The sequence below is a fragment of the Rutidosis leptorrhynchoides genome, chromosome 5 (genome assembly GCF_046630445.1).
Source record: "Rutidosis leptorrhynchoides isolate AG116_Rl617_1_P2 chromosome 5, CSIRO_AGI_Rlap_v1, whole genome shotgun sequence".
Taxonomy (NCBI): Eukaryota; Viridiplantae; Streptophyta; class Magnoliopsida; order Asterales; family Asteraceae; genus Rutidosis; species Rutidosis leptorrhynchoides.
The window spans coordinates 42,582,908-42,654,996 of NC_092337.1; the positions used below are offsets into that span (position 1 = coordinate 42,582,908).

General features: G+C 31.5%; 1 protein-coding gene across 1 annotated transcript; it reads left to right on the forward strand.

Annotated features, from left to right (window-relative positions):
* The first annotated feature begins 35,398 nt into the window (after positions 1 to 35,398).
* Positions 35,399 to 36,247, forward strand: LOC139848559 (uncharacterized). Its single transcript, XM_071838285.1, has one exon. It carries the CDS (start codon positions 35,399 to 35,401, stop codon positions 36,245 to 36,247), a length of 849 nt encoding a protein of 282 aa, XP_071694386.1.
* Positions 36,248 to 72,089: the final 35,842 nt, after the last annotated feature.

The window sequence follows — 72,089 nt, forward strand, 5'->3', positions numbered from 1 at the left end:
TTAAAAAGGTTTACATAGATTATCAAATAATGATAATCTAAAATATCCTGTTTACACACGACCATTACATAATGGTTTACAATACAAATATGTTACAACAAAATAAGTTTCTTGAATGCAGTTTTTACACAATATCATACAAGCATGGACTCCAAATCTCGTCCTTATTTAAGTATGCGACAGCGGAAGCTCTTAATAATCACCTGAGAATAAACATGCTTAAAACGTCAACAAAAATGTTGGTGAGTTATAGGTTTAACCTATATATATCAAATCATAATAATAGACCACAAGATTTCATATTTCAATACACATCCCATACATAGAGATAAAAATCATTCATATGGTGAACACCTGGTAATCGACATTAACAAGATGCATATATAAGAATATCCCCATCATTCCGGGACACCCTTCGGATATGATATAAATTTCGAAGTACTAAAGCATCCGGTACTTTGGATGGGGTTTGTTAGGCCCAATAGATCTATCTTTAGGATTCGCGTCAATTAGGGTGTCTGTTCCCTAATTCTTAGATTACCAGACTTAATAAAAAGGGGCATATTCGATTTCGATAATTCAACCATAGAATGTAGTTTCACGTACTTGTGTCTATTTTGTAAATCATTTATAAACCTGCATGTATTTATCATCCCAAAAATATTAGATTTTAAAAGTGGGACTATAACTCACTTTCACAGATTTTTACTTCGTCGGGAAGTAAGACTTGGCCACTGGTTGATTCACGAACCTATAACAATATATACATATATATCAAAGTATGTTCAAAATATATTTACAACACTTTTAATATATTTTGATGTTTTAAGTTTATTAAGTCAGCTGTCCTCGTTAGTAACCTACAACTAGTTGTCCACAGTTAGATGTACAGAAATAAATCGATAAATATTATCTTGAATCAATCCACGACCCAGTGTATACGTATCTCAGTATTGATCACAACTCAAACTATATACATTTTAGAATCAACCTCAACCCTGTATAGCTAACTCCAACATTCACATATAGAGTGTCTATGGTTGTTCCGAAATATATATAGATGTGTCAACATGATAGGTCGAAATATTGTATACGTGTCTATGGTATCTCAAGATTACATAATATACAATACAAGTTGATTAAGTTATGGTTGGAATAGATTTGTTACCAATTTTCACGTAGCTAAAATGAGAAAAATTATCCAATCTTGTTTTACCCATAACTTCTTCATTTTAAATCCGTTTTGAGTGAATCAAATTGCTATGGTTTTATATTGAACTCTATTTTATGAATCTAAACATAAAAAGAATAGGTTTATAGTCGAAAAAATAAGTTACAAGTCGTTTTTGTAAAGGTAGTCATTTCAGTCGAAAGAACGACGTCTAGATGACCATTTTAGAAAACATACTTCCACTTTGAGTTTAACCATAATTTTTGGATATAGTTTCATGTTCATAATAAAAATCATTTTTTCAGAATAACAACTTTTAAATCAAAGTTTATCATAGTTTTTAATTAACTAACCCAAAACAGCCCGCGGTGTTACTACGACGGCGTAAATCCGGTTTTACGGTGTTTTTCGTGTTTCCAGGTTTTAAATCATTAAGTTAGCATATCATATAGATATAGAACATGTGTTTAGTTGATTTTAAAAGTCAAGTTAGAAGGATTAACTTTTGTTTGCGAACAAGTTTAGAATTAACTAAACTATGTTCTAGTGATTACAAGTTTAAACCTTCGAATAAGATAGCTTTATATGTATGAATCGAATGATGTTATGAACATCATTACTACCTTAAGTTCCTTGGATAAACCTACTGGAAAAGATAAAAAATGGATCTAGCTTCAACGGATCCTTGGATGGCTCGAAGTTCTTGAAGCAGAATCATGACACGAAAACAAGTTCAAGTAAGATCATCACTTGAAATAAGATTGTTATAGTTATAGAAATTGAACCAAAGTTTGAATATGATTATTACCTTGTATTAGAATGATAACCTACTGTAAGAAACAAAGATTTCTTGAGGTTGGATGATCACCTTACAAGATTGGAAGTGAGCTAGCAAACTTGAAAGTATTCTTGATTTTATGTAACTAGAACTTGTAGAATTTATGAAGAACACTTAGAACTTGAAGATAGAACTTGAGAGAGATCAATTAGATGAAGAAAATTAAAGAATGAAAGTGTTTGTAGGTGTTTTTGGTCGTTGGTGTATGGATTAGATATAAAGGATATGTAATTTTGTTTTCATGTAAATAAGTCATGAATGATTACTCATATTTTTGTAATTTTATGAGATATTTCATGCTAGTTGCCAAATGATGGTTCCCACATGTGTTAGGTGACTCAAATGGTCTGCTAAGAGCTGATCATTGGAGTGTATATACCAATAGTACATACATCTAAAGCTGTGTATTGTACGAGTACGAATACGGGTGCATACGAGTAGAATTGTTGATGAAACTGAACGAGGATGTAATTGTAAGCATTTTTGTTAAGTAGAAGTATTTTGATAAGTATATTGAAGTCTTTCAAAAGTGAATAAATACATATTAAAACACTACATGTATATACATTTTAACTGAGTCGTTAAGTCATCGTTAGTCGTTACATGTAAGTGTTGTTTTGAAACCTTTAGGTTAACGATCTTGTTAAATGTTGTTAACCCAATGTTTATAATATCAAATGAGATTTTAAATTATTATATTATCATGATATTATCATGTATGAATATCTCTTAATATGATATATATACATTAAATGTCTTTACAACGATAATCGTTACATATATGTCTCGTTTAAAAATCATTAAGTTAGTAGTCTTGTTTTTACATATGTAGTTCATTGTTAATATACTTAATGATATGTTTACTTATCATAGTATCATGTTAACTATATATATATCCATATATATATCATCATATAGTTTTTACAAGTTTTAACGTTCGTGAATCACCGGTCAACTTGGGTGGTCAATTGTCTATATGAAACATATTTCAATTAATCAAGTTTTAACAAGTTTGATTGCTTAGCATGTTGGAAATATTTAATCATGTAAATATCAATCTCAATTAATATATATAAACATGGAAAAGTTCGGGTCACTATAGTACCTACCCGTTAAATAAATTTCGTCCCGAAATTTTAAGCTGTTGAAGGTGTTGACGAATCTTCTGGAAATAGATGCGGGTATTTCTTCTTCATCTGATCTTCACACTCCCAGGTGAACTCAGGTCCTCTACGAGCATTCCATCGAACCTTAACAATTGGTATCTTGTTTTTCTTAAGTCTTTTAACCTCACGATCCATTATTTCGACGGGTTCTTCGATGAATTGGAGTTTTTCGTTGATTTGGATTTCATCTAACGGAATAGTGAGATCTTCTTTAGCAAAACATTTCTTCAAATTCGAGACGTGGAAAGTGTTATGTACAGCCGCGAGTTGTTGAGGTAACTCAAGTCGGTAAGCTACTGGTCCGACACGATCAATAATCTTGAATGGTCCAATATACCTTGGATTTAATTTCCCTCGTTTACCAAATCGAACAACGCCTTTCCAAGGTGCAACTTTAAGCATGACCATCTCTCCAATTTCAAATTCTATATCTTTTCTTTTAATGTCAGCGTAGCTCTTTTGTCGACTCTGGGCGGTTTTCAATCGTTGTTGAATTTGGATGATCTTTTCGGTAGTTTCTTGTATAATCTCCGGACCCGTAATCTGTCTATCCCCCACTTCACTCCAACAAATCGGAGACCTGCACTTTCTACCATAAAGTGCTTCAAACGGCGCCATCTCAATGCTTGAATGGTAGCTGTTGTTGTAGGAAAATTCTGCTAACGGTAGATGTCGATCCCAACTGTTTCCGAAATCAATAACACATGCTCGTAGCATGTCTTCAAGCGTTTGTATCGTCCTTTCGCTCTACCCATCAGTTTGTGGATGATAGGCAGTACTCATGTCTAGACGAGTTCCTAATGCTTGCTGTAATGTCTGCCAGAATCTTGAAATAAATCTGCCATCCCTATCAGAGATAATAGAGATTGGTATTCCATGTCTGGAGACGACTTCCTTCAAATATAGTCGTGCTAACTTCTCCATCTTGTCATCTTCTCTTATTGGCAGGAATTGTGCTGATTTGGTGAGACGATCAACTATCACCCAAATAGTATCAAAACCACTTGCAGTCCTTGACAATTTAGTGATGAAATCCATGGTAATATTTTCCCATTTCTATTCCGGGATTTCGGGTTGTTGAAGTAGACCTGATGGTTTCTGATGCTCAGCTTTGACCTTAGAACACGTCAAACATTCTCCTACGTATTTAGCAACATCGGCTTTCATACCCGGCCACCAAAAATGTTTCTTGAGATCCTTGTACATCTTCCCCGTTCCAGGATTATTGAGTATCTGGTTTTATGAGCTTCTCTAAGTACCATTTCTCTCATATCTCTAAATTTTGGTACCCAAATCCTTTCAGCCCTATACCGGGTTCCGTCTTCCCGAATATTAAGATGCTTCTCCGATCCTTTGGGTATTTCATCCTTTAAATTTCCCTCTTTTAAAACTCCTTGTTGCGCCTCCTTTATTTGAGTAGTAAGGTTATTATGAATCATTATATTCATAGATTTTACTCGAATGGGTTCTCTGTCCTTCCTGCTCAAGGCATCGGCTACCACATTTGCCTTCCCCGGGTGGTAACGAATCTCAAAGTCGTAATCATTCAACAATTCAATCCACCTACGCTGCCTCATATTCAGTTGTTTCTGATTAAATATTTGTTGAAGACTTTTGTGGTCGGTATATATAATACTTTTGACCCCATATAAGTAGTGCCTCCAAGTCTTTAATGCAAAAACAACCGCGCCTAATTCCAAATCATGCGTCGTATAATTTTGTTCGTGAATCTTCAATTGTCTAGACGCATAAGCAATCACCTTCGTTCGTTGCATTAATACACAACCGAGACCTTGCTTTGATGCGTCACAATAAATCACAAAATCATCATTCCCTTCAGGCATTGACAATATAGGTGCCGTAGTTAGCTTTTTCTTCAATAACTGAAACGCTTTCTCTTGTTCATCATTCCATTCAAATTTCTTCCCTTTATGCGTTAATGCAGTCAAGGGTTTTGCTATTCTGGAAAAGTCTTGGATGAACCTTCTGTAGTAACCAGCTAGTCCTAAAAACTGGCGTATGTGTTTCAGAGTTTTTGGGGTTTCCCACTTTTCAACAGTTTCTATCTTTGACGGATCCACCTTAATACCTTCTTTGTTCACTATGTGACCGAGGAATTGAACTTCTTCCAACTAAAATGCACACTTTGTAAACTTAGCGTACAATTCTTCCTTCCTCAATACTTCTAACACCTTTCTCAAATGTTCACCGTGTTCTTGGTCATTATTTGAGTAAATAAGTATGTCATCAATGAAAACAATGACAAACTTGTCAAGGTATGGTCCACACACTCGGTTCATAAGGTCCATGAACACAGCTGGTGCATTAGTTAAACCAAACGGCATGACCATAAACTCGTAATGACCGTAACGTGTTCTGAAAGCAGTCTTTGGAATATCATCTTCTTTCACCCGCATTTGATGATACCCGAAACGTAAGTCAATCTTTGAATAAACAGACGAGCCTTGTAGTTGATCAAATAAGTCGTCGATTCTCGGTAGTGGGTAGCGGTTCTTGATGGTAAGTTTGTTCAACTCTCGGTAGTCGATACACAACCTGAATGTAAAATCTTTCTTCTTGACAAACAAAACAGGAGCTCCCCACGGTGATGTGCTTGGTCGAATGAAACCACGCTCTAAAAGTTCTTGTAATTGGCTTTGCAGTTCTTTCATCTCGTTGGGTGCGAGTCTGTAAGGAGCACGAGCTATTGGTGCAGCTCCTGGTACAAGATCTATTTGAAATTCAACGGATCGATGTGGGGTTAATCCCGGTAATTCTTTCGGAAATACATCGGGAAATTCTTTTGCAATGGGAACATCATTGATGCTCTTTTCTTCAGTTTGTACTTTCTCGACCTGTGCTAGAACAGCATAGCAACCTTTTCTTATTAGTTTTTGTGCCTTCAAATTACTAATAAGATGTAGCTTCGTGTTGCCCTTTTCTCCGTATACCATTAAGGGTTTTCCTTTTTCTCGTATAATGCGAATTGCATTTTTGTAACAAATGATCTCTGCTTTCACTTCTTTCAACCAGTCCATACCGATTATCTCATCAAAACTCCCTAACTCTACTGGTATCAAATCAATCTTAAATGTTTCGCTAACCAGTTTAATTTATCGATTCCGACATATATTATCTGCTGAAATTAATTTACCATTTGCTAATTCGAGTAAAAATTTACTATCCAAAGGCGTCAATGGACAACTTAATTTAGCAAAAAAATCTCTACTCATATAGCTTCTATCCGCACCCGAATCAAATAAAACGTAAGCATATTTATTGTCAATAAGAAACGTACCCGTAACAAGCTCCGGGTCTTCCTGTGCCTCTGCCGCATTAATATTGAAAACTCTTCCGCGGCCTTGTCCATTCGTGTTCTCCTGGTTTGGGCAATTTCTAATAATGTGGCCCGGTTTTCCACATTTATAACAAACTACATTGGCATAACTTGCTCCGACACTACTTGCTCCGCCATTACTCGTTCCGACACCATTTGTTCCTTTCGTTCTATTAACCCCTGGTCCGTAGACCTCACACTTCACCGCGCTATGACCATTTCTTTTAAACTTGTTGTAAAATTTGGTGCAGAACCCCGAGTGATACTTTTCACACCTTTGGCATAGCTGCTTCTGATTGTTGTTGTTGTTGCGGTTATTATTGTTGTTGGGATGATTGTTGTAGTAGTTGTTGTTGTTGTTGTTGTTGTTGTTGTTGTTGTTGTTGTTGGGCCATTTGTTGTAGTTGCGATTGATGTTGCGATTGTTGGGATAATTGTTGCGATTATTGTTGTAATTGCTGTTGTTGTTGTATTGGTGATTCTTATCACCGTTTTCCTCCCACTTTCTTTTGACTTGCTTCACATTGGCCTCTTCAGCAGTCTGTTCTTTAATTCTTTCTTCAATCTGGTTCACTAGTTTGTGAGCCATTCTACATGCCTGTTGTATGGAGGCGGGCTCGTGTGAACTTATATCTTCTTGGATTCTTTCCGGTAATCCTTTCACAAACGCGTCGATCTTCTCTTCCTCATATTCGAATGCTCCCGGACACAATAGGCACAATTCTGTGAATCGTCTTTCGTACGTGGTAATATCAAATCCTTGGGTTCGTAACCCTCTAAGTTCTGTCTTGAGCTTATTGACCTCGGTTCTGGGACGGTACTTCTCGTTCATCAAGTGCTTGAATGCTGACCGCGGTAGTGCGTACGCATCGTCTTGTCCCACTTGCTCTAGATAGGTATTCCACCATGTTAACGCAGAACCTGTGAAGGTATGCGTAGCGTACTTCACTTTGTCCTCTTCAGTACACTTACTTATGGCAAACACCGATTCGACCTTCTCGGTCCACCGTTTCAATCCGATCGGTCCTTCGGTTCCATCAAATTCCAAAGGTTTGCAGGCAGTGAATTCTTTGTAGGTGCATCCTACACGATTTCCTGTACTGCTAGATCCAAGGTTATTGTTGGTATGTAGCGCAGCCTGTACTGCGGCTATGTTTGAAGCTAGAAAAGTACGGAATTCCTCTTCATTCATATTCACAGTGTATCGAGTAGTCGGTGCCATTTCCTTCAAAATAGTCAAATGGAACAAGTTAATCATACAGAATATTAAGAGTAGTTAATAGTATTTCGTAGCATAATATGAACTCATTTATAAAAGCTTTTTCTTCATATTACCGTTTTATAAGTTTAAATTCGGGTAGTACCTACCCGTTAAGTTCATACTTAGTATAGCTAATATACAATTCAACTACTACAATTCTATATGAAAAACTGATTATAATAATATTTCACGTTCAAACTTTTACACAATATTTTACAAACTTACAATACCGCTTATTTTACATATAGCATGAAATATAGCACACAATAAATTTGATACAAGATGGTTGTGAAGATAATTCTAGCTAGTAGACAAGTCGTTCAGCAAAGGCAATAAAGACACGTAATTCATACGTCCAGAAACAAGTCATGTATTCTGGTTTTACTAGGATTACTTCCCATCCTTGGTCTTGTGGAACATAACCGTTATGGCCGTTGATAAGACAGCGTGTTGTAACGTCGTCAAAGGGACGAGGGTTACGTAATGTCCAACAGTCCCATAACAATATAAAACCTCATTTCTTACCCCAATTACCGACTCCGTCACTTGTGGGAACGTTTTGTTTAATAGTTGTAGCCCGATGTTCTTGTTCTCACTTTGGTGAGAAGCGAACATTACTAATCCGTAAGCATAACATGCTTCTTTATGTTGCATGTTAGCCGCTTTTTCTAAATCACGAAGTCCAATATTCGGATATATTGAGTCAAAATAATTTCTTAACCCATTGCGTAAAATAGTATTTGGGTTCCCCGCAATATATGCGTCAAAGTAAACACATCGTAACTTATGGATTTCCCAATGTGATATCCCCCATCTTTCGAACGAAAGCCTTTTATAAACCAAGGCATTCTTGGAACGTTCTTCGAATGTCTTACAAACTGATCTCACCTTAAATAGTTGTGCCGAAGAATTCTGACCGACTCTAGACAAGATTTCATCAATCATGTCTCCGGGTAGGTCTCTTAAAATATTGGGTTGTCTATCCATTTTGTGTTTTTATACTGTAAAATAGACAAGAGTTAGATTCATAAAAAAAAAAAATACTTATTAATACAAGCAATTTTTACATATATCATAAAGCATAAGCACACTATATTACATATATTACACCACACGAATACAACTATCTTATTCCGACTCGTTTGTTTCTTCTTCTTCGGTTTTGGTTCGTTTTGCCAAGTTTCTAGGGATATATGATGTTCCCCTAATACGAGCCGTCGTTTTCCACATTGGTTTAGAAAAACCTGGTGGTTTAGAGGTTCCCGGGTCATTGTTACAACTTAAGGACTTCGGGGGTTGACGATACATATAAAGCTCATCGGGGTTGGAATTAGATTTCTCTATTTTTATGCCCTTTCCCTTATTATTTTCTTTTGCCTTTTTAAATTCAGTTGGGGTAATTTCTATAACATCATCGGAATTCTCGTCGGAATCCGATTCATCGGAGAATTGGTAATCCTCCCAATATTTTGCTTCCTTGGCGGAAACACCATTGACCATAATTAACCTTGGTCGGTTGGTTGAGGATTTTCTTTTACTTAACCGTTTTATTATTTCCCCCACCGGTTCTATTTCTTCATCCGGTTCCGATTCTTCTTCCGGTTCCGATTCTTCTTCCGGTTCCGACTCTTCTTCCGGTTCCTCTTTGGGAACTTGTGAATCAGTCCACGAATCATTCCAATTTACATTTGACTCTTCATTATTATTAGGTGAGTCAATGGGACTTGTTCTAGAGGTAGACATCTATCACATAATATCAAACGCGTTAAGAGATTAATATATCACATAATATTCACATGTTAAAAATATATAGTTTCCAACAAAATTTGTTAAGCAATCATTTTTCAAGTAAACACGGTCGAAGTCCAGACTCACTAATGCATCCTAACAAACTCGATAAGACACACTAATGCAAAATTCTGGTTCTCTAAGACCAACGCTCGGATACCAACTGAAATGTCCCGTTCTTATTGATTAAAAACGTTCCATATTAATTGATTTCGTTGCGAGGGTTTGACCTCTATATGAGACGTTTTTCAAAGACTGCATTCATTTTAAAACAAACCATAACCTTTATTTCATCAATAAAGGTTTAAAAAGCTTTACGTAGATTATCAAATAATGATAATCTAAAATATCCTGTTTACACACGACCATTACATAATGGTTTACAACACAAATATGTTACAACAAAATAAGCTTCTTGAATGCAGTTTTTACACAATATCATACAAGCATGGACTCCAAATCTCGTCCTTATTTAAGTATGCGACAGCGGAAGCTCTTAATAATCACCTGAGAATAAACATGCTTAAAACGTCAACAAAAATGTTGGTGAGTTATAGGTTTAACCTATATATATCAAATCATAATAATAGACCACAAGATTTCATATTTCAATACACATCCCATACATAGAGATAAAAATCATTCATATGGTGAACACCTGGTAATTGACATTAACAAGATGCATATATAAGAATATCCCCATCATTCCGGGACACCCTTCGGATATGATATAAATTTCGAAGTACTAAAGCATCCGGTACTTTGGATGGGGTTTGTTAGGCCCAATAGATCTATCTTTAGGATTCGCGTCAATTAGGGTGTCTGTTCCCTAATTCTTAGATTACCAAACTTAATAAAAAGGGGCATATTCGATTTCGATAATTCAACCATAGAATGTAGTTTCACGTACTTGTGTCTATTTTGTAAATCATTTATAAACCTGCATGTATTCTCATCCCAAAAATATTAGATTTTAAAAGTGGGACTATAACTCACTTTCACAGATTTTTACTTAGTCGGGAAGTAAGACTTGGCCACTGGTTGATTCACGAACCTATAACAATATATACATATATATCAAAGTATGTTCAAAATATATTTACAACACTTTTAATATATTTTGATGTTTTAAGTTTATTAAGTCAGCTGTCCTCGTTAGTAACCTACAACTAGTTGTCCACAGTTAGATGTACAGAAATAAATCGATAAATATTATCTTGAATCAATCCACGACCCAGTGTATACGTATCTCAGTATTGATCACAACTCAAACTATATATATTTTAGAATCAACCTTAACCCTGTATAGCTAACTCCAACATTCACATATAGAGTGTCTATGGTTGTTCCGAAATATATATAGATGTGTCAACATGATAGGTCGAAACATTGTATACGTGTCTATGATATCTCAAGATTACATAATATACAATACAAGTTGATTAAGTTATGGTTGGAATAGATTTGTTACCAATTTTCACGTAGCTAAAATGAGAAAAATTATCCAATCTTGTTTACCCATAACTTCTTCATTTTAAATCCGTTTTGAGTGAATCAAATTGCTATGGTTTCATATTGAACTCTATTTTATGAATCTAAACTGAAAAAGTATAGGTTTATATTCGGAAAAATAAGTTACAAGTCATTTTTGTAAAGGTAGTCATTTCAGTCGAAAGAACGACGTCTAGATGACCATTTTAGAAAACATACTTCCACTTTGAGTTTAACCATAATTTTTGGATATAGTTTCATGTTCATAATAAAAATCATTTTCTCAGAATAACAACTTTTAAATCAAAGTTTATCATAGTTTTTAATTAACTAACTCAAAACAGCCCGCGGTGTTACTACGACGGCGTAAATCCGGTTTTACGGTGTTTTTCGTGTTTCCAGGTTTTAAATCATTAAGTTAGCATATCATATAGATATAGAACATGTGTTTATTTGATTTTAAAAGTCAAGTTAGAAGGATTAACTTTTGTTTGCGAACAAGTTTAGAATTAACTAAACTATGTTCTAGTGATTACAAGTTTAAACCTTCGAATAAGATAGCTTTATATGTATGAATCGAATGATGTTATGAACATCATTACTACCTTAAGTTCCTTGGATAAACCTACTGTAAAAGAGAAAAAATGGATCTAGCTTCAACGGATCCTTGGATGGCTCGATGTTCTTGAAGCAGAATCATGACACGAAAACAAGTTCAAGTAAGATCATCACTTGAAATAAGATTGTTATAGTTATAGAAATTGAACCAATGTTTGAATATGATTATTACCTTGTATTAGAATGATAACCTACTGTAAGAAACAAAGATTTTTTGAGGTTGGATGATCACCTTACAAGATTGGAAGTGAGCTAGCAAACTTGAAAGTATTCTTGATTTTATGTAACTAGAACTTGTAGAATTTATGAAGAACACTTAGAACTTGAAGATAGAACTTGAGAGAGATCAATTAGATGAAGAAAATTGAAGAATAAAAGTGTTTGTAGGTGTTTTTGGTCGTTGGTGTATGGATTAGATATAAAGGATATGTAATTTTGTTTTCATGTAAATAAGTCATGAATGATTACTCATATTTTTGTAATTTTATGAGATATTTCATGCTAGTTGCCAAATGATGGTTCCCACATGTGTTAGGTGACTCACATGGGCTGCTAAGAGCTGATCATTAGAGTGTATATACCAATAGTACATACATCTAAAAGCTGTGTATTGTACGAGTACGAATACGGGTGCATACGAGTAGAATTGTTAATGAAACTGAACGAGGATGTAATTGTAAGCATTTTTGTTAAGTAGAAGTATTTTGATAAGTGTATTGAAGTCTTTCAAAAGTGAATAAATACATATTAAAACACTACATGTATATACATTTTAACTGAGTCGTTAAGTCATCGTTAGTCGTTACATGTAAGTGTTGTTTTGAAACCTTTAGGTTAACGATCTTGTTAAATGTTGTTAACCCAATGTTTATAATATCAAATGAGATTTTAAATTATTATATTATCATGATATTATCATGTATGAATATCTCTTAATATGATATATATACATTAAATGTCTTTACAACGATAATCGTTACATATATGTCTCGTTTAAAAATCATTAAGTTAGTAGTCTTGTTTTTACATATGTAGTTCATTGTTAATATACTTAATGATATGTTTACTTATTATAGTATCATGTTAACTATATATATATATATATATATATATATATATATATCTATATATATGTCATCATATAGTTTTTACAAGTTTTAACGTTCGTGAATCACCGGTCAACTTGGGTGGTCAATTGTCTATATGAAACATATTTCAATTAATCAAGTTTTAACAAGTTTGATTGCTTAACATGTTGGAAACATTTAATCATGTAAATATCAATCTCAATTAATATATATAAACATGGAAAAGTTCGGGTCACTACATGAAGCCTCACTAGTACGGCTGACAGGCTCATACGCACGGTTGATGCTGAGCTAAGTCACAATTACAACCTAAATGAGAAGACACGAGTGAGTGATCACCCGTACGGCTGATGAAGCCAACTCGTACGTGTGATGAATGAATCGTATGAGTGAGTCAACAGTAGGGGTATATAAAGTCTTATGTTCTTCATTTTAGGTTAAGCCTCTCATTTGTTACACACACTCAGATCTAGTGAGCTCCTCTGATTCTCTCTCAGTCCAAATCACCTAGGTGGTGAATAATAGCTCTAGGTGTTGATCTAATCACACTTGATTTAGTTGTGGTTTGACTAAATTAATCAAAAAAAACTTAACCTATTCACTATAGGGTTTGATTCACTTATTCCGCCATTGTGTGAGTTAAATCTATTGATTTCTAAGTTCCTAGTCATGTTTCATCACCTTCTATTCTTTCCCCCTCAACTCATATTTTAAAGTATTTATCAATATGCTCCATCCAGTTCTGATTCTCGATATACTTCTAACTTTCATATCGGTCATTCTTCTTTTTCATCTACCACCGGAAGAATCTATTTACTTCTACTATACTCTTGGGTTTATAGTGTTTCTAGTTCTCCCGTGTCTTTATATTGCTATATGCATCGATATATATGGTTTATAATTTCTGGTTTGTCGTTGGGCTTTATATGTTCCCTTATATTTTAAAGTCTCTGCTTCTGTCTTCTATAATCATTATCATTCACAGTTAATGCTCTCTTTTATTTGCTGCAATTTATACCCCAATTTCTATTTCAGAGTTTTGTCCTTTCGTTTCTTCTTCTTGCGATTAAGCACCGCTTGTAATGGTCCAGAATTCACAGATATGAATTTCGGAATGAACATTGTTAATGTTCTAGGAAGGAAATTGTGATGGTACGATCTTGACTTGTCAAATTACTAGAATACCTTGGAAAAGGGCGAAACATCAAGAAATATTTTCTTGATATTTTAGAGGTTAAATAGAATACAAGAGTCGTATAACATGGCACATGATGATGTTATGATCTGTGAATCATCACGTTCCATTTAGAAACTCAGCATGACTTACTGTAATATAATCACATTGATCAAGTGTCATTATATTATACTAATTCGTGCTTCAGTTCCCAACACTACTTCAAAATATTCCTATTTTAAACTTGAATGTTTCAGAATTTAGAAACTAAAATAGTTTCTTTTATGATGTAACACAGATAGCGCGAAGAGGTAAATGATTTCAAATAAGAAAAATTAAGAAAATATCTTCAGAAATATGGAGGATATTTATAATGAAAGATATGATGATATTTTAGAATTTCTAATATCAGAGGATGATGAAGAATATTGTCCGCAGGGGTTTAGAGTCAGGAGCAAGGTATTCGTTAATGACTTCAGCAGGTACTGAATCATTTGGATCCTTTGAAGTCAGGTTCAGTCTTTGTAATTTGTCTACAGCCTCCTTCCTACTTTGCTCAATCCGTTTTCCAGTTCCAAAACTTCTCTTTTTCTGCGCTTTGCCAGCACACTTCATCATTATCATCCAGCTTTTACCGTTTAAAGTCGTTTATAGTTTTTGCTACTTCATCAGCATTTTTTCCATTTTCGAAGAACCAATTCGTAGTTCAGAGTGTTTTTCAGAAACTTCACATTCAAATTAAGTCCAGAAGATAGACGTTATATATACACATATAACTGTTGGCGTAGACATGCTGTGAGATTTCAAAATACTGATTGCTAATTCCCAATGATTCGTATGGCAATTCTCATTACAAGATGCGAATGAGTAAATGATGGGGTTTCAATGAATAATTATAATGACTTTTTGGAGAGGCTAAAGTCAAAGGGTAATGAAGTTGTTTGTACATCTGCTAATAATGTGGTGGAATGTAAAAGGTTCCCTGGTAACGATGGTGTATATCTCAAGGTTATAATAAGGTTAGTCTGACTGAAAAGTCAAAGTTGACTTGCTGGAGCTGTGACAAACCTGGCTACTTTGAATAGGAGTCGTAAAGTTATTTTTGCTAATAAATGCCAAAGAATCTGACGCAGATACGTTGTTTAAACTTTTACTTTGGTTTCAAGAGTTTTTCGGGTACATAACTGTGGGTAACATGTGGTTGGATCATCATCTCGATTGCTCATCATTCGAAGTGTCTTCAGAAATTTTCAAAGGGTTTGAACACAGATTGTAATCGTTAAAATACATTTGATGTTCTAACACAGTTTTGAAGTCAAAATATAGCTTGTGAAAGATGTAAGGATCTAAGAGTGATGATTTTGGTCATATCTCAAGTTGAATTTTGAGATTTCAAAATCAGAATATGTAATTAAATTTTGAATGAGTATGGTTGTTTTGATTTCTATAAAAGAATGTATATTGTTGTGAAAGTAGGGAGTATAATGGATGATTTGCTGAATCAGATTCGAAGAATGTAACATATTAATTATGAATTTATATATCTCTCGGGTATTACCTACCCGTTAAAAAAAAAATTCACAATTAGTATTTTGTACAAAAGAATTTTATTACAGTCTTTATGAAAATATATATATGTATATTTTCTTCAGATGTAACATAGATTTAATGAGTTAATGTTAAACTAAACTCATTTGATTTACGGTTGAAACTAGAATTGAATAATCCCTTAAGGCTTTAAAAAGTACCTAACTTTTACGCAGTATTTCTTTAATGACATGGAAATTATGACTCAATACTTCGTTATTTGTTGATGTATGATGTTCGGTTCGTGGAATTCTTGTGAATTTCACAAAGTACGAATGATGTTATCTGAAAAGTTTCGGGTACATCGATGATGAAAGTGTAAAATCAAATATATACTTGATTTATTATGAATTGGAATTTGTTGAATTGAGACAGAGATTGTAGTTAACGCTGGTTAAGTTGCGGCCGAAGGACGTACATTATTGCATATTTGTAATATGAATTAACCGAGTAGTTAAGATTCGCACACAATAGCTTAGCACAGAAAGATTTATTTCAAAATATATATATATATATATATATATATATATATATATATATATATATATATATATATATATATATATATATATATATATAATATACATATAATTTCTTTAGAGGGAATGAGTTAATTCTTCATAACTCGTTGATACAATATACACGTTATTGATTAGTAATGATGTCCACAGTGATTCTTGAACTGACGGAGTTTGTGATGTTATCGGTGTTGTTGATTCGGATGTTGACTGTACTGACGATGCTGGTAACGCTGACGGTACTGTTGATACTGTTGGTAAAGCAAGTTTAGCTTGTTAATCACACACCATTTTTGTCAGGGTTTCTACTCTTCCTTCTATCATTTTGGTTCGCTTAACTGATTTATGGTTAGGGCTAAATTAGATAATCTCTAAGACTTTAGAGATTACATAATAGCCGCGGAATGTTTCTAAAATGAAGTTATGAATTAATACTACGTCAGTTATTGTTGTTGGTACTCCTTGGTATCTATGGTGCGTATGACGTTGATGCTCGTAGGACAGATTGTGAAGTTGAGGTTTACGACGCGGTTGTGGTTGGAGGTGGTAATGGTACTGTTGGCGTTGATGATGGTGGTACTGGTTATGCTGCTGATGCTGCTGCTGGTGTTTGTAATCTCTGCACCATATTCTCCAAAGCCACTACCCGAGCGCGAAGCTCGTTGACTTCTTCTATTACACCGGGGTGATTGTCGGTTCGGACGAGCGGATAAATAAAATCTAAAATTTGATGTAATATATAATCGTGAGGAGATACTCTGGAAGTGAGCGAGAAAGTGGTGTTTCAGACAGGTTCGCCAATAAGTGCTTCAGGTTCTTCGTCAAGAGGGCAATGTGGTGGATGGAAGGGATCACCTTCTTCTTGTCTCCAATGATTGAGGAGGCTACGAACTCATCCCCAATTCATCCAGAATAGGTGATGACTGATTAGTTGATCTATTCCGGTCACACTGCTTTCGGAGCTTGAATGGGATTCCATTTCGGAATCTGAGTGACTTGAACTGGTGACGAATTCCATTTCGTACGATTGGATAAAGGATTTTTTTTTCCGATATGAAATGATTTTTTTTGCTAACAGATGGTATTCTAATTACATAGAATATATATATATATATATATATATATATATATATATATATATATATATATATATGTATATGTATATATATATATATATATATATATATATAGATCAAAAGATTTCGTAGATTACGGAGGACTTTGCAGGATATGTCAGGCAAAGTTTAAAGTAACAGATACGATAAGATATGATTTAGCAGATATGCTAAGATATGAATTTTTGTCTATACACTATTCATGCAATCAATGCAGCAAGACGTGTCTTAGACTAAAAATGATAAGCAGGTAATTTCCTGAGGATGATAAGTAGTTAATTTTTGACACAAAATGATAAGCAAAACTTTTGACATGCAGACACGGTCGAAGTCCAGACTCACTAATGCACCCTATCGACTTATCATTTAGACACACTAATGCAGACCTGGTTCGCTAACACCACCGCTCTGATACCAACTGAAAGGACCCGTTCATATACATTATAAACGATTCACAATAGTTGATTACATTGTGAGGTATTTGACCTCTATATGATACATTTTACAAACATTGCATTCGTTTTTAAAAGACAAACTTTCTTTACATCAAAAATTGACAGGCATGCATACCATTACATAATATCCACTATCCAACTATAAATTGATTTAATAATAATCTTTGATGAACTCAATGACTCGAATGCAACGTTCTTCGAAATATGCTATGAAAGACTCCAAGTAATATCTTTAAAATGAGCAAATGCATAGCGGAAGATTTCTTTAACACCTGAGAATAAACATGCTTTAAAGTGTCAACCAAAAGGTTGGTGAGTTCATTAGTTTATCATAATCATTTATTTCCATCATTTTAATAGACCACAAGAATTTCATTTCCAGTTCTCATAAATATACGTCCCATGCATAGAGACAAAAATAATCATTCATATGGTGAACACCTGGTAACCGACATTAACTAGATACATATAAGAATATCCCCTATCATTCCGGGATCCTCCTTCGGACATGATATAAATTTCGAAGTACTAAAGCATCTGGTACTTTGGATAGGGTTTGTTAAGCCCAATAGATCTATCTTTAGGATTCGCGTCAATTAGGGTGTATGTTCCCTAATTCTTAGATTACCAGACTTAATAAAAAAGGGGCATATTCGATTTCGATAATTCAACCATAGAATGTAGTTTCAATTACTTGTGTCTATTTCGTCAATCATTTATAAAAGCGCATGTATTCTCAGTCCCAAAAATATAAAGGGTAAAAAGGCAAATGAAACTCACCATACTGTATTTCGTAGTAAAAAAATATATAACGTCATTGAACAAGTGCAAGGTTGGCCTCGGATTCACGAACCTAAATTAATTATATATATTTATGTGTTGATCAATATTTGTCTAACAAATTAGGTCAAGTCATAGTGTACCACAATCCTAATGCTCGAGACTAATATGCAAAAGTCAACAAAAGTAAATTTGACTCAAAATAATTTCCAAAAATCTATACATGATTAATATATAGTTTAAATATCGTCGTTTTATATTTTTAAATATTTTTAAAAGATTTATTAGAGTAAATAATATAATTTATTTATTAATAAATAAAATTTTATATTAAATTTATATAATAAAATATACTTTTATATATATTAAGTAATAAAATTTATAGGGTTCATTTAATATCATAAAGATAATATGATAGGTATTATTAAAGTAAGTTAATACACGTAGTAAAATATGTTTGTATCACATATTTATTTGATAAAATAATATCTATAATGATAGTAAGTAAAAGCTGTATTATTTTGTAATAATAATTATTATTATAAAAATATCAATATTTATAATTACTAAGATGACATTATGATAAAACGATAATTCTAATTATGGTAACTTTAATATTTACGATAATTTTTAATATTATCTTTAAAATAATAATTCTATTTAAAATAATAATAATAATGATATTTTATAGTAACAATGACATTTCTATTAAAATGATAATTTTTGTTAAAATGATAGTTTTAATACTAACGATACTTTTAATAATAATAGTAATGAAAATAATAAGAACGATAATTTTATCTAAATCAATATCTTATAATATTTTAATTTCATCATGATACTCTTACTCATTATTTCCTAATCGTTTCGTTTAATAGCTTTTAATCGTCTTTTATATCATGTTCATAATAATGATAATAATAGTAATCAAAATAATTAGGTGTTACAAATATTTATTTTAATTACACTAATATTAATAATGATAGTTACTATAACATTATTAACGATAATACTAATAATTATCTTAATGATAATATAGTAATAATAATAATAACAATAACAATAACCATTTTTAAATAATGATATATATATTAATAATGATAATAATAATAATAATAATACTAATAATAATAATAATAATAATAATAATAATAATAATAATAATAATAATAATAATTGGATAATAATAATAATACTAATTATAACTTTAACGATAATAACGGTAGTAATAATATAAAAAAATAACAATTTTTAATGATAAATCCCTTTTATTGATAAAGATAATAATAATGATAATAATAAGATAAAACTAGAACGACGATAAAAACGACGATAATAATAATCATTTTTAATAAAAATATCAAAAATTCAATTAATTATAACTTCTAATCCGTTCATCGAAACCATTCGATATCTAAAGGAAAAGTTCTTAATTTTTCGCTAGCTTTCCAAAGACATGCATATCTTATACCTTATCTCAACCGCAAGTGTAATTAATTCAAGATTCAACCTAATCTGTTTAAGGGCAATATCAAAAGTACAAGCATGCATAATCCTAAATACTCGAGCACTAGTCAGGGATGCACTATTAGTATGTAAAAGTTAAATTATGAGTACTCACGTATCAATATTGAGATTCAATATTGCAGGAAAGGTACGTAGACGCAACGGAAATGATAAACACTATATTGACCTCACGAGCATACCCATGAACCATACTCAATCACCTCCATAGCTATAACCCATAATTTCCTTAATCCTATCCTACTCGAAAAAAAATTTCGAAATCACTCGGACAGCACTCCGTCGTAATATTTTATGTATACTAATAATATCTTGAAATAATACGGAGTAAATATATATATGTAAATCGATTGAGAGAGTTTAGAGAAAAATATTTTCAAGTTTCTATGAAATAATGAAACCTATTGAATTCTATTTATAATAGATTTTTGAATTATTAAAGTGAATTATTAAAGTATGAATTATTAAAGTGAATTATTAAAGTATGAATTATTAAAGTGAATTATTAAAGTATGAATTATTAAAGTGAATTATTAAAGTATGAATTATTAAAGTGAATTATTAAAGTTAAAGTAAAGTAAAAATAAAGTAAAGGTAAAGTTTAAGTATAGTAAAAGTATAATACTATGTACGTATAATACGCGTATAAATATATATAATATTAATTTAAATCGTTATATATATTTAATAAAATAAAATATAAATATCGTTATCTTTATCATACTAGTTAAGTAATGAGTTGTCAAAAGTGGTTCTAGATATTTATAAAAGTTATATACGTTTTAATAATAAAGTTCTTTTTAAACTGAAAACGTTTTTGTACGTTTGAAACTAAATAGATCAATCGAGTCTTTATGAGATTCAATCTTCCACTATCCTTTGTCTAGTTCTCAATGATTGACAATTTGTTCTTATTTATAAATCACTTTACCATTTTCCGAATATTGTTAAAATGGAAAGATTTCTCAAATCAACGTGGGCCTTTCAACAGAGACTTGTAATCATAATTCAATATATCTGATAATTCAATCATTTGATCTTATCTTCTAATTCCATTGATAAACATTTTGAAACAGATACAATGATATAAAGTATTTAATCTAATATTTTGTTTACGTTTCAAGTTATATTATATATACACATATACATATAAAATCATATTCGTTTAATGATTCGTGAATCGTTGGAACTTGGTCGAGGTTGAATGAATGTATGAACATAGTTTAACATTCTTGAAATTTAACTTAACAAATATTGCTTATCATGTCGGAAACATATAAAGATTAAAGTTTAAATTTAGTTGGAAATTTCCGGGTTGTCACAGATTTTCCACAAGATTTTAACATGACTTCGGAGCAAGATATTCTCTAAAGATTTCAACAGATCCAGAATTACCTGGATTCTTTGAATATAGGGTGTGGTTCTTATATTTGTCCTTAGTCTCCTTAGTGGTTAGCTCAATCCATTTTCCAGTTCCAACTTTACTAAGCTTTTCCAACATACTATTCCTTATCATTAAACTTTTGACTATTAAGGCAGTCTTCAGTTTTCACTGCTTCATCAGCTTTTTCAAAACTCAGGAAACTGATTCACAAGCTAAAGCGCTTTTCAGAAATTCAGAATTGAAATTCGTAAATACAGGAGATAGAAGTTATATTTATATATATATATATATATATATATATATATATATATATATATATATATATATATATATATATATATATATATATAAATTGTTGTCGTAGAATCGCTGAGAATTTCGAGATTATCGATTGATGCTTTCCGGTACTTGGTATGGTAATTATCGCTACAAGATACCGATGAGTTCATGATAAGACTTCAATAGATAAATATATTGATTTTTCGTAGAGATTTGAGCCAAAGAGCAACGAGGTTGCTGGTACGTCTGCTGGTAATCAGATGGAATATAAAAGGTTCCCCGGTAGTAATAAAAGAGTACGCATATATATATATATCAAGGTTATAATATTGTTGTTTCGAACGAAAAGTCGAAGTTGACTTGCTGAAGCTTTGACAAAATTGGCTAATTTGGAAAGGGGTTGCAAAGTTATTTTCGATAATAACAATGCCAAAGGAGCTAGCACATATATGTGTTAAACGTTTACTCAGGTTTCGAGTGTTCTCAGGTGCATAACTATATGCATCGATCTTTTCTTCCATAGATGAAGTGCGGTTGGTTCATCCTCTCGATTGAAGTGTTTTCAAGAATCATGAAAGGTTGGAACGCAGATTGTAATCGTTAAGATACAAAAGAGGTTTAAGATGAGATCAAGTGACAAACTTGAAGAAATGTTTAGTTTCATATGTTATAATCAATATTTTAATTCATTTTAATTGTCCAATGTTATTAGTCCACAGTCGATAGTCCACAGTAACAGTCCAATAATTCATATATAGTTTAATATATAATATTCGAATTAATTAATACGTATCGTGACCCGTGTACATGTCTCAGACTCGATCACAACTCAAAGTATATATATTATTATAGAATCAACCTCAACCCTGTATAGAGAACTCGATCATTACTGCATATAGAGTGTCTATGGTTATTCCAAATAATATATATATATATATATATATATATATATATATATATATATATATATATATATGCGTCGATATGATATGTCAAAACATTGTATGCGTGTCCCGATATTTAAAGTGCGTAAAATAAATACAGAAATTAAATGACGATAAATAAAATTGCGTAAAGTAAATAACAGAAATTAAATGACGACAAATAAAATTGCGAGAATATAAATTGCGATAAATAAAATGCGATAAATAAATTGCGATAAATAAATTGCGATAAATAAATTGCGATAAATAAATTGCGATAAATAAAAGGTATTACGGAATTAACAGTTAGCTAGGAACAGTTAGCTAGGATTTTGTTAGCGTGAATTCTTAACAAAATTCCTTATAATTAATTTGTCTGTTTCTAACAAATTTTATTTTGTCAAATGTTTTCTTCATTATGCCACTTGTTGGATTCTGATAAGTCAAAATCCAAATATGAAATTGAATGAAAATGATTATTCTGCGGTAAACGGATACGTATATCGGTGGTTGTATGTGATGACCCAGAAATTTCTGACCAAATTTAAACTTAATCTTTGTATGATTAACATTTCCGACACGATAAGCAAAGTCTGTAAAACTGAATCTCAAAATTTTTAAACTACTTTTATATATTTAAATACCCTTCGGTTGTTTTCGACGATTCGCGAACAATTATATGTAAATAGATACATATATACTATAACTTGAAAAGGTAACAATGTATTAATTATTTGATACCGTACATTAAACTTATTGATTTAAATATCTATTTGAATATATATGATAAGTTGAAATATTTATTATTAAAATTTATTTATAAATAACTTCCAATGTGTATTTAAAAATTGATTTATGTATATTAAAAAGATATATACATATATATAATTTCAAGTTATTTAGTAAACGATAGTAACATTCGTTTATTGATTCGATTGATATTTAGATAAGTTAACTAAAGCGTTTAAGATGAACCAGTAAAACTCTAATTTGCTACAGTATTTTCAAATTGCTACAGTACCCAAAATGCTACAGTGTTTTCGAAAATCACTATTTGCTACAATGAAATTGCTACAGTAAAAATTGACTTTGCTACAGTGAATTGCTACAGTGGTATAGTTTATGGATGATTTAAGACTATATTTTGACAAATGTAAGAGTCACGAAACGAAAAGAACTAGTTTTCTCAGCGTACGAAAGGGCGTTAGAAAAACCGGAACCGGGATATAAGTCGAGTGACGACGTACGAATTTTCGGGACAAAAATTACAAATTAACTATGCACATGAATTTAATATAATATATAATTAATTATATATATTATATATATTATATTAATATTAAAATATGTCGAAAAGCAAGAAAACAAAAGGATTGTGTGCTGGACAGCCGGCCCATGCGATCGCATGGGATATAGCCTTCCCAGCCATGCGATCGCATGGCCACCAGGGACAGGCCACAACTATAAATACCCGATCATTTCTGTTTCTGATCTCATTCTAATTACTCCGTAGATATTTATTTATTATATTATTATTATTATTATTATTATTATTATTATTATTATTATTATTATTATTAAGATTAATATTATTATTATTAATCTTATTATAATATTATTATTAGTAGTATATATACATAAAATACTACGACGAAGTTATGAGCGTGTCACCTTCAAAATAGTTTTATGAGCGGGATAAAGCTAAGGAAATTATGGGTTATTGCCAAGGAGGTTATGGGTAATATTCATGGGTATTATTTGCAAGTCAAACCTAGTGTTATCATCTCCATTACGTCTACGTACTTTTCTACAATATTGAATCTCAATATTGATATGTTGAGATTTACGGTTGTTTGGTAATCCGTGTTTCGATCACATTTTGGTGAACGACTTTATATGCTGCTAAGGTGAGTTTCATTAATCCCTTTTTTAATTGCTTTTGCAATATATATTTTTGGGCTGAGAATACATGCACTTTATTTTAAACGCAATGGATACAAGTACATACTAAATTCTACACTGAGTTTGAACTGAAAATCCCTTAGCTTTGGTAACTGTTAACTGCCAATTATAAGAACTGGTGGGCGCGAGTAGTAGTATATGGATCCATAGGGCTTGATACCCCCATCCGAGCTAGAGCACTAGCCTTTTAACGGACGTATGCTATTTGAGAAGCGTACACGTTGGTTTGCGTGTATTATTAAGATGATTATACAAAGGGTATAAATTATATATACGTTAAGTTTAGTTACCAGGGTGCTCAATTTCGTAGAATATTTTGATAAACGTTTCTGGATGAAACAACTGAAATCTTGTGATCCACCTTTATATACAGATTATGCGCAACATTAAAACTATGAACTCACCAACTTTTGTGTTGACACTTATTAGCATGTTTATTCTCAGGTTTCCTAGAAGTCTCCCGCTGTTTGCTTAGATGTTAGACAAGCTATGTGCATGGAGTCTTACATGACATATTTTTCAAGGAAACGTTGCATTCACCAAATCATCACCATGTATCTTATTTTGACTGCATTGTCAACGGAAATACTGTTGTAAACTATTATTTATGGTGATTGTCTATATGTAGAAATCATCAGATGTCGAAAACCTTTGATTTAAATATTCATTTATGGTGTGTCTTTTCAAAAGAATGCAATGTTTACAAAACGTATCATGTAGAGGTCAAATACCTCGTAATGAAATCAATGAATGTCGTGTTCGTCCATATGGATTTGGAGCGATCGTCACATTGTAAGTAGGATATTAAATGACTGTTGAATCAGATTCGAAGAACGTACAATGTAACTTATTAATGTGAAATCTAAATATTCCTCGGGTATTACCTACCCGTTAAAATATTTTCACCATTAACAGTTTGTACAAAAGAATTTTTAATTACAATCTTTATGAAAATATACTTACATATATATTTTCCTCAGATGTAATTCATGGATTCATTGAGTTAATATGATATTAAACTCATTTGGTTTACCGTTAGAACTAGAATACATAATCTCTAAAACATTTAGAGATTACTTAATCATCATGAAGAACGAAGACAATCGATGTAGAACGATACGTAGAACGATGATTATACTCGAGGTATAGAATGAGATGTTAAGGCATGGATTGTTGATGGTACTGGTGTTGTTACTGATGGTACTGTTGGTGCCAGTGATGTTGCTGAAGCTGGTACATTTTGCACCATATTCTCCAAATTTATTTTTCGAACGCGAAGTTTGTTGACTTCTTCTATTATTCCGGGTGATTGTCGGTTGGAACGAGCGAATGAATAATGTTTAGAATTTTAGATAGAATATAATCTTGGCGAGATATTCTGGAAATGACAGAGAAAATAGTATTACAAACAGGTTCGCCGGTAAGTATTTCAGGTTCATCGCCAAGAGGTAAATTCGGTTTGGTGGAATGGAAAGGATTGCTTTCTTCTTGTCTCTGTTGGTTTAGTCGACTACAAACCCATCGCCAATTCATCCCGAATCGGTGATGACTGATTTTGTTGATCCATTCCAGTTATACTGCTTTCGAAGCTCAAGTGTGTTTCCATATCGGAATAGCTGTCGGAATTCGAGGAACTTGAACTGGTTGAAGGATTCATCTCGTACGATCAGATGAAGGTTTTTCGATAAGAATTAGATTATAGGATGTAGATTAGTACCTTGCAATACAAAATTTACATATGCATATATAATACTAAAATCCCATAAGTTACGGAGGAATCTACAGAAGTTGTCAGGCAAAGTCTACAGTAACAGATATGCTAAGATATGAATTAGTAGATACACTAAGATACGAATTTTTGTCTATACTCTATTCATGCAATCATTGCAGTAAGATGTGTCTAGACTAAGAATGATAAGCAGGTAATTTCATAAGGATGATAAACAGATGATTTCTGACAAAAATGATAAGCAAAACTTTTGGCATACAGACACGGTCGAAGTCCAGACTTACTAATGCATCCTAACGACTATCAGTTAGACACACTAATGCAAGACCTGGTTCACTAAGACCAACTCTCTGATACCAACTGAAAGGACCCGTTCATATACATTATAAACGATTCACAATAGTTGATTTCATTGCGAGGTACATGACCTCTATATGATACATTTTACAAACATTGCATTCGTTTTTAAAAGACAACTTTCTTTACATCGAAACTTGACAGACATGCATACCATTTCATATTATCCAAACTATAAATGACCTAATCTGTCATTTACATAATAATAATCTTGTTGAACTCAATGATTCGAATGCAACGTCTTTTGAAATATGTCATGAATGACTCCAAGTAATATCTCTAAGATGAGCAAATGCACAGCGGAAGATTTCTTTCGTACCTGAGAATAAACATGCTTTCAAGTGTCAACCAAAAAGGTTGGTGAGATCATTAGTTTATCATAAATAATCATTTCATAATTTTTAATAGACCACAAGATTTCATATTTCCATTTCTCATAAATATAATCTCATATAAGGCATTTCGCACGGCATAGAGATAAAAATCATTCATATGGTGAACGCTTGATAACCGAACTAACAGGACGCATATAGAATATCCCCATCATTCTGGGACTCTCATCAGACATGATAATCGAAGTACTAAAGCATTCGTAACCCAAATGGGATGTGTCAATGTCCATAGATCTATCTTTAGAATTCGCGTCAATTAGGGGCCATTTCCCTAATTCTTAGGCTACCAAGCTAAAAAGGGGCATATTCGATTCGATAATCCAACCATAGAATGTGGTTTCGATTACTTGTGTCTATTTCGTAAAACATTTATAAAAGCAGCGCATGTATTCTCAGTCCCAAAATTATATATTGCAAAAGCATTTAAAAAGGGAGCAAATGAAACTCACTATACTGTATTTTGTAGTAAAAATACATATGACGATATTGAACAATGCAGGGTTAGCCTCGGATTCACGAACCTATATCATTTGTATATAAATTAAAATGTATAATCGTAATAAAATAAGTTTATATATTATATCTTAAATTATATATTATACTTATTTAGTTTGTGTATATATTCAAAATGTTTAATATCTATATATTTAGTTATATTAATATATCTGTATATATATGATTAGTATTCTATAAAAGATACCATTATTTTGTTATATATAAGTATTTATATAAATAATGTTATTATGTAGATATATAAACTATTAGTATAATTACAATATATGTATTAAGTATATTTTAAATACAAAATATTTATCCGTAACAAAATGATAGTTTCAATAATAATGATTTACTAATAATAATAACTTTCTTAATATCGATAATACTAATAATAATAACGATATTGTTAATAATGATACTTATGCTAATAATAATAATACTGATAGTTATAAAAGTGATACTTTTACTAATATTAATGAGAGTAATGATAACTTGTATTATTTTCATAATAATAATAATCCTAATCATAATCATACTAATAACAATATTATAACTATTAGTGATAATAATAATAATTTTTGTACTTACATTTATAATCATAATAAATGAAAATTTTATCATAATTCTTATATTAATAATAATAATATTAATAACTATAATATTAATATTAATAACAATAATAGTAATAATATTAAGGGTGATACTAATAATATCAATAATGTTACAATAATAATAATAATAGTGTTAATACTAGTAATCTTAATTGTAGATAATAACTAGTAAAATAATAATACTAGTAATTAATAATAATAACATATCAATAATAATAATAATGATAATAATAATAATAATAATGATAACAACCTTCGAAGAAACAGGTTCCCAAAAAAAATATGCCACCGCCGGGTTTCGAACCCGTGAGCTCTCGATACCCGTCAACACACGAAACCATCTGGGCTGTTGCCATTATTTGAAACTACACAGAACAAAAAATATATAACCCGTATGAAAAAATTTTCTTCTTCATCTTCCATTGAATCCGAAATTTTTAAATACAGGGAATCTTAAATCAAGACATTTGATTATTCAGTAAGTAGTTTAGGATTTGTAATGATAAACGATTTATAACTAATTAGCTTGATAAAATAAATAAATATAAAAACCGCTGGTGCTGTTCGTCGACTGAAAACATAAAAGAAAAAAAATGATTGTAAAATCAAGAGCGTTTTGGACGAAACTTTCAACACCAATTGTGCTTTAAATCACTCCTAAAAACCTTATAAATTGTCAATTTTACTGGATTCATAACATATATTACGAATTTGATTAAGGAACATTTGTTGACTTTTAAAAACTAAATTTTTGACTTCGAAATTGGAACTCAATTCAAAGAATTGAAAATTGAAAACTTACAGATAGTTTGAGTAACAGAAGCCTAACAACTTGGCGTTATTACTTTTTGAAGATTGGTTCGAATTTGATTTTTGGCTAAAAAGTGGATGTGCAGAGGAACTCTCTGTTTCTTTTTAAAAAAAATATTTTCCTGTTATCCAATTGTGATTTGTAGAAGGTGAGCTTTTAGTAATGGATTAGTTGATTTATGCAGTAACAAGGATTGGTTGGCATTTGTTGGTATCCTGACTTTGATCAATCAACTCCCACAAGTAAACAGAATTCAAGAAGAAAGAAACAAAAAAAATAAATAATAATAATAATAATAATAATAATAATAATAATAATAATAATAATAATATTATAATAATAATAATAATAATAATAATAATAATAATATGTAATCCGATACTGATGGATTTATAAATATCCTTACACGTTTATACATATATGTCTATCATTATATCTGTATCTTTATACATTTATTAAATTTTTTTTTATACGGAGTAACATTTTAATAATTATATTTCCATTTATATTAATAATAATAATAAAAATACTATTATTACATAACAATGATAATAATAATAATTTTATTAGTGATAATGGTAAATAGTAGTATTATGATAGCAATTACAATATTTATAATAATTTTAATAATTTGAGTAGTAATAATAATAATAAGTCATAATAATGTTAATTTTTGTGAAATTGATAGTAATACTATTGTTTTTAATAATAATTATAATAATAATACTAATTATATTATTATTAATAGTAATCATATTTTATATATCAGATGTCATATATAGTATTAATAACGCTAGTATTGATATTAATAATAACAATATCATTATAACAACTATATTATTACATATTATCGATTATATAATATATGTTATATCATAATGGGTATTATACATTTTAGTAGTAATATATCTAATAATAATGAAGTTATAACAAGTTACATGTTTTCATGATATGATAATAATATTGATATTGATAAAAGTAATAATAATATTATAATAATTATATTTCTAACTTGTTATTAATTATTAATATGTTATGTGATAATGTATGTTAAATATTTATTATTTATACATTTTATATATACTACCATAAATTCATAATTTATAATAAGAATCACATATATTTTCATTTATTTTGATAATATTTAAATTTTCTGTTTATTTTACATTTTTATTTCCAACAATTAACTTATATATTATTTCAATTAATATTTCAAATTATATATATATATATATATATATATATATATATATATATATATATATATATATATATATATATATATATATATATACATGTATCTATTTACAATTAGTGGTTCGTGAATCGTCGAGAACAGTCGAAGGTCAATTGAATATATGAATTAGTTCAAAATTTTTGAGACTCAATTAAATAGACTTTGCTTATCGTGTCAAAACTATATAAAGAATAAGTTTAAATTTGGTCGGAAATTCCCGGGTCGTCACAGAGTCCACGTTATTATTATTTTTGTTCGTTCTAATAATATTGTATCTTACTTTAAATAACAATAAAAAAAATCACTTAGAAGTGATCTGGACCTCTATTGAGAGGGAAGAGGGAAGCAGGACGACAACTTGTTGCTTTCTGGTGAGTTGTTATCGCTCCTCTCCTTTCAGTTGATTCGTTTCGTGTTCAGTGTGCCTTTCGCCCTCATCTAATTTCCTTCTTAGCCTATAGGCCTTCAAGTTGCCGATCTCATTCATACAGGAAATGCTACTTTCATATATCTTTTCCTTCAAGGAGAAGAGCGGGATATAAACAACCTACCCCGTAGGGAGAGGAATTGTGCATGTAGACGACTTCTAGCCTGGATTCTGACTAAGAGGTGTGAGGGAAACACAAGCAAGCCCCCAAATGCACGTGTTGTTGGTTAAGCCCTCACTTGGGATGAGTTGTGTGGGCCTTCAGCCCATTGCGGTAAATCTAGCATGAGACCAGTTTCAAATTAGACCCCTTCTATCTTTAGATATGGCCTATTGTTGGTTTACTTTACCTCGCCTCACCGCCTTAACTTTTCTTTTGTTATTGTTATTAGCCCATTCTTAGTTTAGACTTGAATGAATAAGGTAGCCCACCTTCATAAAGGCATAAATTAGAGTTGTTCAACCCTAGGGTAGGCCGGTATGCGACAATCACTTTCTCAAGAATAGTCTAAAGCCGATTAGAGTCATCTATCAGAAGCAAGGGACATGTTTGAGAAAGGGAGTTCATAGATTAAATGGTTTATTAATGAATAGAACCCAGCGATCTGAAAGAGTCAATCAATTCTGAAGGAGTTAATGAAAGTCCGAATTCAATATGAAAGTGGATTCTTCTTCTTCGATTCAAGCAAGTCGACCATAAGCTGAATCGATGACTAAGTGAAGCCATTCCTAACCACCATTGCTCTCGAGTGAGTCGGTCTTTACTTTACCAACTTCTCTGATTTTTTATCAGATATATGATATTCAATATGGCAACTAATTTATTAATTATTAATTATTCTTTTAATAACTATCATTGATTAAAATAGTTTATTACATAAGGGATAAATTAGTCAATATGCTAATATATCTTAATTTAACAAAAGATCAAAGATGGCAGTTTTTGTTGAAATAAACGTAGAATATACTTTGTGGTAAATAGAATGTCTTTGTGGTGGTTAGAATAGTTGAACATAAATTTTAGGAAATCTGCATAAATACACTTTTTTGTACTCCGAAATTTTTATCATAATATATATTTCTTTCTTTATATAATTAACTTGTCAAAATACATCATTGCTTATATCGGGGTGTGATTCTGTATTCGTCGGACACTTTGATTGGAAGCAACTCGTCTTTCTTATTCTTTTGTTTCTCGAAATGGTAAAGGTATTGTAGCTGAAACTCCGGATGAAAAAATCGAATGGTTGGACAATAGAGCCGGCCGAAAAGGATCATTGAAAAACCTTCGCTAGATTCATGTTTGGTTTTGTTGCTTTTTTTTTTTTTTATGTTCTTTTTGGTGTTTTGGATGTATTTCTTGTTTTTAGTGGTTCCTTAGTTTGATTCCATTAGTTAGCTTGATTTGGGGTTGGTTCGGTTTTAGTTATCCGACTTTAGTTAGCTTGTTGCGATGTGTTTTATGTTCTCAAGTCAGCTTTAGTTGGTTTAGGTGGATTATTTGTAGGTTATACATTTTTCGATGAAAGTTTTTGTTTAGTGGTTATCTATATTTTGAGAAAAAGAAAATCGCTGTTGTAGGGCTATACACGTGGGCCCAGCATGGACACTTCTCGTCATCTAATTGGTTAAAATTTATATTGTGGACCCACAATAATTGCTTTTGCTATTCGTTGGAGAATAAGTGAATGCGATGTCAGAGCCATATCGACACGTTTCAGTATCCACCAATAATTAAGGTATCCACCAATAAGGTATCCGTCTTGTTGGTTTAGTTCTCGTAAACCGGTAGATTAAATTAAAGTGATCCGGTTCGAATGAAATTTGTTTTTTTTTTTTTTTTTAAAGAAAAGGGGATTGCGACTTTACGGTGCGTTAAATGGTTGTTTATGTACGTGTTAGATCCCTCGACCACACGCGGCCTGTATATAAGGCATCTCTTTATGTCACCAATGAAAACATCAGAATATTTTCTCCCTCAAATAGCATAACGTGGTCGTTGGATGTGACTTACAATCTCATTAGTTTCTTTCTATATTTATTATATATATATTTATTTAATATTTAATATGTAAATGTAAAGTATAATTAATTTAGGTTTAAAACAAGATTGAAAGATATAATTATATTTGAATAATGTTACATTTGTAAAGAAATTTCAAATAACACACAGACAAAGGAGGAGGAAGGACAAAATTCTTGCAAACGCTGAAAAAAATGAATCAATCAAATAATCAACCAATGAATTAGTAGGTACTGTTATTTTAGTTTCTTTGCCAAAACAAACCAATCAAAATTCCGGTCACCAACACAATGTGAACCAACCACAACACCAACATACAACGTACAGAACCATAGGATACCGTTGCATGTGCGTAACCAACGACAATGAAGCGGCTCTACATAATAAATTCAAGCACCCGAAAGAAGAAATATAAAAAAAAGGGCTCACAAAAAGAAAAAAACACAACTGGAAGTTGTAGAAAAGAAAAAAACGAAGGATAACCACATTTTTTGTAAAATGATGTGTGAATAAAATTATAATCACAATATACGGAGTACATTAGATACACCATTAATTTCATTTAACTTGTTATCTATAGTTTCTATTAAAATCCTATAATAATGATGTCATTATTAAGCTAATTTCTTTGTTAAGTAAAAATAAAAAAGAAAAAAAAAATATCTAAGCCTTTAATCTGATGTCATTAATCTAATTCATTACTAATTAAACTAAATCTACTTATTTATTTATTTCATGTTCCATTAACACATTTACAAACTTTAAAGCATATTGTACAACCTTTATATAATAATTATATATTAATTTTTGATAAATTTTCGTGAGTCATTTGATATTACTAATAATTATTATCAAAAATACTAATACTCAATTTTTGAGCAAACCTTATTATTATTATTATTATTATTATTATTATTATTATTATTATTATTATTATTATTATTATTATTATTATTATTATTATTATTATTATTATTATTATTATTATTATTTATAATTATAATTATAATTATAATCATTATTATATTATTATTTTTCAAATTCAAATATGAGTTATCTTTACAAGATTAATTACGTTATATATGTATGCAAAATACACGTCTCAATAAAAGGTTGTAATGTAAGCTTTTATGACAAGGAAAATAGTAATTGTGACGAAAATTGGAAGATGATAGTGAGAAGATAAATGAAGTTCATTTATTCTAACCAAGTTAAGTACATTAATGTGTTTGTAAAAACAACGAGAAGTTTCTTAGTCGGAATCCGCCGGGTCATTAAACTAAATGACTTTAGCGTTTTTAAATTCACTTAATACCTAAAATAAATCATTAAACTGTTTCGTTTAAACAAACTCGTAGTTCTACGGGTCATTTCACTAGTTTCGTTGGTTATTACAGTATAATTTTAGGTTGTAATTCCTTTTATAAGTTTATCATTTCTTTATCATGTTTAATTAATAAGACCGATATAATTACAAATATTAAGTCGTGTACATACAAACTCTTTAGAAAAGCAAAAACTCCTTTCAACGATTGTAGTTTTTAATTTAGTAATTCTTTTGCTCTTAATATGCATATAAAAGTGTTATAGAATTCAAGTATTATCATATAAAAGTAATATAAACTGTTCATCACAAGAGTAATAATCGACACATTACACTCTTTGTAAACAACATATCATATCACCAGGAGTGTCTTAGAACATGTGCAAAATGTGCGTGTCGCACCGGCCCTAAAATTTTAAAGGGCCTATAATTTTGTTAATGCTTTATACTCGCATACATTTAACACGAAAAATAAGTGTTGGATTGAATTAGTGTTGGTGTACAAAGTGGATCGGATAAGATTAACCCAAAAAATAATACTCCTCATGTCCCATAATAAGTGTCATATTTTGGAAGTATTTTCTTTTCAAATTTTATCACGAATATCTTTATTTGTGTTATATAATGGTTGATAAAACTCATCTCAATAAAAAGTACATTTAATAAAAAAAAGTACATTTAAAACATAATTCATTCACATATAATTTTTCATCAGATATTATATCATACAAATAAATATATTTAAGGTTAAATTTGTTAAATAAAGACTTTAAAAAATTAAAACACAACACTTATTATGAGACGAATAGAGTAACATTTAAGTGCCCCTTTTTATGTCTGCACGGGACCCCAGAATCAATGAGAGGGCCATGCATATATATCACCCTCATAGTATTAAAATATAAAATGGTTACAAATAGTGGCGGATTCAGGATTTTTTTGCACTAGGGGTGAAATTATTTTTAAAATCATAGCAATTTTTTGAGTAAAATATGGAGGTTTTGGGCAAAAAATAGAAGTTTTTAGGCAAAATTTGAAGATTTGTGGGTACAATTTGAAGGTTTTGTAGCAAAATTTAGAGAATTTTGGACAAAATTTGAAGGTTTTGGGACAAAATATATAGGTTTTGGGGCAAAAAAATAAAAATCTACCGGAGACAAAGACGAAAAATCCAAAACTTTTACACTAAAATTTCGAAATCCAACGCTAAATCCGTCTCTGGTTACAAATACATACATTGAACGCGATGTCAACACTTATCTACCCGATCATATCATGTGACAAACTATTACAATCCCATAACTCCAGAAAAATCCCTCATGTCGAATCTATACAGAAATTTGTTGTGGTAAAAGTCAAGTCAACTACAGTACACTTGTACCTTGACATTACAACTCCCCATTTTTAGAACTCCTTTATATGCACACCATTACCATCATCTAATATTTACACGCACCTAACATTTCAAAACCAGTAAGTCGATATACACCTACACAAAGAACATATATAACTAGCTAGGGTTTTGGGGAGATGAACGGTAGAGGTGGCGGTTGTTGTATCGCCAGATACTCAGGCAACGACGGTGGTGGTCAAATCAGGTCAAAAGTGGACAAAATAATGCTCAAATACAGGCCTATCGCACCTAAACCGATGGCTACCGGTTCCGGATCTAGTTCATCCACGGTGGATCATAACCTTGGAAATCGACGTCGTCGTAAGCGAAAGTACACAAGAGTTAACGGCAACAAATCAAAAAAAGTAACAAAAACGGTTTCCAATAAACGGAACCTTTCATTGACGTTGTCGTTGATGCCGGAGACACCTGCTGATCGGAAAGAGAACTCGCTAGAAACAAGTTCACGTGATCTGTTGAATCATAACAAACCACAACTAATTCTGTTGAGCTGTAACAACCAGCACCAAAAAGTTAGTTACGGTCACGTGCAAAAACGAGAAGTGATTTCATATGTGACGATGGAATGTGTGACTGGCACGTGGATTAACGGTGATAACGGGTTAGGGTTTGTAGCAGATCACGTGAGGTTAATGAACATGGAGATGGACACGTGTCCTTCATTTATAACTGATAGCAGGGACACGGTGGTGTGGACTAATAAGGCGTATAAGGAGATGACGGCGGCCGCCGGTGGTGGTGGAGATCGTTCGGCGGCGGCGGAAGTGCTGGTGAAGAAATGTAATCTGGTTAGGATGCCGGTGTCTCAGTTAGGGTTCACGTGCAAGATGAAAGTCACGTGGGGGAGTGAAAGAGGCACGTGTGATCAGTCAAGTGTGACAGCGCCTTGTGACGTGTGGCGGTTAAGGAATGGTGGTTATGCGTGGCGGTTGGACGTTAAAGCTGCACTGTGTTTAGGCCGTTAAATATATAGTACGTACTAGCTAGAGTTGTGTACGTTGTAAACTGGTTTATTAAGTAGTTATTAACCCTAGTTTAATTCTAGAGAGTGTGTGTATTAAACAAAGGATGAGTGCGATAATAATCATCAGATAACTAATATATTGTATCTAAAACTTACTATAAAGTGTGTTTGTAATGATCAAGAATCCCCAGAAATAATTCAGTAAAATATGTTTTGATTATTTAATTAAAATTCTGTTTGTTTCATGATCGTTACACCGTCCATCCCATATTAATTTTCCTCATATAAAAATATACACTTTAAATGTCAAAGTATTATACCGTTTACTTTTCAGTTTTACTCTTATTTTTCTTTCTTCTTTAATCATATCCACGTAAATTTAGGGTATCATAAAACTTTATCTTCTTAGTGTTTTTTATTTTTAAAAGTTAACAATTAATTTTGAAAATTGTAGAATGAAACACCGGACAATAAATTGGAGATGGAGGGAGTATAATAAAAATTCTAATGGTCGTCTTTCAAAATATTGTCCCATCTTTGGTTTCTATTTAATAGCAATACCGTATCTTATCTGCTCATATCTATTCGAACGATGATGAATTTTCATAAAACAGTCTAACGAGATACAAAACCAAGATATCAAAGAACTAAGCGGGCATTGCCCGAACGGTACCCTGGCTATAGGGGTTCATGGGTGCAGAACGTCTTGAGTTTGAATCTTGTCTGCGTCAATTCTATCTGAGCCGGTCGTATTCCCAAGGGTGATTACACGTAGAGTCTCTCTTGTATTATGACAGTTGTTCGGTGGAATGTCTAACGACCCGTCCTAATCCATCTGGACGAATACATTACAATTGATTACATCGCGAGGTACTTGACCTCTATATGATACATTTTACAAACATTGCATTCGTTTTTTAAAAGACAAACTTTCATTACATCGACAGTTGACGGCATGCATACCATTTCATAATATAACCAACTATAATTGACTTAGTAATAATCTTGATGAACTCGACGACTCGAATACAACGTCTTTTGAAATATGTCATAAATGACTCCAAGTAATATCTCTAATATGAGCAAATGCACAGCGGAAGATTTCTTTCGTACCTGAGAATAAACATGCTTTCAAGTGTCAACCAAAAGGTTGGTGAGTTCATTAGTTTAACATAAATAATCATTTTCATCATTTTAATAGACCACAAGATTTTCATTTTCAGTTCTCATAAATATACGTCCCATGCATAGAGACAAAAATATCATTTATATGGATTGAACACCTGGTAACCGACATTAACAAGATGCATATAGAATATCCCCATCATTCTGAGACACCCATCGGACATGATAAAATTGAAGTACTAAAGCATTCCAAATTCCAGAATGGAGCTTGTTGGGCCCAATAGATCTATCTTTAGGATTCGCGTCAATTTGGGGGTCTGTTCCCAAATTCTTAGGCTACCAAGCTAAAAAGGGGCATATTCCGCTTCGATCATTCAACCATATAATGTAGTTTTGATTACTTGTGTCTATTTCGTAAAACATTTATAAAAGCGCATGTATTCTCAGTCCCAAAAATATATATTGCAAAAGCATTTAAAAATGGAGTAATGAAACTCACCTAATGTATTTTGTAGTAAAAATACATATGACTATATTGAACAAATGCAGGGTTGGCCTCGGATTCACGAACCTATATTAATTGCATTTCTATTAACACATATGATAGAAATATCATAATTTCATTTATTAATGTATATTATTTATATATATATTATAGTTATATAAGATTTATACTAGATTTCATTTAAAAACATATACTTTATGTTATATCTTAAATTATATGTTTTATGTATTTATCTTGTATATGTATTTAAAGTAATTAATATAGTTATATTAATATATATATATATATATATATATATATATATATATATATATATATATATATATATATATATATATATATATATATATATATATATATATATATATATATATATATATGTTTAGGATTATATAAAATAATATACCTAATTTGTTGTATGTAAGTAATGTTAATATGATTTATATATAGTTATATGGAATATTGATATAGTTGTGGTATATGTATTAAGTATGTTTTATGTAAAAATATTTATTTATTTAAAAATGATTGTTTTGATATTAATGATTTACTAATAATGATAATAATAACTTTAAAAAAAATGATAATATTAATAATAATAATGATATTATTAATAATGATACTTTTGTTTAATAATAATAATAATAATAATAATAATAATAATAATAATAATAATAATAATAATACTAGTAGTTACAAAAACGATACTAATACTAATATTAATGAAAATATTATTAACTTGTGTTATTTTCATAATGATAATAGTGATAATAGTATGACGATAATAATATTAATAATAATAATGATAATAATATTAATAATAATACATATGTTTATAAGAATCCATAAATCCTACTAATGATATTACTAATAATGAACTTAACTCTAATAATAACTATTATTAACAATAATAATAATAATAATAATAATAATAATAATAATAATAATAATAATAATAATAATAAAAATAACAAAAATAATAAAAATATACTACCTTAGAAGCCCCCTTTTAAAAAAATGCACAAAGCAGGAATTGAACCCGAGACCACTCACTCACCCGAAACACCCCTGAAAGGACCCGTTCATATACATTATAAACGATTCACAATAGTTGATTACATCGCGAGGTATTTGACCTCTATATGATACATTTTACAAACATTGCATTCGTTTTTAAAAGACAAACTTTCTTTACAACAAAAGTTGACGGCCTGCACACCATTTCATAATACATCCAACTATAATTGGCTTAATAATGATCTTGATGAACTCAATGACTCGAATGCAACGTCTTTCAAAATATGCCATGAATGACTCCAAGTAATATCCTTAAAATGAGCTAATGCACAGCGGAAGATTTCTTTAATACCTGAGAATAAACATGCTTTAAAGTGTCAACCAAAAGGTTGGTGAGTTCATAGGTTTATCATAACAATCATTTCAATATATTAATAGACCACAAGATTTCCGTTTATAAATATATGTACACTCGCAAGTGTATAAAAGTATTCTATAAGTTGTAGGCACCCGGTAACAAGCCTTAACGTTCATGTTTTACCCTCTGAAGTACACCAGATCAGGTGTGTTTAATATAACTTCGAAGTACTAAAGCATCCCATAGTCAGGATGGGGTTTGTCAGGCCCAATAGATCTATCTTTAGGATTCGCGCCTACCGTACATAGACAAGTAGTTTAATGTTACCAAGCTAAGGGTATATTTCTGGTTTAAACCCACGTAGAATTTGTTTTAGTACTTGTGCCTATTTCGTAAAACATTTATAAAACAGCGCATGTATTCTCAGCCTAAAAATATATATTGTAAAAACAATTAAAAAGGGAGCAAATAAAACTCACAATACTGTATTTCGTAGTAAAAATACATATAACGTCATTTAACAAGTGCAAGGTTGGCCTCGGATTCACGAACGTATCAATATTGAGATTCAATATTACAGGAAAGTACGTAGACGCAACGGAGATGATAAACACTAGATTGACCTTACGAGCATACCCATGAACCATACCCATCACCTCCATAGCTATAACCCATAATTTCCTTAGCTTCGACTCATTCAAAAAAAACTATTTTGAAATCACTCGGACAGCACTCCGTCGTAATATTTTATGTATACTAATAATATCTTGAAATAATACAGAGCAAATATATATATTTATATATATATATATATATATATAAATTGATTGAGAGAGTTTAGAGAAATATATTTTCAAGTTTCTATGAAATAATGAAACCTATTGAATTCTATTTATAATAGCTTTTTGAATTATTAAAGTGTGAATTATTAAAGTGAATTATTAAATTATGAATTATTAAAGTTAAAGTAAAGTTAAAGTAAAAGTAAAGTAAAGGTATAGTTAAAGTATAGTAAAAGTATAAAAACTATGTATGTATAATACGCGTATAAATATATATAATATTAATTTAAATCGTTATATATATTTAATGAAATAAAATATAAATATCGTTATATTTATTATACCGGTTAAGTAATGAGTTGTCAAAAGTGATTCTAGATATTTATAAAAGTTATATACGTTTTAATAATAAAGTTCTTTTTAAACTGAAAACGTCTTTGTACGTTTGAAAATAGATTAATAGAATATTATGAAAACCAATTCTCCACTAACTTTTGTCTAACTTTCGTAAATGATACTTTTTCTTTTTATTTATAAATAGCTTTAACAATTATTCTGAATATCGTTAAGAGGAATAGATTTTCTCAAATCATAGTGGACCTCTCAACAGAGACTTGTAATCATAATTCAATGTTTCTGATAATTCAATCATTTAATATATATTTTTTTTAATTTCGTGGAAAATCATATTGAAACAAATACGTTCGTGTAAAGTATTATACGTTTAATACTCTATTAATATTCTCAAGTTATAATATATATATACATAACATATCTATTTATATATAACGGTTCGTGAATCGTCGAAATTTGGTCGAGGTTATAATGAATGTATGAACACAGTTTAAAATTCTTGAGATTTAACTTAACAAACTTTGCTTATCGTGTCGGAATAATATAAAGATTAAAGTTTAAATTTGGTCGGAAATTTCCGGGTCGTCGCAGTACCTACCCGTTAAAGAAATTTCGTCCCCGAAATTTGATAGAGGTCGTCATGACTAACAATGAGAATGTTATTATAACGATTATAGAGTTTTATCATGTTCAAGAAGAATGGATAAAATATTTCGATTACTCGAAGCGTGTGAGTGAAGTTATCGTAAATTAATGAAATAAGATAATAGTGATTCGTTGTATCTTTTAACGTCATCACGATTGATCTCCGAAAAGAAAATCTTTGTAATCTATATTGGATTTGATTATTCGGCGATTAAAGAAATTATGATCCTCTTCGAATTAATGCGATAATCTATTTTGATTTCTCTGTCGGATATTTCACTATAAATCCACCTCATTTGTTTTCTTACAACTCACACCTTCTCAACTCATATTTTAAAGTATTTGTCAATATGCTTCATCCAGTGCTGATTCTTGATATACTCCTCACTTTCATATCTGTCGCTCTTCTTTTTCATCTGCCTCCGGAAGAATCTATTTACTTCTACTATACTCTTGGTTTTATAGTGTTTTTATTTCTCCCGTGTCTTTATATTGCTATATGCATTGATATATACGGTTTGTGATTTCTGGGTTGTTGTTGGGTTTTATATCTTCCCTTATATTTCAAAGTCCTTGCTTCTTCTATAATCATTGTCATCCACAGTTAATGCTCTCTTCTATTTGCTATGATTTATACTCCCATTTCTAGTTCGGAGCTTTGTCCTTTCGTTTCTTCTTCTTGCGATTAAGCACCGCTTGTAATGGTCCAGAATTCGCAGATATAAATTTCGGAATGAACATTGTTAATGTTCTAGGAAGGAAATTGTAATAATACGATCTTGACTTGTCAAATTACCAGAATACCTCGGAAAAGGCCGAATCATCAAGAAATATTTTCTTGATATTTAGAGATCAAAGAGAATACAAGAGTCATGTAACATAGCACATGATGACGTTATGATCTGTGAATCATCATGTTCCATTTAGAAACTCAGCATGAATTACTGTAATATAATCACGTTGATCAAGTGTGATTATATTATACTAACTCATGCTTCAGCTCCCAACACTTCTTCAAGAATATTCCTATTTTAAACTCGAATGTTTCAGAATTTAGAAACTAAAATAGTTTCTTTTATGATATAATACAGATAGCGCGAAGAGGTAAATGATTTCAGATAAGAATAATTATAAAAATATCTTCAGAAGTATGGATGATATTTATAATGAAAGATACGATGATATCTTAGAATGTCTAATATCAGAGGATGATAAAGGATATTGTCCGCAGGGGTTTAGAGTTAGGAGCAAGGTATTCGTTAATGACTTCAGCAAGTACTGAATCATTTGGATTCTTTGAAGGCAGGTTCAGCCTTTGTGATTTGTCCACAGCCTCCTCCATACTTTGCTCAATCCGTTTTCCAGTTCCAAAGCTTCTCTTTTTCTGAGCTTTGCCAATATACTATCCTTTATCATCCAACTTTTTACTGTTAAGGTCATTTATAGTTTTTGCTGCTTCATCAGCATTTTTCAAAATTTCGAGAACTGGTTCGCAGTTTAGGGTGTTTTTCAGAAATTTCTCATTCAAATAATGTAAGTCTTGGAGGTAGACGTTGTGTGTATATGTAATTGTTGATGTAGACATGCTGTGAGGTTTCAAAATACTGATTGCTGATTCTCAATAATTGGTATGTCAATTCTTGTTATAAGGTACGGATGAGTATATGATAGGGTTTCGATAATTATAATGATTTTTTTTTTTTAAGTCAAAGATCAGTGAAGTTGTTGATAAGTTTATTGCTAATGTGGTGAATATAAACGATTCCCCGGTAACGTTGGCGAAAGGGCAACGTATCTATTGAGGTTATAATAAGACTGTTTTGATTGAGAAGTCGAAGTTGACTTGCTGGAGATGTGACAAAACTGTCTATTTTGAAACGGAATTGAAAAGTTATTTTAGCTAGTAAATGCCAAAGGGTCTAACACGGATACGTGTCGAACTATGACTTGGGTTTTGAGAGTTTTTCAGGTGTATAACTGTGGGTAACATGTGGTTGGATCATCATCTCGATTGTTCCTTAGTTGAAGCGTCTTCAGGAATTTTGAAGGGTTTGAGCACATATTGTAATCGTTAATACATATGATGTTCTAACACAGTTTTGAAGTCAAAATATAGCTTTGAAAGATATAGGAATCTAAGAGTGATGATACTGGTTATATTTCGAATTGAATTATGCGATTTCAAAATCAGAATATGTAATTGAATTTGAATGAGTATGATTGTTTTGATTTATATGAAAGAATGGATATTGTTGTGAAAGTAGGGAGTATAGTTGATGATTGCTGAATCAATTTCAAAAAATGTAATATATTAATTGTGAATTTATATATCTCTCGGGTATTACCTACCCGTTAAAAAATTTTCACAATTAATATTTTGTACAAAAGAAGTTTATTACAGTCTTTATGAAAATATATGTGTATATTTTCTTTAGATGTAATATAGATTTAATGAGTTAATATTAAATTAAACTCATTTGTTTTATGGTTGGAACTAGAATTGAGTAATCCCTAAAACTTTATAAATTTCATAAGTATTTCTTCAATAATATTGAAATTATGAATCATTACTTTGTTATTTGTTGGTTTTCGTGAAATTCTTGTGAATTCGCAAGGTACGAATGATGTTATTTGAAAAGTTTCGAGTACATCGATGATGAAAGTGTAAAATCAAACATATATTTGAATAATACACTTGATTTATTATGAATTGGAATTTTATTGAATTGAGACAGAGATTATAATTAACGATGGTTAAGTTGCGGACGAAAGACGTACATCATTGCATATTTATAATATGAATTAACTGAGTAGTTAAGATTCACACATAATAGCTTAGTACGGGAAGATTTATTATGGTTTAAAAATTTATACATATAAAATATACATATAAATATTTCGATTGGAAATGAGTTAATACTTCATAACTCGTTGATACAATATATTTGTTGTTGATTCGTAATGATGTCCACAATGATTCTTGAACTGACAGAGTTTGTCATGTTAGAGGTGCTGTTAATTCTAACGATACTGACGGCACTGACTGTGTTGATGATGCTACGGTCCTGTTGATGATGTTGGTAATACAATTCTAGCTTGTAAATCGTACACCATTTCCGATCAAAGTTTCTACTCTACCATCTTCGTTCACTCATCCGATTTACGGTCAGAATTAAATAATCTCTAAGATTTTGGAGATTACATAACTGCCGCAGAGATATCTCTTCAATGAAGTTTATGAATTAATACTTCATCGTTTGTTGTTGTTGATATTCCTGGATATTTACAGGGGGTATGACGTTGATGTTTGAGATACAGATTGTGATGTTGCGGTGTGGGATGTGGATGTTGTTATTGGTGGTGGTGATGGTACTGTTGGTGTTGCTGATGGTGGTACTGTTTATGCTGCTGGTGCTGCTGCTGGTGTTTGTAACCTTTGCACCATATTCTCCAAAGCCACTACCCGAGCGCGAAGCTCATTGACTTCTTCTATTACACCGGGGTGATTGTCAGTTCGGACGAGCGGATAAATAACATCTAGAATTTGGTGTAGTATGTAATCGTGACGAGATACTCTAGAAATAAGAGAGAAAATGGTGTTTCGGATAGGTTCGCCGGTAAGTGCTTCATGTTCTTCGCCAAGAGGGCAATGTGGTGGATGGAAGGGATCACCTTCTTCTTGTCTCCAATGATTAAGGAGGCTACGAACCCATCCCCAATTCATCCAGAATAGATGATGACTAATTGGTTGATCCATTCCGGTCACACTGCTTTCGGAACTTGAGTGGTATTCCATTTCGGAATCCGAGGGACTTGAACTAATGACGAATTCCATTTCGTACGATTGAATAAAGAATTTTTCGATATGAAATGATTTTCTGGCTATCGGGTGGTATTCTAATTATATAGAGCAAAAGGTTTCGTAGATTACGGAGGAATTTATGGAATATGTCAGGCAAAGTTTACAGTAACAGATACGCTAAGATATGAATTAGCAGATACGCTAAGATATGAATTTTGTCTATACACTATTCATGCAATCAACGCAATAAGATGTGTCTAGACTAAGAATGATAAGCAGGTAATTTTCGACAAGAATGATGAGCAAAACTTTTGAAATGCAGACACGGTCGAAGTCCAGACTCACTAATGCATCCTAACGACTACCAGTTAGACACACTAATGCAGACCTGGTTCGCTAAGACCACCACTCTGATACCAACTGAAAGGACCCGTTCATATACATTATAAACGATTCACAATAGTTGATTACATCGCGAGGTATTTGACCTCTATATGATACATTTTACAAACATTGCATTCGTTTTTAAAAGACAAACTTTCTTTACAACAAAAGTTGACGGCGTGCACACCATTTCATAATACATCCAACTATAATTGGCTTAATAATGATCTTGATGAACTCAATGACTCGAATGCAACGTCTTTCAAAATATGTCATGAATGACTCCAAGTAATATCCTTAAAATGAGCTAATGCACAGCGGAAGATTTCTTTAATACCTGAGAATAAATATGCTTTAAAGTGTCAACCAAAAGGTTGGTGAGTTCATAGGTTTATCATAACAATCATTTCAATATATTAATAGACCACAAGATTTCCGTTTATAAATATATGTACACTCGCAAGTGTATAAAAGTATTCTATAAGTTGTAGGCACTCGGTAACAAGCCTTAACGTTCATGTTTTACCCTCTGAAGTACACCAGATCAGGTGTGTTTAATATAACTTCGAAGTACTAAAGCATCCCATAGTCAGGATGGGGTTTGTCAGGCCCAATAGATCTATCTTTAGGATTCGCGCCTACCGTACATAGACAAGTAGTTTAATGTTACCAAGCTAAGGGTATATTTCTGGTTTAAACCCACGTAGAATTTGTTTTAGTACTTGTGCCTATTTCGTAAAACATTTATAAAACAGTGCATGTATTCTCAGCCCAAAAATATATATTGCAAAAACAATTAAAAAGGGAGCAAATGAAACTCACAATACTGTATTTCATAGTAAAAATACATATAACGTCATTTAACAAGTGCAAGGTTGGCCTCGGATTCACGAACGTATCAATATTGAGATTCAATATTGCAGGAAAGTACGTAGACGCAACGGAGATGATAAACACTAGATTGACCTTACGATCATACCCATGAACCATACCCATCACCTCCATAGCTATAACCCATAATTTCCTTAGCTTCGACTCATTCAAAAAAAAACTATTTTGAAATCACTCGAACAGCACTCCGTCGTAATATTTTATGTATACTAATAATATCTTGAAATAATACAGAGCAAATATATATATATATATATATATATATATATATATATATATATATATATATATATATATATATATATATATATATATATATATATATATATATATATATATATATATATATATATATATATATATATATATATATATATATATATATATATCGATTGAGAGAGTTTAGAGAAATATATTTTCAAGTTTCTATGAAATAATGAAACCTATTGAATTCTATTTATAATAGCTTTTTGAATTATTAAAGTGAATTATTAAAGTATGAATTATTAAAGTGAATTATTAAATTATGAATTATTAAAGTTAAAGTAAAGTAAAAGTAAAAGTAAAGTAAAGGTATAGTTAAAGTATAGTAAAAGTATAAAAACTATGTATGTATAATACGCGTATAAATATATATAATATTAATTTAAATCGTTATATATATTTAATGAAATAAAATATAAATATCGTTATATTTATTATACCGGTTAAGTAATGAGTTGTCAAAAGTGATTCTAGATATTTATAAAAGTTATATACGTTTTAATAATAAAGTTCTTTTTAAACTGAAAACGTCTTTGTACGTTTGAAAATAGATTAATAGAATATTATGGAAACCAATTCTCCACTAACTTTTGTCTAACTTTCGTAAATGATACTTTTTCTTTTTATTTATAAATAGCTTTACAAATTATTCTGAATATCGTTAAGAGGAATAGATTTTCTCAAATCATAGTGGACCTCTCAACAGAGACTTGTAATCATAATTCAATGTTTCTGATAATTCAATCATTTAATATATATATTTTTTAATTTCGTGGAAAATCATATTGAAACAAATACGTTCGTGTAAAGTATTATACGTTTAATACTCTATTAATATTCTCAAGTTATAATATATATATACATAACATATCTATTTATATATAACGGTTCGTGAATCGTCGGAATTTGGTCGAGGTTATAATGAATGTATGAACACAGTTTAAAATTCTTGAGATTTAACTTAACAAACTTTGCTTATCGTGTCGGAATAATATAAAGATTAAAGTTTAAATTTGGTCGGAAATTTCCGGGTCGTCACAACCCCAGACCACTCCGCCATATCTGTTTTTCTAAATTTATTCCCAAAGAAATAAATATAACCCCTTATTATTTATTATCCCCTTTTCATCTCTTCTTCATTTATTATTTGATCAGAGGTAATTCGATTTTAATACGCATTACCAATCATGATTAAGACTTGCTAGAAAAAAATAGAAATCGCTGATTGGGAGTGTATGATTTATGGAAAAGAAAGAAAGAAAGAAAAAAAAAACAGAAACATTCGCTGAAAGCCTTCGAAGAACAAACAAAAACTTAATTGTTGATTATGGATTCTAGACTGTTTTAGCTTAAATTTATAACATGAAAAAGGTTTTAATTCATACCTATAAACTTTATGAATTCTCAATTTATCCAGAAACAAAGCTCAGAATTCGAATTTAAATGAAGAACACAGTTTGACTTTTTCTTTCAAGAACTTTGACTCCGAAATTCGGGCTTGATATAAAGAATTGGAATTTGATATTTTTGGAGAAAGTTTAAGTTGACAATTCCTAACAAAACTACATTATTTCTTTGATAATTTCAATCTGAAAATGGCTGTAAGTGTTTTTAATTGATAATGATCATAAAAAGAACTGAGTGTGTTATTTTAATTCCTTGAGTAATTCGTTTATCATATCGTTTAATAGACGACGGGATAATTGACAGGAAATAAATAATAATAACGTATGAGCTCGACGTCTAACAGATTCTTGGAGTTTTTTGTTGATTAAATTGATGATTGGTATGAATTCTGAAAATCAAAAATAGTGTGACAATTACAGGAAACAAATTTTGATTCCAAATCTATGTATATACGGTTTTTATATATAATTAAGTAATATTAATAATAATTCTAAATAATAATAATAATTATAAAAGTAATACTGAATAATAATGATAATAATAATAATAATAATAATAATAATAATAATTTTTATAATCAATAATATCACTAAAGATAATAATAATATGCTAATAATAATAAGGATAATGATAATAATAAGAATAATGATAATAAAAGTTTATAGTAATAAATAGTAATAATAATAATAATGTTACTAATCAAAATAACACTAATAATAAGGATGATATCAATTTTAATGATATTTAATAATAATATAATTCACAAGAATAATGATTTTTATAATAATGTTAACAGTATTGATGATATTAACATTCATGATAATAATAAATTGTATAAAAATCATAATACTTATAATGATTTTAATAATCTCAGTGATAATGGTAATGATATTAATAATATTAGTATTGATAGTAATAAGGATATTAACATAACAAGTTATACGTATCATATCTATATCTTTTAATAATATTGATACTATTATTATTATTATTATTACTATTAATATTAGTAATAATACTGAAAGTATGTATAACAATCATATTTTAACTTGTAATTACTTTTGCTATATTAATGTTACAATTTTATAATAATTTGAATATTTAATATTTATAAATAATATTACTTATGTATTGAATTCACACACACACACACAGATATATATATGTGTATATATATATATATGTATATATATATATATATCATTTTAATAGCACTCAATTATTCTATATCTTATTTTACATAACTAATTCTAATGTTTAAATCATATTTTATAATTTGCAATTTATTATATCTACTTACATTTATATATACATATTTATTTACAAACAACTGTTCGTGAATCATCGAAAATAGTCAAAGGATAATTGAATACATGGACACAATTCAAAGTTTTTGAGATTTCAATATTACAGACTTTGCTTATTGTGTCGAAATCATATAAGGATTAAGTTTAAATTTGGTCAGAAATTTTCGGGTCGTCACAGTACCTACCCGTTAAAGAAATTTCGTCCCGAAATTTGATTGGAATGGTTATGGCTGACAATAAGTATGTTCTCATGACTCATACGAGTTGGAATTTAGAGCTTTATCACCATTGAGTAATAAGGATAAAATAATTCGATTATTCGAAGAGTACGAGTGAAGCTATCACCAAAGGGTGAAATTAGGAATCAAAGATTCGTCTTAACTTTTGACGTGGTAACGGTTGAATTCAGAAAATAAGGTGTGCCTTATCTTTTGACGTTGTCTTGGTTGAATTCCGGAATTCAAGGGATTTAATGAAAATCTTCGAAATCTAAATGATTTGATTCTCCGGCGAGTAAGGAAATTAAGATCTCTATAATTAAATGCGGTGATCTGCCTTGATTACTCTGTCTGCTATTTCCATTATAAAGTAAACTCTTACGTTCTATTATTCTCACCATTCCTATACTTTCTTTCTTAGTTCATACATCCAAAAGATTGTGAAAATGCTTAATCCCGTTCTAATCCTTGATATTTTCCTAATTATCATTTCTGTCATCCTTCTTTTCAATCTTCCACCATAAAAATCTGTTTACTTCTACTATTACCTTGGGGTGATACTATTCTTAATTTTACCGTGTCTTTATATTGCTATTCATATTAATATCCGCGGTTTGTAACCTCCTTGTTGTTATTGGGCTTTATATTTTCTCCTATATTTTGGAGCTCTTTGCCTTTTTATTCTCCTCTCGACCTCTAGTAAAGCGAGTAATGGTCCAGAATTTGTAGATACGAATTTCGGAGTGAACATAGTTAATGTTCTAAGGAAGAAATTATGATAGCTCGATCTGACTTGTCAAATTACCAGAAGTCACGAGAAAAGATAGAACTATCAGGAAAATACTGTAACGACCCTGGATTTTCCAACGTTTATTTATTAATAATTATTATTATTAATACGTGTGATTAAACGAATGTATGTAATTACATTTACATGTTGCCATGATTGCCCGTACTTGACTTTTAAGTGCCCGAAACGTCTTTGTGACACACGAAACTTCACGAATAATATTTTTAGATATTATTTACATTCATGATTAAATTTATTAATCATTTTAATTAACTAAGACTATTAGTTAGTTACTTGGGCTTTAATTGGTTTAACTTGTGATTAATTGGACTTGGGCTTGTTTAAAGTTAATGGACTCATGAAATAAGACTTATGAGCCCACCCTACCTTTTAAGTGGACTTATTAGCCCACTCTTCCACTTGTAAGTATCAATTATATGTGAACTAGTTAGTTTAAGACTTATTGGAATCTAGTTCACTCATAATCCCCATGCATAACCATTCTTTATCCAACTTTTAAACTTTAACACATGAATAACCATTAAACACTTGCCTTCTCCCTTTCTTTTTTTGCTGAATGCCGAAGGCTTAAGGCCATGTGGGGGAGTTCAAATATTTTTTTTTCATTACTACTTCACTCACATTCTCTCATTCAAACTCACACACACTTATCTCTCATTTTTCTCTCAACCTTTCCTCTCTTTTTCTCTCTAGTTCTTGTAAGTAACTTGAGACAACTCTTTCTTCTTTTCTTCTTGCTAAAACCGAATTCATACATGCATAATCATCATCATTCTTTGTTTGATTCATCTTTTGTTACTTGTAGTTTGATTACTTTGTTGTTGTTACTTACTTACTAGCTTTCAAGAATCAAAGTTGTTAGTTTGATTCTTCATTTTATCTTGTTAAAACAAGAACAACAAGAACATATACTTTCAAGTTATGTTCTACATTTGTTATTTTTAAAAGCTTTATGTTCATGTGTTGATAAACTCATACTTGTAACTCATGTTAGTAAAATTTAAAAGTTTACTTTCTTAAAGATCAAACTTTGGTTTGAATCTTTAAAGTATGAACAACCATGAACAAATTACATGTTTACTTAGTTTACTTCTTGCACTTTAATTTCATGTAATTAGTTTAAATGATCTAGTACTACAAGTTAGTCTTGATCTCATTAATCTTGAACTAAAAGTCAACCTTGAAAGTTCAAGAACACACAAATAAGTTTTCTTTAAATATAACTTTGTACACTTATGCTTGATCTAGACTTTTGGATCTTGGATCTTCAAGATCTAACTAAGAACCATGTTCTACACCTTAAGATCTTGATTAGTTAGTTTATTTTCAAGTTTAGAGTTCAATATTTCTATTATAGTTCATGTAAGTGTCAAACCTAAGACTTTGATGTAACTTTGGTTCATCAAACTACATGCAACTCTTAAGTGAGTTGTGCTTCATGTCTTAGACTTGCACTAGGGTTATGATGGTCAAGACTTGGTTAAGATGATGTAGATACATCAATGAGTTGTACACTTGAAGCTATATGCATCAAGGATGAAAACCATGATGAACATCAAGCACCAAGACCACCGGAACTCACTTAAACTTACTGTTTCTGTTCAAACCCTACTGACCTGCTGTTTCTGTAACAGACCAGTAGACCTGGGCTACTGAGACGATGATTTTTAGATAGAACTTTTCTATTAGATAACTTTTCATATAGGACTCGTCTTAATCCGAGTTACGGTTTAGGATTTATGGCCCTCCGATCGTCACTATGTCCTTTAACGTTGTGCAGAAATTTCTGACCTACTCGCACTTAGACCGTCGCCACGGTCAAACCAAGACGAGTTTGCTTCTGTAAATTTTACCACAACTAAAGGACTCATAGACAGAGCCATGGCCACTGGTCTCACCTTAATTCAGTAAGGGTAGACGCCGTGGTGACTGACTGAAGTCAGCCTTTGTTTTAAAACTACTTTCATAAACGAAACTTACTTTACGCCTTTTTGATGATGAATGATGATGACCCTTAAGACCTTATTTACATACTTTTAAACCTATTAAGATGATTTACTGACTTAGTACTATTTGACTTAGGTTGAGGACCTTCGGACTGATTACTTGCACACCTTTTCCGAACCAACTTTACGACTACATTATCATTGTGAGTTATAGCATTCCCTTTTTTTACTTTAACTTATTTTGGGAACTGAGAATACATGCGGATTTTATGTTTTACATACTAGGCACGAGTACTTAAACTTATATATGTGTGGGTTATACAACTGCATAAACATTCCCTTTAGCTCGGTAACGTTTAATCATTGGTTTTTGAACCATGAACGCGAATCTTAGATATGGATCCATAGGGTTTGACATCCCCACTCGGGCTAGTTGCGCTAGCATTTAACGAGTGTTTAATACTTCGTAGACATACGCACTTGTCAAGTGTACTTTCAGGGGGTATAAACGTTAAGTTAGTTACCAAGTGCCCACAGTTAACATATACTTTATCATACTGTTTTGAAATGCTCTTTGTAGCACTAAAATCTCGTGGCCTACCTTACTTACTGTTATACTTAAACTATAGCTCACCAACCTTTATGTTGACGTTTTTAAGCATGTTTTTCTCAGGTGCTTGAGGTTAGCTTCCGCTGTGTACTAGTCGTGCTGTAGACACCCGCTGCTTAGAGTTGCTATCGCATGAACTACTTTATTTTGCATTCAAACATTCGTACTTTTGAACTATGACTTGTAACAACCATTGTGGTCACATACACTTATTATTTGCTTCTACTTAGTGAAGCATGCTTTTGGATTGTAAAACATTCGATGTTGGGTTAGACATCACTTTATTATTGAATGCAAACTCTTTTTAAAAACGCATATAGTACTTAACCTTGTAATGATCCTGTTGTTGATGATTCGTACCCGATGGTTTTGTACGGGGCATCACAAATACGTTCTTGATATGTTTGGAGATTAGATAGAATGTAAGAGTTGTGTAACATGGCACCTGATGACGTTAAGGTCTATGAATCATCAAGTTCCATTGAAAACTTAGCATGACTTACTGTAATATAATCACGTTGATCAAGTGTCATTATATTATACTAACTCATGCATCAGTTTCCAACACTACTTCAAAATCACTCATAATTCAAACTCGAATTTTAAAGAAATTTAGAAACTAAAGTAGTTTCCTTTATGATGTAATATAGATAGCACGAAGAGATAAATAATTTCGGATGAGAATATTTATGAAAATATCTTCAGAAATATCGAAGATATTTATGATGATATTTTGGAATTTCTAAGTTCTATGGTTGATGAAGAAAGATTTTCCGCAAGATTTTAACATGAGTACGGAGAAAGATATTCGTTGAAGGTTTCATCAGATCCAGAATTACCTGGTTTCTTTGAATATAGGGTATGGTCCTTGTATTTGTCCTTGGTCTCCTTCGTGGTTAGCTCAATCCGTTTTCCAGTTCCAACTTTTCTGAGCTTTTCCAACATACTATTCTTTATCACCAAACTTCCGACAATTAATGTCATTTAACGTTGTCTACATTTTCTGCTGCTTCATTCAGCTTTTTCAGAATTTGAAGTATTGATTTGTAGACTGGGTGCTTTTCAGAATTTCAGAATGGAAGATCATAATTCTAAGAGATAAATGTTATATGCATACATATAACTGTTGATGTAGAAACACTGCGAGATTCAAAATACTGATTGTCAATAATTGGTATGGCAATTCTCGTTACAAGGTGCGAATGAGTGTATGATAGGGTTTTGATAAAGATAATGATTTTTCAGAAAGTTAAAGATCAATGAAGTTGCTGGTAAGTTTACTGCTAATATGATGGAATATAAACGGTTCCCCGGTAACGATGACTAAAGGCAAACTTATATATCAAAGTTATAATAGAGTTTATTCGAATGAAAAGTCAAAATTGATTTGTTGAAGCTGTGACAAAATTAGCTACTTTGCAATGGGATTGCAAAGTTATTTTCGGTAATAACAATGCCAAAGGAGCTAACACAGATATGTGTTAAACGTTTACTCAGGTTCTGAGTGTTTTTCAGGTGCATAACTAGATGCATAAATCTTTCCCTCCGTAGATGAAGTGCGGTTGGTTCATCCTCTCGATTGAGTAGGTGTTTTCAAGGATCATGAAAGGTTTGAGTGCAGTTTGTAATCGTCAAGATACAAATGAGGTTTAGGATGAAATCAATTGGCAAACTTGAAGAATTATTTAGTTTTATATGTTATAATCAATATTTTAATTCATTTTAATTGTCCAATGTTGGCAGTCCACAGTCGATAGTCCACAGTTAACAGTCCAATAATTCATATATAGTTTAATATATAATATTCGAATTAATTAATACGTATCGTGACCCGTGTACATGTCTCAGACTCGATCACAACTCAAAGTATATATATTATTGTAGAATCAACCTCAACCATGTATAGCTAACTCCAGCATTACTGCATATAGATTGTCTATGATTATTCCAAATAATATATATAGATGCGTCGATATGATATGTCAAAACCTTGTATACGTGTCCCGATATTTAAATGCGTAAATAACAGTATTTAAATGACGATAAATAAAGTGCGTAAAATAAATAACAGAAATTAAATGACGATAAATAAAATTGCGAGAATTAAAATTGCGATAATAAAATTGCGATAAATAAATTGCGATAAATAAAATGTAATACGGAATTAACAGTTAGATATGAATAGTTAGCGTGGATTCTTAGCAAATGTAACAACCCGACTTCGCTTTACCAAAAACACACTACAAAAAAAAATTCTGGTGCAGCACAACTGGACGGCGTCCAGATTTCTGGACGGCATCCAGCAATGAATGGTGGGACGGTGTCCAGCAGATCTGGATGGCGTCCAATTGGCCTTCCAGCTGCTGTCCCCTGGTCCAACTTACACGATCGAAAATCCCGCTTCCCGACACTTTTAAACGAAAACCTTTTCACAACATAACACAATATAATAAACTAAGAGGTTTTCATCATCAAAACAAGTTTTACATCACCGGGCCCACATCGGCCCGAATTACGCGTTTTGTTCAAAAATACAAGTTTCGACCATACTAGTTTAATTTAAATGACACTAGAGCATGGTGTTTGGGGTTAAACTGCCCAAATCTTGGCCGAACTTCCAAAAGCTACCCAAAATCATCCCCTATCAAAATAAGCGGGAGACCACTAATCTAACCGAATACCTTTTCCTTTGTTCGCGCCAGAGCCTAAAATGGTAAACAACGAGAGGGTAAGCTAAAGCTTAGTGAGTGCAACAATTATACACATACATATATAACCTACTTACATGCATCACTTACATAATATTGTCCACGAGCTAGCAATTCTACAACCATGCAAAACATTATGCATATACCAATAATCGCAATTCACAATGAGCTAGCAATACCAAAAGCATATAGTTCATAATTAAATATGCTAACACAAAATTCGTACAACCATGGTTAACCAAATGAACAAGGGAACGGTACTTTAAAAGACCGTCGGAGTTCATAACATCCATTAGTGTTACTTAAACACCGCGTAATCACTAATTCCCCGGGTGATGTCTTGAACAACGCGACTCACTCACCCCCATGACAATGTGGCGTCTTGAACAATGCGACAAATCCACATGTCAATCAAAACAATGAGTGGTGCCTTGAACACCGCGGCATCCACTCCCATGACAATGTGGTGCCTTGAACACCGCGGCATCCACATGTCAATCAACCAATGAGTAGTGTCTTAAACACCGCGACAATACTACTCGTTACTTAGAATGTGGTGTCTTGAACAACGCGACAATGCCACATTCATAAAACACAAATAAATACATTATATACGGATATGCATAATTATTCCACTCACCTTACGCCTTTGGTGAATCAATAAACCAAGCTCGCGGCTTCAAGGTAACGTACCTATTACATTATGCACATATATCAATCATTCATTCAAGTTGGTCAACCAACTCACTCACCATCCTTAGGTCATTTTGACCCATGGTGCAATTCCGACCCATTTGCACACTTAACCCTAATATTGGGTCAACTTTGTAGTGACCCGAACTTTTCCATGTTTATATATATTAAATGAAATTGTTATCTACATGATTAAATGTTTCCAACATGTTAAGCACTCAAACTTGTTAATACTTGATTAAATGAAATAAGTTTCATATAGACAATTGATCACCCAAGTTGACCGGCGATTCACTAACGTTACAAAATTGTAAAAACTACATGTTGTGGTATATATATAGACATATATATATGGTTGACATAAGATTATGATGAGTAAGTATCTCACTAAGTATATTAACAATGTGTGATATACATAAGAAATGAGATTACTAAGTTAAGAAACTCGAAATGATATATATAACGATTATCGTTATGATAACGTCTACTAAATACATATGTATCATATTAATATATTGATACACTATATTTAACATGATAAAATGATATTTAAATATATCATTAAGTGTGTTAACAATGAACTACATATGTAAAAACAAGACTACTAACTCAAGAATTACGAAACGAGACTTATATGTAACGATTATCGTTGTAACGACATTTAAATGTATATATATCATATTAAGATATATTAATATATCATAATATCATGATAATATAATAATTTAACATCTCATTAGATATAATAAACATTGGGTTAACAACATTTAACAAGATCGTTAACTTAAAGGTTTCAAATCAACATTTACATGTAACGACTAACGATGACTTAACGACTCAGTTAAAATGTATATACATGTAGTGTTTTAATATGTATTCATACACTTTTGAAAGACTTCAAGACACATATCAAAGTACTTCTACTTAACAAAAATGCTTACAATTACATCCTCGTTCAGTTTCATCAACAATTCTACTCGTATGCACCCGTATTCGTACTCGTACAATACACAGCTTTTAGATGTATGTACTATTGGTATATACACTCCAATGATCAGCTCTTAGCAGCCCATGTGAGTCACCTAACACATGTGGGAACCATCATTTGGCAACTAGCATGAAATATCTCATAAAATTACAAAAATATTAGTAATCATTCATGACTTATTTACATGAAAACAAAATTACATATCCTTTATATCTAATCCATATACCAACGACCAAAAACACCTACAAACACTTTAATTCTTCAATATTCTTCATCTAATTGATCTCTCTCAAATTCCATCTTCAAGTTCTAAGTGTTCTTCATATATTCCATAAGTATAGTTTCATAAAAATCAAGAATACTTCCAAGTTTGCAAGTCTACTTCCAAGCTTTCTAATCCATTCCAAGTAATCATCTAAGATCAAGGAACCTTTGTTATTTACAGTAGGTTATCTTTCTAATTCAAGGTAATATTCATATTCAAACTTTGATTCAATTTCTACAACTATAACAATCTTATTTCGAGTGAAAATCTTACTTGAACTTGTTTTCGTGTCATGATTCTGCTTCAAGAACTTTCAAGCCATCCAAGGATCCTTTGAAGCTAGATTTAGTTTTCTCATTTTCAGTAGCTTTATCCAGAAAACTTGAGGTAGTAATGATGTTCATAACATCATTCGATTCATACATATAAAGCTATCTTATTCGAAGGTTTAAACTTGTAATCACTAGAACATAGTTTAGTTAATTCTAAACTTGTTCGCAAACAAAAGTTAATCCTTCTAACTTGACTTTTAAAATCAACTAAACACATGTTCTATATCTATATGATATGCTAACTTAATGATTTAAAACCGGAAAACACGAAAAATACCGTAAAACTGGATATACGCTGTTGTAGTAACACCGCGGGCTGTTTTGGGTTAGTTAATTAAAAACTATGATAAACTTTGATTTAAAAGTTGTTCTTCTGGGAAAATGATTTTTCTTATGAACATGAAACTATATCCAAAAATCATGGTTAAACTCAAAGTGGAAGTATGTTTTTCAAAATGGTCATCTAGACGTCGTTCTTTCGACTGAAATGACTACCTTTACAAAAACGACTTGTAACCTGTAATTCCAACTATAAACTTATACTTTTTCTATATAGATTCATAAACTTAAGTTCAATATGAAACCATATCAATTGGATTCACTCAAAACGGATTTAAAATGAAGAAGTTATGGGTAAAACAAGATTGGATATTTTTTGATTATTTTAGCTACGGGAAATGTTTAACAAATCTATACAAATCATATTCTAGCTAACTTATATTGTATTATACATGTATTCTAATATATTATGTAATCTTGGGATACCATAGACACGTATGCAAATATTTTGACATATCATATCGACCCATGTATATACATTATTTGGAACAACCATAGACACTCTATATGCAGTAATGTTGGAGTTAGCTATACAGGGTTGAGGTTGATTCCAAAAATATATATACTTTGAGTTGTGATCTAGCCTGAGACGTGTATACACTGGGTCGTGGATTGATTCAAGATAATATATATCGATTTATTTCTGTACATCTAACTGTGGACAACTAGTTGTAGGTTACTAACGAGGACAGCTGACTTAATACACTCAAATCTTTAAAACATAATAAAAATGGTTGTAATTATATTTTGATCATACTTTGATATATATGTACATATTTGTATAGGTTTGTGAATCGATCCGTGGCCAAGTCTTATTTTCGAGGAGGGAAATATCTGTGAAAGTGAGTTATAGTCCCACTTTTAAAATCTAATATTTTTGGGATGAGAATACATGCAGGTTTTATAAATGATTTATAAAATAGACACAATTACGTGAAACTACATTCTATGGTTGAATTATCGAAATCGAATATGCCCATTTTTATTAAGTCTGGTAATCTAAGAATTAGGGAACAGACACCCTAATTGACGCGAATCCTAAAGATAGATCTATTGGGCCTAACAAACCCCATCCAAAGTACCGGATGCTTTAGTACTTCGAAATTTATATCATATCTGAAGGGTGTCCCAGAATGATGGGATATTCTTATATATGCATCTTGTTAATGTCGGTTACCAGGTGTTCACCATATGAATGATTTTTATCTCTATGTATGGGATGTGTATTGAAATATGAAATCTTGTGGTCTATTGTTACGATTTGATATATATAGGTTAAACCTATAACTCACCAACATTTTTGTTGACGTTTAAAGCATGTTTATTCTCAGGTGAATACTAAGAGCTTCCGCTGTTGCTGATAATGCTAAAAACGAACATATATTTCATAGCATTATTCCTCAAGAAAGACAAGCTTTTAGTTGCAATTGTTCTATTTACAAGTGATATTCGTTTAAATAATAAAAGGAGAAGACAAAAGCCAGATTCGACGAATTGAAGACGCAAACGACCAAAAAGCTCAAAAGTACAAAATACAATCAAAGAGGTTCCAATTATTGATAAGAAACGTCTCGGAATTACAAGTGTACAAGATTCAAAACGCAAAGTACAAGATATTAAATTGTACGCAAGGACGTTCGAAAATCCAGAACCGGGACCAGAGTCAACTCTCAACGCTCGACGCAACGGACTAAAAATTACAAGTCAACTATGCACATAAATATAATATAATATTTAAATAATTCTTATAATTATTTAATATATTATATTAATATTTAAAACCGTCGGCAAGAAAGACTCCAAAAGGGACTGAGCTGTAATTTCAATCTCCGCGACTCGCGGAGTTTGAAGGCCAAAAATGCCGCGAGTCGCGGAGCCCCAAGTTTTGAAACTCCCTATAAAGCAAACCGAATTCTGATCATTTTTATAATCTTTTTCTTCTTCTCTCATAATACTACGTAAATATTTATATTTATATTTTAATTTTAATTTTAATTATAATTTTAATAATAAGGGTATGTTAGCGAATATTGTAAGGGTGTAAGTCGAAATTCTGTCCGTGTAACGCTACGCTATTTTTAATCATTGTAAGTTATGTTCAACCTTTTTATATTAATGTCTCGTAGCTAAGTTATTATTATGCTTATTTAAAATGAAGTAATCATGATGTTGGGCTAATTACTAAAATTGGGTAATTGGGCTTTGTACCATAATTGGGGTTTGGACAAAAGAACGACACGTGTGGAAATTAGACTATGGGCTATTAATGGGCTTTATATTTGTTCAACTAAATGATAGTTTGTTAATGTTAATATAAAGATTTACAATTGGGTTTCCTTATAAATTACCATATACACTCAATCGGACACGATGGGCGGGGTATTTTTATGTACGAATAATCGTTCATTTAACCGGACACGGGAATGGATTAATAGTCACTAGAATAATTAAAACAGGGGTGAAATTATGTACAAGGACACTTGGTATAATTGATAACAAAATATTAAAACCTTGGGTTACACTCAGTCGACATCCTGGTGTAATTATTAAACAAAGTATTAAAATCTTGTTACAGTTTAAGTCCCCAATTAGTTGGAATATTTAACTTCGGGTATAAGGATAATTTGACGAGGATACTCGCACTTTATATTTATGACTGATGGACTGTTATGGACAAAAACCAGACGGACATATTAAATTATCCAGGACAAAGGACAATTAACCCATGGGCATAAAACTAAAATCAACACGTCAAACATCATGATTACGGAAGTTTAAATAAGCATAATTCTTTTATTTCATATTTAATTTCCTTTATTTTATATTTAATTGCACTTCTAATTATAGCAATTTTATTTATTGTTATTGTATTTAATTGCACTTTTAATTATCGTACTTTTTAATTATCGCAAGTTTATTTTATCGCACTTTTATTATTCGCAATTTCATTATCGTTATTTACTTTACGCTTTAATTTAAGTCTTGTATTTATTTTTAATATTTTACATTTGGTTTTAACTGCGACTAAAGTTTTAAAATCGACAAACCGGTCATTAAACGGTAAAAACCCCCCATTATAATAATAATATTACTTATATATATATTTGTATTTTTATAAAAGTAAACTAATATAGCGTTAAGCTTTGTTTAAAGATTTCCCTGTGGAACGAACCGGACTTACTAAAAACTACACTACTGTACGATTAGGTACACTGCCTATAAGTGTTGTAGCAAGGTTTAAGTATATCCATTCTCTAAATAAATAAATATCTTGTGTAAAATTGTATCGTATTTAATAGTATTTTTTGTAAAAATATAAGCTATTTTATATACTACTCTGCTAAAACATCAAGTATTTTTGGCGCCGCTGCCGGGGAACTACTCTTAAAAGCCGGAAGCGCAACGCTAATAAAAAAAAGATTTTTATTTTACTTTTATTAAAATACATTTTTATAAAAATACGTTTTAAATATTCGAAAATATAAAAAGAAAAACAAAAATTTATATATTTTTAAGAGTTTGTTAAAAGTTTTATAAGTTTCTTTATTTTTATTTTAGTTTATAAAAATATAAGTTTTATTTAAAAATCTTTTATTTATATAAAAACAGAAAATTAAAAAAAAAAAAAAACGCGTCAGTTTTAAACTGTTCCAGGGTTGAATTTTGGATCCCCGCGACTCGCGGGGTTTGGTGCTTGAAATACCGCGACTCGCGGAGCTTTTTCTGACACGCCTGCCAGAAACCCTAACTGCAATTAATACGGAGTAATAATTATTATTATTAATTAATTAAGATTTAGGTTTTAATTAAATTAATATTAAATTTTAATCATTTAGTTATATTAAGTTTTAATTAGTTTTATTTATATATTTAAATTAATACTTTTATAAAATAATATAAAAATAATATTTTTATAAAAATTGTACTTTTTACAACTTTTTGTATATTTTTATATTTTGTCCCTTTTCAATCGTTTTAGCGTAATATTTGTATTTTTAGCTCATATTTAGTTTTAAACTTAGTTTTTGCCATAGTTATTTTTACTTCTAGATTTTTAGGCTTTGCCGTAGAATTCCTTAAGTGCTTTTTATTTAGACTAAGATTTAGGTGCTTTAGAATTTTGCGACGCCTTTTTAAGTTTTAGTTTCTTTTTAAGTTATTTCCATTTGGGATATAGTTTTTCCTGTAAGCTTTAATATTTTTAGACACTTTTTACTATGTACCAATTATCATTCCAATTAGTTATCTCAATTTGCGATTATAATTTTAAGTTAGTTGTAGTAATAAGGTTAGGTTAGTCAAGTGTTTTAAGTTTTACAAGTTTCTTTTATTTTTCCGTCACCTTTTATTTTTCAACTATTTTTCTTTTTCGACCTTTTTCGACGAACTCTTTTTCTTTCTTATTTCTCGCTATTCTAGTTTTAGGACATAGATCTTTATTCTACTTCTTATCTAAATTTCTTGAAATTACGAAAATTTATTTGAAGTGGTTAAATTGATAGACATCAAAATTTTCTGGTTCGTAGTAATAGTTGGATTTGTACGTGGACCGGGTTATTGGAGCCAAACAGTCCTCAATTATATTGAGACCAAACGAATCCTGCCCCTCTGCTGCATCTTTTGGCTATTCGAAACGTGGGCAAAATCAGAAAAGTCTATTGATTGGATAACTTATTATAATTTTTCTTTCCTTTTAAAAACTAATAAGATATTCAGTGAATGCACCGAGCAAGACGTTCACCACCTTTTGTACGTTCACCACCTGTAACTAGATCAAGACATTTAGCAAATATTACTGCCGTTGATTTTTCTTTAGAATCGTCATCCAGTCGACCAAGTACTTCAGTTCAAATTTCCGATAATCCATTTTTTGAACCCGACCTCACAATTGAGAATCCGGAGAATATTCAGGAACGATTCGTAGATCCTGAACCACTAAACTTTCCTCCGGAACCACCAATCATTCAAACAGAGATTGTTGAGGAATGAACTATTAAATCAGAATCCTCTAGTGATTCCGATTCAACAAATTCAATTATGGAGAATCTGGAACCTTTAAGTATGGAAGACCGAATGAGAGCTAAATGCACTGGCCAAGGTCACGCAATTACTCATCCAGACATTAATGCGCCAGATTATGAAATCAAAGGACAAATTCTACACATGGTGACTAATCAATGCCAATTTAGTGGTGCGTCGAAGGAAGATCCAAATGAACATTTACGTACCTTTAATAGGATCTGCACACTATTTAAAATCCGAGAAGTGGAGGATGAACAGATATATCTCATGTTATTTCCCTGGACTTTAAAGGGAGAAGCCAAAGATTGGTTGGAATCGTTACCTGAAGGGGCGATTGATACATGGGACGTTTTAGTTGAAAAATTTCTTAAACAATTCTTTCCGGCATCTAAAGCCGTAAGACTTCAAGCAGAAATTGTTACGTTCACACAGAAACCGAATGAAACTCTATATGAGGCGTGGACAAGATATGGAAAGTTGTTAAGAGGATGTCCGCAACATGGTTTAGATACCTGTCAAATAGTACAAATATTCTACCAAGGATGTGACATCACTACAAGGAAAGACATAGATATAGCAGCTGGTGGTTCTATTATGAAGAAAACCGAAACTGATGCTTACAAAATTATTGATAACACTGCTTCCCACTCACATGAGTGGCACCAAGAAAAAGATATCGTTAGATCATCTAAAGCAGCTAGAGCCGATTCTAGCCATGACTTAGATTCCATTTCCGCAAAGATAGATGCTGTGGAGAGACGAATGGAAAAGATGACTAAAGATATTCACTCAATACGAATTAGTTGTGAGCAGTGTGGAGGACCACATTTGACAAAAGATTGTCTCAGTATTGAATTAACAATGGAACAAAGAGAGAATATTTCATACATAAACCAAAGGCCTGGAAATAATTATCAGAATAATTATCAACCGCCAAGACCGATTTACAATCAAAACCAGAGTTATAACAGAAATATTCCATACAACAACCAACAAGGTCCTAGCAATCAACAAGTATCTAATAATACTTACAATCAACAAAGACCTAATTTTCAAAACAAACCACCACAACAAACCGATGATAAAAAGCCGAATTTAGAAGATATGATGACGAAGCTAGTTGAAACTCAAATGCAGTTTTTCACATCTCAGAAACAAACTAATGAACAAAATGCTCAAGCATTTAGAAATCAACAAGCTTCTATTCAAAATCTGGAACAAGAAGTAAGTAACCTAGCAAGGTTAATAGGTGAAAGAAAACCGGGAAGTCTACCTAGTGATACAAATGCTAACCCCCGGAATGAAACAGCTAAAGCCATTACCACAAGAAGTGGTACAACACTTAAACCACCAGAAATACCTGTAACTTCTGATGAAGCTATTCCTACTCCACAAGAACCACAACCTGATCAAGATAAGGAAAAAGAACCGGTAGTTGAAAAGGTTAATGAAGATAACACAGCTAAGGATAAACCTTATGTTAAACCATACCAACCACCACTTCCTTACCCGAGTAAAATGAAGAAAGAGAAACTTGAAGCCGAGCAATCCAAATTCTTGGATATGTTTAAACAGATAAATGTAAATCTTCCTTTCATTGATGTGATTTCAGGAATGCCTAGATATGCTAAATTCTTGAAAGATCTAATCTCAAATAGAAAGAAAATGGAAGAACTCTCGGCTGTTACTATGAATGCTAATTGTTCAGCAGTGCTGTTGAATAAGATACCAGAAAAACTATCTGATCCAGGAAGTTTCACAATTCCATGTTTTCTGGGTAGTCTTAGTTCAATAGAAGCATTGGCAGACTTAGGTGCTAGTATAAATCTAATGCCGTATTCACTATACGCTAAACTAGACCTTGGAGAATTGAAACCAACAAGAATAAGCATACAACTAGCCGATAGATCAATAAAATATCCTAGAGGGATAATGGAGAACATGCTAGTTAAAGTTGGTACTTTAGTATTTCCAGTAGATTTTGTTGTTTTGGACATGGAAGAAGATTCTCAAGTTCCTCTCATATTAGGAAGACCATTCTTAAACACGGCTAAAGCAATGATAGACGTGTTCAGTAAGAAACTGACCCTAAGTATAGAGGATGAGAGTGTTACCTTTTCAGTTGATAGAGCAATGCAACAACCACAATCTGCAGATGATACATGTTATTATATTCAAACTATAGATGCACATGCAGAATTATTAGAAGAATTTCCAGAATTACAAGGAACAGGAGAATGTTCTTTAGGAGAAGGTAATGAACCAATTGATGAAGCTGAAATGTTAGCTACACTTATAGCTAATGGATATGAACCAACAACAGAAGAAATTCAAATGCTAAAAGAAGAAGATAGATATCGATACAAATCATCGATAGAAGAACCTCCGAAATTAGAGTTAAAGCCACTTCCAAACCATTTGGAATACGCTTATTTACATGGTGAATCTGAATTACCTGTAATAATATCGTCTCCTCTTACTGAAAATGAGAAATCACAACTCATTTCTGTGTTGAAAGCTCATAAACCAGCCATTGCATGGAAGATTCATGATATTAAAGGAATAAGTCCTTCGTATTGTACACATAAAATCCTTATGGAAGAAGGTCATAAAACGTATGTGCAACGCTAACGAAGACTAAATCCTAATATGCAAGATGTAGTTAAGAAAGAGATTATTAAACTGCTAGATGCAGGTTTAATTTATCCAATTTCTGATAGTCCATTGGTAAGCTCAGTTCAATGCGTGCCTAAGAAGGGTGGCATGACTGTCATTACAAATGAGAAAAATGAGCTTATTCCTACTAGGACTGTAACAGGATGGCGTGTATGTATTGATTATAGAAAATTAAATGACGCCACCAGAAAAGATCACTTTCCCTTACCTTTCATTGATCAAATGTTGGAAAGATTAGCCGGAAATAGTTACTATTGTTTTCTAGATGGATTTTCCGGATATTTTCAAATTCCAATAGCACCCGAGGACCAGGAGAAAACCACATTCACGTTCCCTTATGGTACTTTTGCTTACAAAAGCATGCCATTTGAACTTTGCAACGCCCCTGCAACCTTTCAAAGGTGTATGATGGCAATTTTTCACGACATGATAGAAGAATGCATGGAAGTATTCATGGATGACTTTTCAGTCTTCGGTGATACATTTGAATCATGTCTAGTTAATCTGGAACGAATGCTAATTAGATGCGAACAATCAAATCTAGTTCTTAATTGGGAGAAATGCCATTTCATGGTTAAAGAAGGCATCGTTCTTGGTCATAAAATTTCAAAAGAAGGAATTGAAGTGGATAGAGCTAAAGTAGATATAATTGCTAAACTTCCACATCCCACCAATGTTAGAGGAGTTAGGAGTTTTCTAGGGCATGCCGGTTTTTACCGACGTTTCATAAAAGATTTTTCTAAAATTGCCACTCCTATGAATAAACTCCTAGAAAAGGATGCTCCATTCATCTTTTCAGATGAGTGTATCAAATCTTTTAATATTCTTAAAGAAAAACTCACTAATGCACCGATCATGATAACACCAAATTGGAATCTACCATTTGAACTAATGTGCGATGCAAGTGATTTTGCAATGGGAGCCGTTTTAGGACAAAGGATTGAAAAACGATTTCAACCTATATATTATGCTAGTAAGACGTTACAAGGAGCACAAACGAACTATACAACTACTGAAAAAGAACTCCTTGCTATTGTCTTTGCTTTTGACAAATTTCGATCATATCTCGTTCTAGCAAAAACGGTGGTCTATACCGACCATTCTGCTCTTAGATACCTATTTTCAAAACAAGATGCTAAACCAAGATTAATCTGTTAGATCTTACTCTTACAAGAGTTTGATATTGAAATCCGAGATAAAAGAGGAGCAGAAAATCTCGTCGCTGATCATCTTTCTCGTCTTGAAAATCCCGAATTAGAAGTTCTAAATGAATCGGCCATACAAGACAACTTTCCTGATGAATATCTATTGAAGATAGATTATAAAGAAATTCCATGGTTTGCAGACTATGCAAACTACTTAGTTTGTGGATTCCTTGAAAAAGGATTATCGTACCAAAAACGAAAGAAATTCTTCAGTGATATAAAACACTATTTCTGGGAAGATCCTCATCTGTTTAAAAGTTGTCCCGATGGAATAATACGCCGATGTGTATTTGGAGATGAAGCCAGTAAAATATTAAACCATTGTCACACAGGACCAACAGGAGGGCATTATGGGCCTCAACTAATAGCAAGAAAAGTTTATGAAGCTGGATTCTATTGGCCTACAATTTACAAAGACGCACACCTTCTTTGCAAATCCTGTGATGCATGTCAAAGGGCCGGAAAAATAAGTCAACGTGATGAAATGCCACAAAATGTCATCCAAGTATGTGAAGTATTTGACATTTGGGGTATTGACTTTATGGGTCCATTTCCAAAATCTCATAATAATCTATATATACTCGTAGCCATTGATTATGTATCTAAATGGGCGGAAGCACAAGCTCTCCCAACTAACGATGCACGAGTTGTAGTCAACTTTTTAAAACATCTTTTTGCAAGGTTTGGAACACCGAAAGCTTTAATAAGTGATCGGGGTACTCATTTCTGTAATAATCAACTTGAGAAAGTTCTTAAAAGATATGGAGTAACTCATAAAATCTCCACCGCATATCATCCACAAACAAGTGGACAAGTTGAAAATACAAACCGAGCTTTAAAACGTATTCTAGAGAAAACCGTAGGATCAAATCCGAAGGAATGGTCCATTAAATTGGAGGATGCACTCTGGGCTTTTAGAACAGCCTACAAAACTCCAATTGGAACCACACCTTTTAGACTTGTTTATGGAAAAGCATGTCATCTTCCAGTAGAAATTGAACACAAAGCATTTTGGGCTTTGAAGGCATGTAATCTTGATTTACATGAAGCCGGACGTTTACGATTAAGTCAACTAAATGAATTAGAAGAATTAAGACATGAAGCATACGATAATTCGTTAATCTATAAAGAAAGAACGAAGAAATGGCATGATAAAAGAATCAGAAGTTCAAAAGAATTTAAAGAAGGAGACAGAGTTCTTCTTTTCAATTCACGATTCAAGCTATTTCCTGGAAAATTGAAATCAAGATGGTCTGGACCATTCATAGTCAAAAGAGTTTTCCCATACGGAACGATAGAATTAATAAATTCAAAAGGGATTGAATTTAAAGTTAATGGTCACAGAGTTAAACATTACATACATGGTCCGATGGAAGTTGACAACGAAGTTAATCACAATTTCGACACCACAGCTAACTAAGTGTGGGGAGAATCAAGTCTTTAAAGGATAATATGTATTTCTGTTAGAGTTAGATTATCTGTTTTCGTGTAGTTCTCGAAAATGGAACCCGAATGGTCTTTCCCTAGCAGACCCTAAAGAACTAGTCTTCTCCCCCCATTCTGAATTTTTATTTTTTTTTAGGAAATGAAGACTGCCTGTGAACTAAACCATGGTCTAATGCTACACGCTTTGATCACTAAACGAAATAATGACATACTACCGAGTGAATTAGCATCAGTAATCAGAGAAAGAATGGACGGAGTTAGAAAAGAATCCTGATGCGAAGATAATAAGTTACAATTTGGTAAAGGAAAATCAAAATCCGCAGCAAAAAGAAGAGCACGGCACCTAGAAAGATGTCACAAATGCGGAAAATGGTCACATGGAGGTAAATGTTCAAATAATCAAACCTATTCAAACACCGAATTTGTTACTTTATGCAGAGACGGACCATTCATATGTTTAGAAGAAAAGACACTGAATGCTCGAGGTTACGCCTATGTAGCCATGGAAAACCAATTAAAACGACTATCTTATGAATGGGATAGATCATATAACTAAGAAATCTATTTCACAGGTAAGTCTGTACAGTTTTTATTTTATTTTATTTTTAACCTTTTGATAATAAACGCTAATTTGTTCGCTAAAAAGTATTAAATTGGTATTAAATAAAATTAGGTTTGGCAACCGAAATTATTGATATCATTCAAAAATTTATTACATCACTGCGAAATTTAACGTTTATTCTTAAGGTATAAATATCTTTAATCAATCAACCCAAAATATTTCAAAAATTCGTCATGAGTTAAATTAGGTTTTGGAACCGAAATTACTTTACCGAAAAGAGGGGCGCATATTTCTGATAATATTTGATTGATTAAAGTGGGATAAAAAGCCAAAAAGATTTTTAATTTTATTTTTACCATGTTTTTAAAAATTAATATTTAAATCTTAAATTAATATTGTAAACTTTGTAAAATCAATATTTTTAAAATTGTAAATATTTGAAAAATTAAAATAAGTTTGGTGTGAATTTTTAATATGAATTTTTAATTTTTAAAAATATGAATTTTTAATTTTATGCATTTTAAATTGTAAGTATGGTGTGAAGAATTGTTGTGTAGTATAGAGTTGAATGATCGGGTAGCTAGTTTAACCGAACGTTCTTTTATTAGATTTTTGTTAGGCGGTTCGATGTGCCACATGTCTTTACTAGACATGGCTCAGGCTTTACGTATATATACGCCTGAGGAGTTAGCATCTGCCAATTGTAGAGGGTTGATACTAAATGGTAGAAAGATAGATGAAAATTTTGATACACACGGTGTGTGGAGTCAAATGACAAGCCATCACCGTTTCAAAGGGGGAAATTACTCTTATTTGGATATAGATAGAGCTGAATTAAGAGTAATTCATAGGTTTTTAGCTAATTCGATTACACAAAGGGGTAAGAACAAGGAAAAAGTAAATGAACAGGATTTGTTTTACCATATGTGTATTCGAGACCCACAAAGCACTGTAAATATACCGTATTGTGTGGGTTATTATTTATCAGCTATGGTTAGGGGGATGCGACCGCATAGCATAATAGGAGGTGGTATTTTTATTACTTTGATTGGTGAATATCTCGGTGTGAATATAAGTCGGGGGGGATTATTAGTAGAAGAACCAGAACCCCGCGATACTATAGGTTTAAATGTATACCATGGTGCGAAAGTTTTGAAGAGGCGAAATAACGCCGCAGTACCATACCATGGTAGACATCCACAGGTTGAGAGAAACCAACAGCAAGGTAATGTAGGAGGGGGGAATGAGATGCAAGAAATGCAAAGGTTTATAGCTTCTCAGGAGTACGAAAATGCTAGACAGAGAGCATTTGAAGATTGGCAAGTTCATCAGAACCAAATCATAGCTCATTGCCAACATATAGGTAGAAACTATATTCCTACACCGAAACCCATCTTCCCTCCCTGGTCTATAGAGATGCAGCCACCATATCCTACGTATAATCCTGTCGAAGCATTTTATAGCACCTATGGTTATGCCTGGAACCCCTATTGGTATCAATATCATCCCTAGTCTACTTATTTTTTTTTTTTTTTGTAATTTGTAATGATTGATACGTTTAATACTTTTGTTAATATTGTAATAGTTTTTATAATTGTCTAACTTTTATTCTTAGATTTTAATAATTTTTGAATGTGGGGTAATATACCAAACTTCAAAAATATGTATATATGTTTGCAGTTTATCTTATGTACACAACAGGGTAAAACAACGCATTTTCAAAGACTGGCATTAAGTTCAGCAAAAGCAACTAATTTTGACGACAAGATGCAAAATATATGTGAAATAACAACAAGACGGAATGAACAAATGATGTGCACCATTTATCATTCAGCAAACAAACGCCAATATATTTGGAAACTTTGGTAAAAATTTAATCATTTTCACACAAATCACCCTCAATAATTTAAATTGTTACTGATTTCTTGCAAATGAGGGCATTGCAAGATCTTAAGTGTGGGAAGGGGTTAAATTCTTTCGGATTTAAAATTTTTTTACTTTATACACTTGGTTACCATAAAAAATACTAGTAAAGCAGTAGTTGTATTAGAATCTAGTGCTCTCTGATAATAAAGAACAGCCCTAGTCTTATATACTGACTACCCAATTCTAGTAAAAGTTTTAAAAATTTTCAATTAAATGAACTCAAAATCATGTTTATACATATTTATGAACGATAAAACTAGGTTTTAACACCGAAATTATTGTTACCTCAAAAAGGACATAAATTGAGAAACAAACCAAAATGTTAAAATTCATTTAAAATGGAATAGAGGACGATAAAAAGGAAAATAAAAGCCAAGTGTGGGAAAATTTACCAAGTTATTCAAAACATATATCACATATTTCTGTAACAAATAACTGAAAATACTTTTGCTTTGGACTAAACTAAACTGTTTTACCCGATGAAAGAAAAGAATAGATGGATCCACACGATGAATCAATTCCATCATTAAAAGGAAGTAAAGTCTTCCGAAAAAGAAACGCGCTTCTTGATTTAGGTCATGAAGTTGTCGTCCAGACCAGCTGTAGGTTGACGAAAAATCTAGAAAAGTCATCACTAAAATCAGCAGGAAATCCACGGACCTCAGCATTAAACAGGGTCGCCAAGTGGTCAGATTTATCCTAACCATGAGAAGGATTTATCTCGTACAATGGGGGGCACCATGCAAATTAGCTGGATAAGACTAATGAATCAGATCCCCAGAAAGGATAATCTCCTTAAAAGATCAAAAATCAGCTTTTAAGTCTGATATTACTCAATCCTAGAGATTGACCTTAAAGATTGAGAATTCAAACTCATGGAATTCAATGATATCTAAACTCGAGCTTGAACGAGAAAATATTTTGATCAAAATTACAAACCGATTTGTTTTCTGAAAACCCTATTTTCAATTCGTTCATTACCATTGAACGTAAAATCCTAGGAATTCACCTGGAATTCATTAGGTCACCTGAACTAAATCGGGTGTCAACCGTAAGAACGGTGGTTGCATAGTGGTCAAAGACAAGACCTTGTGCCAGACCGAAAAATCATAAGGGTGAGCTTTACTATTGCTCCTACCAAGGATAGTAATTGCGTTCGACACGTTATAGACCATAATTAAAAGCATGTCAGGGGACATTGCCTTAACAGTTGCTTGTTCAACGCTTTCCTTTACAACCGGACGGTAGTTTACCG

Excerpts from the sequence above, each read along its gene's own strand:
- LOC139848559 (XM_071838285.1), top strand. The coding sequence starts at position 35,399 with ATGAACGGTAGAGGTGGCGGTTGTTGTATCGCCAGATACTCAGGCAAC.